We start from the raw sequence: 72,089 nt of genomic DNA, 5'->3' as shown, positions 1-72,089 counted from the left end.
GCGCGACGTCATCACAGAGCAGAATGCGCAATCTGCGCATGCCCGGGTGAAAGGCGCGTTCGAAAATACAGCCCTGAGCGGCAGTGAGCGCACTGGCCAATACAAACTAATAGGCGAGTGTGCTCCGGTGCGTAATTTCCAAACGCACCCATAGGCTTCCCCCTCCTCTGCGCGGTCATATTCCTCTAATGTTTACTAACAGGAAACCCGTCTATTAAGAAATGAAAGAAAACACGTAACAATCGATGTCCTCGAACACCATGGCTCAATCTCCTGATGCATGACCGTCTTGCCGAACATAAATATGCCATATTTGCACAAAGAACAATTACTATCCCATTTAGCCAGACATTTTAATCAAGTTCATGACAGCAATGACACTTTCCTGAAGTTTATAGGCATAGAACACATTGCCAGGTGGGGAAATTGAAGCAGAGGGAAACCTTCTGGATTCAGTCTCTTAATAGGCTGCCCTAGCGCGTCTGATATCTGGTCTAGATAACTTTTCTGCGAGATCCCATTGGTTCACCGATCTGTCCGTCAGCCCCCGCCCCGCCCCATGCCCCTCCTCCCCCAATGTGCAGCATTGAGAGCCCTGACGTCACAACATTTGGAGCGACGACCACTGCACTCTGGTTGGTTGGGGAAATGAAACACTTCCTATGCCAGGAACGTCAACAGGCTGGTCCAGGCTCTTATTTTTTAGCAAAACGCGAAGGAAAATAAAAGCCTGGAGATCGAGGCTACTCTCTTAATGCTCTCACCCTCCTGGTCTTCATGAGGACATTGATGTTTTCTTTAATTTCTTTATATTTGTGTTTGTTTTTCTTCTGTTATGATATGATATGCTATATTGTGATTGTCATGTATTCTAAATGATGTTAATTTACCTGGCAGTCATGCACTCGCGTGCAGACTCCTAGTTGTTGATTGATTGTTCATGTGTAATTACGCTCAATTAACTGCTATGCACCCAGGTGCATATCGTCGGTGTCCAGCCAGGACCAGATAACAACATTTTCAGTTTTTTTTTTTTTTTTCCATAAATCAAGGCTATTGAACACCCTTTAGGTCTGTGTAAAATATCAAAACATTTGAACCAATGAAAAGTATTAAAAAGCGCCTCTGACGAAAACGCCCAACTCCATTGGATCCTCAAACTGTCCGTCAAAAACAAACAACTCCCCCCTCTCCTCGACACCGCTGCTTTTCAACAGCATGAGTAGAGCGCGTTGCGCAGTGAACGAGGAGGAGGACAAGTGGTGTTAGTGTTCCGTGTAGAAATATTGTTAGTGGGAATGAAAACATAGTCGCACCATCCGGAAGTGATGTGCTGAAGGCAGACCAAAACCCCGGTTTCCTTGCGCACGGGTGTTACATTTTCTTCCGCCCAGAGCCAACTGAGATAGAACAAACAGCAGAGAATGTTTTTCATTTTCAGTTGGGTCTTGGTTCCCATATTGGCCCTATGCATACTTAGGCTATTTTAAAATAGCCGATCTACAAGCTCACAAGGCGTCGCGATGCGTTGTGAGCTTGTAGATCTGCAATTGTCTAAGCATTTTTATATGCTACTTTTATATGCTACTGCAAAAGTAGTACTTTTATTTTGAATACTTAAGTATATTTTAATGCAAATACTTTTGTTATTTTACTCAAGTACATTTTGAATAGCAAACTTTTATTTGTAACAGAGTGTTTCTACATTGTGGTATTGAAACTTTTTTCTTAAGTAAAAATGTGAGTATTTCTTCCATCACTGTACTGTATTGTCCATCTCTAACACCGTGAAACAGGTCTTTATGGTGGTGACAAAGTGAGAATCAGCCATGGTCAAACTATTCAAAGTTGTAGGCCTACTTATTTAAATTCACTAGAAGATGTTTTTGAAGTTGTGTGAGTTCATTCTTCCCCTTCTTGGGCTGGAGATGAATCCAGCTGCACTAAAAAGCCTTTCCTACAGGCATCAGAGGCGGGTAGGGCTGTTTTTAATCCGAGTGACAGGTTGACAGTTACTGTATGCATCCATCACCATTGATTGGCAGGCAATCTTTGCTTTTAATCCATTGTTGAGACCGGGTACTGTGATTGATTTCCTCTTGTGAGGAACAGCGTGTGGCCATTGCATTTTAGATAAGGGCTTTTAATACATATTACTGAGAGCATGAGGTACTGTACTGTGCTTGGTTTCCTGCTGTGAGGAATACAGTGTGCTATTCTAAAAAGCAACGACGAGTGACGGCAACGTTCATAGAAATGTAGTGGAGTCAAAAGTACAATATTGTAGCGACCACACAAGTGGCCCAGCCGTAGCTATTTTTCTTTATTTTCTGCACTGTAACTGTATCTGTATCTGTAAATGTCATTGTATAATTGTGTTCCCTTTCTTCAGATTCTCTGTGTAAAGCACATTGAATTGCCTTGTTGTTGAAATGTGCTATACAAATAAAACTATTGGCTTGCCTTGCCTATAGTGGGAGCTATAGCTCTCTTAGCGTTTCCTATTTCGTGCTGGACTGGTGAGTTGGTGACCCGGGTTTGATCCCAGCTCAGGACATTAATTGCGCTATTCGCTACATTGGTGTCTGAAGTCAATCAGTGAAACATGATGAGACTGACACACACAAGGCTAATAATCAGTGTATAGATGACAGCATGATGTCTTCTGTTCCCTCATTAAGAGAAAAACAGGGGGGCTGGGGAGTTATGGACATGCAACACAGCAGATCATGCTCCAGCCAGAATCAAGCAGGGGATGTTGTGATGTGGTTGACGTCAGTTAGCCTATTGATGCACTCTTTGTTCACTGTTGTTAAAGCGATGTCCCATCGATCTATACATAATGCAATTTCTTTTACATTTGACCTTTAATAAAGCCAATCCAAATATTGATTACTTCGGGATACTTTAGGACTCTTGCTGAGTGACATTTTCAATTGTCATATAGCCATTTAGCCACGGGCTTATTAGGTTTATGACGCTCATTAGCAACCTGCCAATGATGATATAATATATGTTGGTTTCACCACCATTAATTAGTCTTTACATCTGTCAGTGGGGTTCCATGATCCCTGGGAGGTTTTAATAGCATGACGCCTTTTGTTTTAATGGTGAATAGAAACTCTGACAAATTATCCAAAGACTGGGTGAAAATAGCCTGGGACCAGACGAATCTGCCAGTGCAAAAAAAAAATTGCCCTCTGCAATTTGGGTCTGGCACCGCTCCGTTGTGAATCCATTTCCTGCTCCCGAAGTCTGGGAATCGGGGCCCAGTATTCAAATATGGGAGACTGTAATTGGTAGTTGGTTGTAGGTCTAACCAATTGCGTCCAGAGCCATTGTTTTGATCCCGCCCCCTTGGAAAAAAACGTCCTCATAGAAGCACCAGACTTCATATCCACGCAGTGATATAGTCTGGCTACGCGAGGCTAGTGTGAAAATGCATACTAGTAGTTCACCCAAAAAATGACTTATTTTCAATCAGTTACACAAGCCATGAAGCTTTGAATCCATGGAGATTTTTTTGTTTTTGTCACATTCCTAAGCCAATATATCGATGACCGGGCTGCTCAGTACCGGAGACGCCGTCCGTCATCAAATTATTGGCTTAGGAATGCGACAAAAAAAAAGAACTCAAGGCTTCATGGTGTGTGTAATTCATTGAAAATAGGATTTGTTTGGGGTGAACTACTCCTTTAATTAGATGAAAGAGTTCAGCATATTGGGGCAGGGGTTCACGCACAGGTTATAGCCCGGGGCACAAGGCTCAAGGGGGCAAACACACAGGCAGCGCCATTCAACTGCACTCGTTATTTTCCTGGTCTTAACCCCGGGCACTGTAAAATCTTCATCCAGCCCTGAAAGACTTGAAAAGCTTTGTGGTGTGAAAGCACAAAGGCCAGTGGTGATCAAAAACCCAAGACTGGGTGTTTAAAGAAGAATTTCGCCCAAGGCGCTTTCTTACCGTTATTTGAGGTTTTTAAGTCTTCATAAGTGTGGTCCAGGACCGCCAGTTCATAACGAGTGATGTTCTGCATTTCGGGGACCCCCCCCCCCCCCCCCACAGCATCTCAGAACGGGAGTCTTTGGTGCCTGGGTAAATCCGCTTATTTCTGTCGCTCGAAAATACATTTTTTCTTGGATATATCTGTCGTGTATGGACCTTCTGATGTGCATGCAGTGTTATTGCTACTGGGCGCCGCCATTACTGTTTATAAATCTGCTTTACTGAAATCACGATTGAAATCTCATCTCACGATACTTCCGCCCGCCGGTCTCCAGACAGGCGGGCACCAAAGACTTAACTCCCGTTAACAACTTCAAATAACGGTAAGAAAACGCTTAGGGCGAAATTCTCCTTTAATGTAGCAGGTTCAAGGTTGTGCTTTATTGTTACATCTTGTGTACAGGTACAAAAACATATTTTTGATTGGCTTCCTTCAGACAATGCAGCAGCATGGGTAATAACAACAATAATAATAATAAAACCGTTTATATATTTTAGATAGAAAGAGAAAGAGAGTGCAAAAAAGATCAAAAAAGAGAGAGAACACCGGGGTATGTACACTGCATATAATCTTGGTATATCACACACCAACGGCATTTTTTCAGTAGCTGCCACCTTTCATGTAACTTCACAGTAACTTCACAGTATATTCTATCTATATCAACACATTCTCACAGGCAGCAGATATAGCAACAGTTCAAGCATATTAGAGTGCAAGAAAAGGTGTGAGGGATGGGGGGGTGTTAGCTTTTCTCTTTGTTCATTCAGGATCCAGGTCCCAGGATCAGCAAGCCCTGAGGAGGGCGGTGTGGTGGGCCCAGCACACCGCAACCCTACAGGTCGATGCATACCACATCAGATGCTTGAGCAGAGCAAAAATGATTATAGAACAAACACCACCCCAGTGAAGCGCTGTCATAATGATGCAGACTGGAAAGCCCCTGAGGCTGAGGGTTCTCAAAGCCCATAGCTCAAGGGTCAGGACGAGGTTTCTTTACTTTCCCTGAGGCTGTCAGAGCCCTGAAAAAGGATAAGCAAATACATTTTTGAAAATAGCCAATATACATCCACACGCTTGTAGATCGGCTATTTTAACAAATGTATTTCAAAATGTTTTTCAAAATAGTAAAAGAAAAAATGTTTAGACATAAGGGGTAAGGCGACGTGCAAGATACGGCCCCATTGGGCTCACCATTTAACAAGTCCAAGCATTCATCGTTAAATGAAACCATTAAATGGTTTAATTTGAGTTTAACTGAACTCAAATTTTGAGTTCAGTTTTTTCATTTCAAACTAGAAAAGTGTACAGGTTTCCGACAGGCCGGGTTGCCTACCCAGGGCCCGCAAACTTTGGAGGGCAGTCATCGCCACTTGAAATGGGATCTGAAAAATCTAACTTATGCATCCTGATCACATGACCCCAGAGACAATGTGAACCGGTTTGTGTGAGTTTTGGACAAAATCTGTAGTAGTCGAAAAATGATCTGGCACAATTCGTAAAAATATTTCAAGAACAGAACAACATACTAAAAGTCCTAAGAAATCCTAGTTGCGGAAATATGTTTAATTGGCATCAATCCAAAATGGTGAGATTTTAATTGACTTCCACATTAATTTTGAGGTGAGGAATTCATATAAAATATGTTTATTTGACATTGACTCACCATCATTTTAACCAATATAACAGAAGTACAGGATGTTATTACCACATTCTATCAGCATTTCACATCAAATGTAACATTTTTTTTTCACTATACATGTCCAGAACAACATACTTAAAGTCCTAAGAAATCCTAGTTGCGGAAATATGTTTAATTGGCATCAATTCAAGATGTCCACCAATTATTGCCAAAAGCCTTATAAAAGGATGGTGAGTCAATGTCCTCACCTCAAAATGTAATTGGAAGTCAATTGAAATCTCAGACGAATGGAAGCTGGACCATCATTTTATATGGCTTTGTGACAATAATTGGCAGCCATTTTGGATTGAGGCCAATTAAACATAATTCCGCAACTAGGATTTCTTAGGACTTTTAGTATGTTGTTCTGGTGACTTCATAGAAATGGCCTGGGAAGATAAAAAATATATTACCATCATTTCATATGGCTTTTTGACAATAATTGGCGGACATTTTGGATTGATGCCAATTAAACATATTTCCGCAACTAGGATTTCTTAGGACTTTTAGTATGTTGCTCTGGTGACTTCATAGAAATGGTCTGTGAAGAAAAGAATTCTGTTACAATTACTTTGGTTTTGAGGCCCAAAATTTGCTATTTTGCCTGGACTATAAGGGAAAACGTGTCACGCTTGCTGGAAACAGGTACCTCTGCCCTGAGTAGTAGTGCAGTTACAGGTGCATCTGTTGCTTCCAAAAGAGTTTTCCTCAGACGCAGGATGAAGCGGTTCCATGGCCATCGAAAGCCAGGATGACGAACCACCCTCCCAGCTCGATCCTCAGCCTGGGCAAAGCTAACCTGACACCGTCAAATGGAAGAAGCTTGCGACACACATTTGTTTCACAGCCTACTTCCATCTGAGACTCCGTAAGCAGAATCGATGACAGAGAGGTTTTTCTTTTTTTCAAGCTACTAGGCAGGTGATTGGATGATCCCGCCCCTAGCAGCCGCTGATTGGTTCGAATACGCAGCGTTGCGGGCAGCTTTACTCCCTGAGCGATCCCAGACCTCCTTCCTGAAATCAAATGCAAATGAGATTTCCGGAGGGAGGGGGGTTTACCAGGCTAGGGCACGGCACCTCCCCAGTACACAGCTGGGGAGGTCAAATCAAACACGTCAATCAAACACGGACCTGCTGCTCGAACCAGCCGACCATATATATGAGGTCATCGATGAGGAGAACTATGACGGCGACTCGGACTCCAGTCTAGCCGTCTCCGGAGAAGAAGAGGATGACCTCCTCTCCGGAGAAGAAGAGGATGACCTCCTCTCCTCCATGAGTCTTCATACCCTGCCAGCAACGCAGGCTGCGCCGAACGCAGCTAGCGCACCAGGGACAGATGGGACTGCTGCTGCTTGACACGGCGGATCTCCACGAGCTGTTGGTGGGCGGCACTGCGAGTCGAGGCCCCCCTGGGCTCAAGAGGAGGAGCAGGTACTGCCTGTAAGGCTCCTCGACGTCGCTTTTCAAGGCAGCAGGAGACACTCCATCGGCTGAGGCTCCTCTGCTAACCAAGGTGGCAAAGCAGGCTACGGGGCGCGCCATGGCACTGCAGGTAGTCTTGGAGAGAGCAAAGTGGTCACGCACGCATCTCCAAGCATGAGCGGCCTGACATCCTGGACCAAGCCATTTCCCCAGACAGACTGTTTGGTGGTGCTATGGCCGCGATGACAAGCCGCTGGGAGGAAAGGAAGAAGGAGGGTGAGGCGCTCAAAATGCACCGCAAGCCCCGCCACCTCCTCGCCGTCCCTACGCACAGGCGGCCGCGCCCCACGGGGTGTTCAGTGTTCCAACCAGCCACACAGGCTGGACCCCAGGTCGCCAGGCAGGCTTACCAGGGACCTGGGAGGAGGTTCCCGTCTGTTTAAAGTTTATTACCGGCCAGTAATAAACTTTTAACAATGTAATTGATCGTGTTCGACTTAAGAATTGGAATGACGGATAGATAAGATAGATTGATTGATTGATTGATAGTCCCATCTAATGCGGGGCAGTCAGTCACACATTGCCAACATCTGTTGAGTAGCTACAGCCCAGCCTTTTGTCGGGAAAGTGTCATCTTACAAGCTGACTTTAGCACAAAGACATATTACACTTTGTGTGGACTCACAATGTATGCACACACAGAATTCAAATATGAAAGAAATATGAGAGCCATAATGAATGAGGGAAACAGAAAGGAGAGACAGAGGGTTAATATTGAAGTCCAGCCATTCTGAAAGATTTCATGCATTAGCCTCGCAGCCATTTGTGAATACTTGTTGCAGCATGAAACGCACTCAGCTGCATTTTCTGTGATTATACAGTATTCATGAGTTGCCAACCCTCCTAGCCCTTTTTCCAAATCATTTTCATCTTTAAATGGCAAAAAAGCGAAGCGACCAAGGCACTCTTGTGGAACAATTTAAAAGCCTTTGATAGTATGGCTAATGCATAGCCATACGACTACCGCATACTATTAAAGGCTTTATGTTTTTTTCCACGAAAGTGCCTTGGTCTCTTCCATTTTTTGCGGTGCCAACCGCTCTACACTTGACTTTGTCCGTATGTCCGTCCGTCCGTCCGTCCGCCCGTCCGTCCGTCCATCCGTCCGGATGAGCACGGCAAAGAAGCAACACATACAAACACACGCACACACACACACACACACACACACACACGGACTTGGAGATTGCCTATGCCATCTCTCCTCTCATTGGCCACACGTGCCACTGGTTGTCCGTCCGTCCGTCCGTCCGTCCGGATGAGCACGGGATGAGCACGGCAAAGAAGCAACACATACAAACACACGCACACACACACACACACACACACACACACGGACTTGGAGATTGCCTATGCCATCTCTCCTCTCATTGGCCACACGTGCCACTGGTTATCAAAGAGCGGTCCAGGGACCCCCAGCGTATGAGCACGGGATGAGCACGGGATTTTAAACAGCTATAACTCCAGTTTCCAGCATGCCACCAAGTCCAAATTTGGTATGTGGACTTAGACCACCAATAGGGACGAGCATGAATTGCTGAAGCCCCGCCCCCTCTGTCTTCCCATTGGCTGGCCTTTAAACAGCCATAACTCAAGTTCGCAGCATGCTACGGAGTACAAATTTTGCACATGGACTAAAACCACCAATAGGGACAAACTGTAATTACTTAAGCCCCGCCCCCTCTGTCTTCCCATTGGCTGGCCTTTAAACAGCCATAACTCAAGTTCGCAGCATGCTGAGTTAAGCCCCGCCCCAAAGGCACCGCTTCCTTCACACAGGGTGTGATTTTTTGTATACATTTAATTTTGTCACCTTTTGTTCCAAAGAGCACCTTGTTGGGGATTTTCACTTTGCCAAAAAACAGATGTGCTCCTTTACTTTCTCTCTTTCTCCTACATTTTCATCTTTTCTGGAGTAAATTCAGTACATTCAGCCTTCCTTCCATTCACTCTGGCTTTATTCCTCCAAAAAGCACAATTTGGTAATTTGGCCTGGTCATCATCAATCATCAGCAAAACACAGCTGAGGCAAAAATCCCAGACCAAATCTTTGGGTTGATTATGAGCAGCTGGTCTTCACAGACAGAACGCAGGTTGTTATTATGATGACACCATTTGCAGCTTTCAATTCATTAACGTTCCTCAAAGGATCCTGCTGGGTCTGGCTGTTGAGATTGGTGCTGGTTTGAAAGGCAAATGGCTTGTGTGTCGCTCATAGAGGGACGACCATGGCCCTACTGTACATACTCTGAGAAGGTGACAAGGGACCCAGCAAAATGAATTACTATAGCATCAAAATCTGTTTAACCACTTTAACCCTAATTTGTGCTTCAGCTAATTGAAAATTTCCGAACTACAAGCTCACAATGCGCTGTGAGGCTTTTTTTTTTTTATATATACATTTGAAATGTTTCAACACCACATCCACAATTCTTCTATTATGGGGGTCCCTGGCCAAAAATCTTTTCAAATGGGGTTCCGCAGCTAAACACTGTATACCGTAATATCAATTTGGGGGTCCTTGACATGAAAATGTTTGAGAACCACTGTGATTTGTCCAATTTTAATACTTTTAACTGTAGATAGGTCTATAGAAATAATAAAGAAACAATCAAGTGTTGATTACATTCCTGTGAGTTATGTATAATATCTTTGAATTGGATTTAAAGTTCACCATGCATCCACTAATCCAATATCTTTAGAGAACTTTAAACTCTTTTTTAAATTAAAGTCTCCTTCAACACATTTACAGTATCCCTTTACTTTGTACTGTAACCAAATCAGTGATCAAAAACATACCTGCCATCTTTACAATGCATTCTCTATCTGAAATTAGATGTGGTTCCTTATCATAGTTATAACACCTTTTCTGTATGAGTGGTAAGTCGAATATAACACCTGGGTATTAAACCGTTAAGACCTGAGGCCCATTCTACAAATGTCTTCTAAACAGTTTTCTGAAAAACCCATCTTTCTATATCAGTGGTGCTCAAACCTTTTCATGTGTGAGATCCCCAAAATTATGTATTTGGCCACAGACCCCCTTCCAGGGACCCCCAGAAGCAAAGATTTGAGTTAAAAATGTTCATCTTAAAAATATAATTATAATATATATTCAAAAAATTGCTAAATAAATTCACGATTTTTCAAAAATAGCATCTTGTATATTTGCTATTTTTGAATAGCAGAATAGCAGATATATAGTCTAAAATAATGGTTAAGGTGGTTAAAATCTAAAATGACACAGATGCTTTCCCGGTCTTAAAGGCTTAAACTGTTTTGCTCATTTGTCATGTTCCATTATAGCCAAATGCGTTTCTTGCAAAAAAGACATTATCTCCTCCTTGATATTTCATTTGTGCAAGCACTTTAATTTGTCCCTCTTAATTGGCTTGACTTGGCATACTGCAGACAGTGAGTGCTTTCGGGCCACTCTGTGCAGACCAGAAGTGCTTCATGTCATGTTAAGATGAGCCGTAGCCTTGGTTATCTCGAGATACCCTGCTATCACACTGAAGTAGGGCTTTGGAAATGTACGCCTGCAGGGAATAAATGAACCACAACGAGAAGCCTGGCTGTGTCGGGGGAACACATCACTGGTTGACTGATGCACTGGTTGTTCCTGAAAGTAACCGGTGCCACTTTTAAGTTGAGCCAAGGTTTTCACATGATGTTGAATGAATGAATGAATGAATGAATATTCCGAACATTAAAAACAAAGCACAAAATAATACACAATAAAAAATGTATAATAATTCAGTAGTAATGAAGCATATGCTTATCTGGACCTATACCACGATTTTTACAGTTTCAAAATTAACTTAAATCAGGTCAAGATTCTATAAAAATAAAAAACTGAACAGTTCTGAACCATACTTTACCATATTCCCTTAACACCCACCTCTTCACTATATCTTACAATCATAATATTTTTAAGCTGTTTCTTAAACAGTGTAATAGTTTCTTTGATTTCATCATCCAAACCATTCCACAGAGTCACATGCTTTTCAAATTTGTATTCATTCAGCTTTCTCTAAATTGTGTTTCCCTCTTAACTTATACCCACCTTCTCTGTTAATAAATAACTTAAATAAATAAAGGAAGTAAATCATCTTTGCTTTGTACATTATTCACACATTTCCCTGCAGAGGTAATTTCTCCTGGAATCATGGTCAAACTTGTCCTCATGTGGCAGTGCAATCAGGGTCATAATTTGGTCATCATGGATCTGGCCAGACAAAAAAAGAAGTGAAAGTCAAAATTAGCTATGTTAGTTTGTGACACAAACAACAGTGTGTCTGCAGGATAGAAGCACAGAAGATGAGGCATGGGACTTGTGATTCATCATAGACTGTAAACTCTGCAGTCCTGAATGTTCCAACCTTAGTTTATTGTATTTGTTTGTATTTTGTAATTATTTTGGGATTCCACATGTCACCCGCTAGTAGCAACAGTAGTCTACATTGTAGAAACCATCTATAACTTCAAAGAATATTTCCCAGGGAGGTTATCCTTAATTTGTCTCTCAGTCCCCTGAGACCAGAGAATTTGGGGAGCTTTTGCTTGGAGTGTGCTAATTGTATCCTTGAGTATAGTTAGTTGTTCTGATGCTGTGGTCTTAAGCAGCCAGTATCACAGTGGTGGAGAGGTTTTAGCATGAGATTAGGGACTGAACAATGTGGTGGTAATTCAACTATTTTATTAGATTAGTAAGAACCTCAGTTTTATGGGGAGATGATATTATTATATTGAAACTGAAGGAAACATTTCTGACTGAATGAATGAGTATAATTAGTGTCTTTTGTGAGTTAAACATTTTTAAATAATCTAAATTAAAACTAGCTACAGACTCAAACGTTTCGAACGTGTTCGAGCGGACTTACTGAAAGATTCATGATGCACTTAAAATAATCTAAATTAAAACTAGTTACTGACTCAAACGTTTCTAACGTGTTCGAATCGACTTGATGAAAGATTCATAATGCACTAATTATGACCCAACTCACATAGCTCTGTATCTATATCGCAGAGGATTTCATATAGGCTAACCATATATGGCATGTGCTATTCCCTTTGAAATAAGACCTATTATTGTGCATTCTTCTGGGACTACTACTGACAGCAGCCTTAAAGTCATTGTTAAATAATGCATAGTCCATGTTCTCCATCTAGGACGGCATACGTTTGTATTTTACTGTATCAGCTACATATATGCGGTGACCAGTGATCTCTATCAACCCAAGTGTTGGGTAACCATGAATAGTGTGATTTGAATGAGGTGGAGAATGAAATCCATTTTGTTTTATTTTGTCCCTTGTATAATGACCTGAGTTATATACTGTTTAAAAAAATCCACACCCCTGATCTAAACCTGATAGATTATGAGAATGGTGCTTTAATTACAGGGACAGAGCTCTCAGCTCTGTACCTGTTTTATTATTGGCAGTATTCTGTCACTTCTTCTTCTTCTTCTTCTTCTTTTTTTTTTTTTTTTCTTATAATTTTTATCCCACGATTTTGTAACCCACATTTTTTCACCCAGCGCCAATTGCCTATGTAATCCTGGGCACTACCTACCCTCTGCCAGCCTAGGGAGAGCCCAAGCTGAAGCTCATGCCTCCTTCAATGCATGAGGAGCAAGCAGGCCGCTTCTTATCACCCGACAGGGGGGAGTTTCCCTGGTTACATAGCGCGTGGAAGGAACACGTTATTCCAACCCTTCTCCTCCATCAGGCGCCCCGGCTGACCAGGGGGAGGCAGTATAGTGACCAGGATTACTACATGTTTTTGTGAGGGTATTAACTACCCTAGGAGACACGGGGAGAACATGCAAACTCCACACAGAGTAGGCCCTTTCACCAACCCCACCTAGGGTATGGGCGCCGATGACGTGGAGGAGAGAACACGCCCCCAGCGCCCACAGCATCCCTGGCGGGAATCGAACCCAGGACCTTCTAGCTGTGAGGCGACAGCGCTACCGACTGCGCCACCGTGCCCCCTCTTCTTCTTCTTCTTCTTCTGCCACTTTTCACAGTTCTGGCTGAACCGTGCTGTCGCTTTTTACGAAACTCGGCCATATGGTAGATGGTCATGAAAAACGATCAAAAAATAATTCTCACAATCTTTCGTCCAAAGGTGGCGCTATAGCACTCAATTGAAAATGCCAACTTTGAACAGGTACAACTCATGCCCTGTTTGACCTACAGCCATGAAACTTGGATACACATATGCGTCTCCTCATGCTGAACAACTTTCACCCTCTGACTTTTGACCTCTGACCTTTAGATCTCCCACCATTTTGAATTATATGAAAAACAGTCATTGGCTCCTAACTTCTGCATTTTTTCACTTATGGAAATTCCACCGCCTAGAAGTTGTCGGCAGAGGTCCAAAGTTCAAGTGTTAAACGTTTCGTGCAGATTGCTCCAAAATCCTAGGATTCCATAGATTTTAACTATTGCAGTTTTATGAAAATTATTCATCTGCGCCTAAAACATACATGCAGACTCACATTTCTTTGAAACTTTGCAGAAATGTACAGGGTCATTCCAAATATCACTGAAACCAATCTTACTCCAATTGGCCAAAGGGGGGCGCTATAGCAATTTTTTGAAAATGCAGACTTTAAACAGGCATAAGTCATGCCTCGTTTGGCCGAAAGTCGTGAAACTTGCTTACACATGTGCCTTGACTCATGAGGAACACACGTATCGATTTGACCAGCTCCGCCCTTAGATTTTCCGCAATTTTGAGAAGTTTGAAAAATACTTGTTTTTGCCAGTTCTGGCTTAACCGTGCATACGCTTTTTACGAAACTCGGCCATATGGTAGATGCTCATGAAAAACTACCAAGAAATAATTCTCACACTCATTCGTCAAAGGGTGGCGCTATAGCACTCAATTGAAAGTGCCAACTTTGAACAGGTACAACTCATGCCCTGTTTGACCTACAACCATGAAACTTCGATACACACATGCGTCTCTCTCACTCTCTCTCTCTCTCTCTCTCTCTCTCTCCAGTTTCCATCTCTCTCTCCAGTATCCATGTCTCTCTCTCTCTCCAGTATCCATCTCTCTCTCTCTCTCTCTCTCTCTCTCTCTCTCTCTCTCTCTCTCTCTCTCATATGATGGCTGTGTTGTGTACTCAAATGGAGCCTCTCTCTCCCATGATGGCTGTGTTGTGTAGTCAAATGGAGCCACTAGTAAGCTGTCAAACACACAAACTAACACACAAACTCTCTCTCTCTCTCTCTAGTTTCCATGTCTGGCCCTGTATTATCGCTGCTTGCAGCTATAATTACGGGGCCAGGCTTCCAGCATGGACCCGTTTTGTTATTGGTATTATTCCGTTTCTTCTTCTTCTGCCACTTTTGGCAGTTCTGGCTGAACCGTGCATATGCTTTTTACGAAACTCGGCCATATGGTAGATGGTCATGAAAAACAATCAAGAAATACAGTAATTCTCACAATCTTTCGTCAAAAAGTGGCGCTATAGCACTCAATTGAAAAATGCCAACTTTGAACAGGTTCTGAAAATAGCCGATCTACAATCTCAAAACCTTTCAGATAGCAACGTGTTTCTGAGCTTGTAGATGGGCTGCTTTCACTGTTTTCGGTTGCGAGGAGACATACAATTTCTCTATTGGTAAATGGTTTGTGAACGAGTGATCTTAGTGTTGGCTTGGTTCATGACAGAAGGCAAGAGTTTATGATCTTCAACAGACAACATCAGCCTGGACAAAACTATAGCACTATAGGTAGTGTTGCAGCCTATTAGTCCGTAGGTTGAGAGTTCGATTCCTGTTAATGGCAATAGGTTGAGATGTCCAATCAATCCATTCTGTTTTCATCTCTCTCTCTCATCAATCTATTCCGTTTCCATGTCTCTCTTCAATCTATTCCGTTTCCATGGCGCTCTCTCTCTCTCTCTCTCTCTCTCTCTCTCTCTCTCTCTCTCTCTCATCAATCTATTCCGTTTCCATGTCTCTCTCTCTCTCACACACACACACACACACACACACACACACACACACACACACACACACACACACACACACACACACACACACACTACCACAACCAGTGAAATGTCATGTATAAATGTTCTGTGACGTTATCCTTGATTCCTCTCTCTCTCTCTCTCTCTCTCTCTCACTGCATGCTGGGAGGCGGGTGTGTGTGAGTGAGTGTGCGTGGGAGACGCGGTTTGAATGAGGCCTTTTGTTGGATTATTAACCCCTGTTTCTTCTCAAACTGTACTGTCCTGCACAATAAGGTAAGAAGAGTAAAGTTTTAAAAGCTGGCGACGGCGGAGATGCCCCCCCCCCCGATGCAGGGGGGGGAATGCCGTCCATGTCCATAAAACATGGGGCGAGAATAGCTACAGATGTCCGTTTTTCTGTTGAGGAAGTATTGTTGGCTGTGGGTGAACAAGTGGGACATGAAAGCATATCATATGGATCGCGCATGAATAAAGCTGTCGTTGTTTTTCTAAAAGAAGAACGGCTTGTCCACGCGCTAGTTGAAGCGGGGATAATGCTAGATGATAGCCTTGTTTGCGTGACTCCGTTGGCTGTACCGTCTACACGGGTTACAGTGTCAGGGGTCCCCCCTTTTATTCCAAATGAAGCACTGGAAAGTGAGTTGATGAGATTTGGAAAGTTTGCTACGAGCTTTAGGCACATTCGCCTCGGGTGCAGTGATCCTCGATTGCAACACGTTCAGTCTCTGCGGAGGCAGGCGCTTATGCTTTTGAATTGCCCAACGCAAACACTTGATGTGTCTTTTAAAGTGAAATATGAAAGTGGCTACTATACAGTGTATGCAAGCACTGGGAGCATGAAGTGTTTTGAGTGTGGCGATGTGGGCCACAAACGAGCGGGGTGTCCCCACAAAGACAGACCCGACGGCGGAGCTGCGGGAAGCGCTCCGCGCGCCCCGAGTGGCGATGCGGAACGCTCCGCCAGGGAGGGAGGCGAGGCCAGCGCACCGCGCACCGGGGGGGGTGGGGGGGGACCTGGGGATAACATGCCACGCTCCCCTGGGAGCATACTGAGATATGCGAGCGGTGCTTCGCGCACAGTAGAAGACACAATGCATGTTGAAAATGAGAATGTGCAAGAAAGTGTGTCAACTGTCCCTAATGTCTCTGACATGGGGGCGGGGGAGACACAAGCTGAGACTGAGCAGTCTGCAGATCATAATGTGGAGGCCAGTGGCTCAGGAACAAATGATGCACAGGAAGATGGTGAGGTGAGGACAGGGAATGAGAATGGGGAAAGAAGGGAGGGGGTGGAAACCACAAGCTCAGAAATGGCCAGTGGTAGGCACACAGAGGAGGGTGAGGATGGTGATGATGAGGAGGATGAGGAAGACGAGGAGGAGGAGGAAGAGATGCCAGAGGAGGAGGAGGAGAACAGTTCACAGTTATATGATTTTGTAAAGCAGAAAGATCCATCTTATTACTCAGTAAAGGAAATAAATCAGTTTTTGGATAGAACGTATGGGAAACATACGGTTGATGTGAGTGAGTATTTCCCGGACATTGAGAAGTTTGTTAGGTCTGTAGCGGCAGCAAGGCAGGAAGCTAGCTTGGACCAACTAAGCAAACAAAAAAGGTACAGGTTAAATAAAGTAATGACCAAAATAAGGAAGGAAAAAGCAAGGAAAGGAAAGGCTGCTCGTCATCTACGAAAATGAAAATAAAAACGGGTGAATCACAAAAGGGTGTCTCTTCTGGGTTTTCTGCCTGTACTGTTATTTCACTACTTTTTCTATTTATTATGGAAAGCCTGAAAATAGGTACATTAAACATAAATGGGGGCAGGGAAAGGAATAGGAGAGGATTAATAAATGAAATGAGTAATGTAAAGCATATAGATGTTTTCTTCTTGCAGGAGACACATAGTACTCATGAAAATGTGGTAGATTGGGGAATGAGTTGGGGAGGGCAGCATTTTCATAGCCATGGTACGAACGTCAGTGCAGGAGTAGCAATATTGGTCTCACCAAGAATAAACATGAACAGATATTCACTTCTCCCAGTTGGAGCAGGGAAGGGTCATTATACTTCAGGCCACAATTAGAAATTTGAAATTCACCTTTATAAATGTTTACGCACACAGCTCAGGTACAGAGCGTGTAAGGCTTTTTAATGTATTAAATAATATTATTGGACAGTACATAGGTAATTCTATGGTGGTGATTGGAGGAGATTGGAACTGTACATGTTTTTTTAAAGAGGACAGGATAGGTGAAGAGCCTCATCCCCGGTCAGCATCGTTTCTATCCAGTGCTGTCACACAACATGGACTGAGAGATGCATGGAGAGAACTGCATCCAGTCACAAGACAGTATACGTGGACTAGGATCTCAGAGGGAAGGATCAGTGCTGCCAGGCTTGATAGAATATATGTTAACATAAATTACATTAACAGGGTTAGGAAGGCGATTATAACCCCTGTGGGGTTTTCTGATCACCATTTGGTGATGATAGAAATAGCGCTGAATGTACCAAAAATATGCAGCCCATTCTGGCATTTTAACACAAGGTTAACACAAGACAAACAGTTCTGTGTATTTTTTTCTCGTTTTTGGAATGAATGGAGGGGGAGAAGAAATGATTTTGAAAATGTAGTAAAGAAGGGAGATCTTGGTCAGTTGAAAAATTGGAGGCCGGTCTCATTACTATGTACAGATTACAAAATATTGTCAAAATGTCTTTCTAATAGACTAAAAAAGCACATGGACACAGTTATACATGCAAATCAAACATACTGTGCCCGGTCGTACAATAATGGACAATTTGTTCTTAATCCGGGATGTGATTGATCTATCAACGACTCAAGACTTAGACCTGGGACTCCTTTCAATTGACCAAGAAAAAGCTTTCGACAGAGTACATCATGAGTATTTATTCAAAACCCTGGAAGCTTTTGGAATAGGCAGATCTTTTGTATCGTGGGTTAAACTTTTGTATTCAGGAGCGTCTGTTGTGTTAAAGGTGGGAGGTGGACTTAGTTGTCCAGTGAGAGCGTACAGGGGGATACGTGCAGGGTTGTCCGCTATCAGGCCAGCTCTACTCGTTAGCTATTGAACCATTTTTACACACACTTAGGAAAGGTTTGGGGGGGTTTATGTGTCAAGGTGTAAGGGAACAGAGGGCTGTAGTCCTATCTGCCTACGCAGATGACATAACAGTTTTTGTCCGAAGGCAGGAGGATGTTGAGTGTCTTAGCAGGAGCATGGCATTATATGAACAAGCATCATCAGCAAAGGTGAATTGGGGTAAATGTGAGGGCTATGCTATGGGCCAGTGGCAAGGCAACAGACTACCAATACTGCCGGCAGCTTTACAGTGGAGTACAGAGGGGATGAAATGTCTAGGAGTCTTTCTGGGAAATTCAAATTTTCAGCAGAAAAATTGGGAGGGGATGATAGAGAAGGTGAGTGCCCGATTGTCTCAATGGACGTGGGTCTTGCCACAGTTGTCCTACAGGGGAAGAGTGCTGGTTGCAAACAACCTGATCGCCTCAATGTTCTGGCACCGTTTCACTGTATTGGAGCCACCAGACACACTGTTGAAGGAGATTCAGAAGAGACTGGTGAACTTTTTCTGGGGGGGACAACACTGGATCAGAGCGTCTGTGTTGTTTCTACCGGTGGCCGAGGGAGGTCAGGGTCTAATTGACTTACGTAGCCGTGTTACAGCCTTCAGACTACAAACAGCACAGCGTCTCCTCTACAGGAAAGATGTAGTATGGACAGATACAGCATGCGTGCTTCTAAGGAAAATACAGGGTCTAGGCTATGATAGGCACCTGTTTATGTTGGAGTTGGACAAGATGGACTTAACAGGCACCACTGTGTTTTACCAAACAGTTCTGCGAGCATGGAACAAAGTTCTGAAAGCTCGGAGGGATGGAACACAGACTTATGATCAAGCTGGGCAGGAACCACTGTTTTACAACCCACTTATCCAGAGCAGGATGTTGAATTCTGCATCTGTGGAGAGAATGCTAACAAGAGCAGGAATTGTGAAGCTAACTGATCTGAGATCAGAAAGAGGTTGGAAAACAGCAGAAAACCTCAGTGAGCAGACTGGCTTGAAGTCTGTTCGGTTCCTGCAGCGTCTGTTGAGAGAGGTGGTATGTTCACTGCCTGGGGCAACCAGAGAGACTTTGGGAAGAGAGCCTGATGGCGAACAGGATGGAAGGGTCTTGGACTTCCCAGTTCTAGAGGTCTCTGCCGCAGTGGAGGAAGGGGAGGAAGAAGAGGGTCAAATCCTCTCCTTTAAAACGCCACAACTGGGAGACGTACGTGGACTGTCGAGTAAGACCTTATACGCAGTGAGTGTCAAGGTCATCAACAAAGACACACTGAGGGGAGTACAAGAGTCAAGGTGGTCGGGAGTACTTGCACCAGGCTCTTCTCCACGGGGCAGCTGGAGGTCCCTGTACAAAACTCCAGTGGAGAAACGCACTGCAGATCTCCAGTGGAGGATAGTGCATGGGGCCGTGGCTACAAACAGACATGTGGCTCACATCAACTCTGGGGCTAGTAAAAGTTGTCCTTTCTGCCAGGAGGAGGAGACACTTGAACATCTATGGTTAAGGTGCCCAAGGCTTGGTAGTCTGATTGCGCTGCTACAGGGATGGTTTAATAGGTTTAATGAAGAGCTAAGTGATGAAATGTTTATTTTTGGGCCACGGTACAAAGCGTCACAAAAGAGACGGTTGGGACTGCTTAATTTTCTGGCCGGGCAGGTAAAAATGAGTATCTGGCTTTCGAGAAGGAACAAGATCCAGGGAGCGGGTTCAGTTGAAGCTGAACCCATGGCAAAAGGACTGGTAGCAGCTCGTATCAGAATAGAGTTTGCCTATTATAAAATGATTTCTTGTCTGGAGGACTTTGTTGAGATGTGGGGGCAAGGGGACGTCTTGTGTAGCATTGAGCAGGAATCACTGGTTTTGTTTATTTAAGAGAAAAAAGAAAAAAAAAAGGAAAAAAAAGTAAATTACACAAATGTAATTTTTAAATGAAATGGAGGGTGTCAAAAGAACGTGTACTTTTTAGAGTGTCCTCTCTTGAAGGAGTAGGAATGTTCTGATGTATGTTTTTGAGTGTAAAAGAAGGTTAATAAAGGCTTGGTTAAAGGTCTCTCTCTCTCTCTCTCTCTCTCTCTCTCTCTCTCTCTCTCTCTCTCTCTCTCTCTCTCTCTCCAGTTTCCATCTCTCTCTCTCTCTCTCTCTCTCTCTCTCTCTCTCTCTCTCTCTCTCTCTCTCTCTCTCTCTCTCTCTCCAGTTTCCATCTCTCTCTCTCTCTCTCTCTCTCCAGTATCCATGTCTCTCTCTCTCTCTCCAGTATCCATGTCTCTCTCTCTCTCTCTCTCTCTCTCTCTCTCTCTCTCTCTCTCTCTCTCTCTCTCTCTCTCTCTCGTTTCCATGTCTGGCCCTGTATTATCGCTGCTTGCAGCTATATTTGAATTTTTTTTTCTTCATATTTTTAGCATTTTCAGAATATATTTATAAAGCGTGGGATAGAAGAGAAGGGTGACTTATAATGGATGAATTTCTTTATAAATGTGTATGTATTCTATGTTCAGGTATATATGAATGTATGTACTGTATGTGGCTTGTTTCAAATCAGGCTGTACTGCGAGTTGCTGGTTGGGTGTACACTGGAATGTTTGTAATTTTGTTTTTTTTGTAAAATTGATGTGTCTGATAATCCCATGTAGGATGGGTCAAGAAATTGTCCGTACACGGAAATAAAACATTCATTCATTCATTCATTGTACAGTATGACTCGTTTTAATTTGAATGATTCAAAATGGCAGTTTGCTGGCGGAGATTAAACCCGGCACTTCTGAGAGGGGTGGCAGGGTTTCCTGGTAGTCTACATTTGAAAGGTTACAGGTTTGATTCCAGCAACAACAGTGAATGTATTCATCAGTGTCATGTGTCCTGTTGAAGTGTCCTTGAGCAAGACACTGTGAATTGTTACTGCTCATATTGAAAGTTGCTTAGAAGAAAAGTGTCTAGTTAATACCTAGAAATGTTTCAAAGGGAGAAAACAGGGAAACAAACAGGAGAAGGGCGCACACCAGATATTGCTGAGGTGCTGCTGACCTTGGTGCAGAAGTCTAAAAGAAAAGGCTGCACACTCATAGCCATGATGCAGAATAATTGAATGATTACCAACGTTTCGACCTGAAAAGGTTTTCTTCAGGGAATAAAACAAAAATGCAGACATATCAGTTTCTGCAATACTGATACGTCTATACATTTTTGTTGCATTCATTAAATGCACATTTAGACATACTCATCTTACTTTATAAGAGCAGCTATGAAATAGCAGGATGTGGCAGGAAATGCCATGATAAAAAATCACAGCTGTTCAGTATAGTCCTCTATGTACAATACCAGAATACCTACGTACAATACCAGTGTTCTGATCTCAGAAGACAGAGATATGAGGCCAGCAAGGGACTTTTTGTGCCACTTGGCTCAGGCAAATGCCTGCGTCGTGACAGAGTCATATTGTTCAACCTGTCTTAACTGTAAATACTCACTCACATGGTTGTTTTATACTTATTTTAAATGTTTAGGTCATATCTCCAGCATATATTGTACTTATATGCTACATGTGTATATTCTGTATATCCTGGGCTGCTTATTTATTCTCCCATTATAGTCTGTATTTTTCCTCTGGCTGCTATATATATACATAGTTGTATACCATATCTGTCTGTACTCTGTATAGTATTGATACAATTGTTATGCACTTTCACACTACACACATTTTACTTGAATCATATGCGGTACCATGTTTATTATATCTTGTTTTGTTTATACTGTTTGCACAGTCTGCAGAGCATGTCACACTAACAAAAAGTAATTTAATAGATAATAATATTAAATTAAAACATTACAAACATTTCACTGCACATACCTGTACGAGTGAGTGACAAATATCTTGACTTATTTCCCTGCACAGTTTTTTAGCTTGATATTTTAGCTTGAATAAGAGCTGAGAGTGAACCACCACCACGTGGATCAGAGCCGGGGGCGGATAATATAATGTAGCGCAATAACATTAAATATCCATGATTTTTCCACAGTTAATTCTATTGTGTTTAATAATGTATTATTTCCTGTAGCTGGTACACGTGACTTACCTTTACGTCTGCTGTGTCACGGCCTGCTTCAATAAGATAGCATCTCATATAATCCTTTAACCTTAACTTCTTCACACTCCTCCTTCGCTTCGGATGTTCAAGCGGATTTTCCCGTTTTGTTTGGTGCTCAAGCCAGGGATCTAGCGGTTTACAAAAATCAGTATTGGGTCACAAATTGGTTTTCCTCATGACTGACCTGTGGGGAATAGTTCCAAAACTCAACGCAGGCATGGCCGACAGGACTGTATTTAAAGTGCACAGCGTGCAGGCCAGGTTTTACTGGGATCCAGCACAATCAAAACCCATCAAAAAACTTCTAGAAGGTTTTGATGGATTGTGTTGGATCCCAGCATGACACCCTCTGGAATCAACGTGCCACACTTGATTGCAGAAGGTGTGTGAACACCATTCCATTCCAACCATTCGCTGGAAAGTAAATCAGCACAAACAAAATTGTAGAACATATCTAAGGCTACCTGTTGTTGCTACCATGCAAAACACAATTCTGAATGTGGTCTCATTTGACCTTCTTAGTTATTGTACTGTACATTTCTAATGAACCTTCTTCGGCTGAGCTTTGGGAATCTTAAGCATGTTGGGTGGTGCAAGGCCAATATCACCAAATAACAGAAACATGCATAAACGTTGTTCTTGTTTATGCGCTGTACATCATTAAACAGTAGCCGGAGGCTGATTTTAATTGGAGTTAGAAAAGGAGTAGAGAGATATGCTTTTTAATCATTAAAATATGTGTTTTGCTGCTCTTACATTATGATCACACCAGGCCGTTACATAACATCATGTCAGTCAAAATGTATGACTGTGTAATGATGAGATTATTACTGTAGTGCAGTTGTACTGATTTTCCCCCACACATCAATATGTCATGTTATATGCCTTGTTACTTATCACTAAAGTAGTAGTAAAATTATCCTGACATAACTATTTCAATATACATACACCTTAGCGACCAATCCCCTGTAAGTTGAGCATGTTTCTTTATCAGTAAGCTTTCTCAAGGATCACTTTATGAGGGGAAAAGAGGACTTCAATGGATATCCTCCTGATTGCACATAACAGCATAGCTGTAGCGTAGCCTACTAAATGTATGTAAGTAAAACTACAACTGACTTAGAATATATCAAAAAGTATAAGTAACCTACTGTACATGACAAAAAGCTAATACATTACTTAACAATAGAACTGTACCCTGATTGTTAAGCTGCTATGCACATGGTGCTTATAGTGAGTGCTTTTGATCTTCTATTGCCTTGTGAGTCATTACGTTATACACAGGCAAACTTAACACTCAGCCTACGTAGTTAAAATGTTACTGAACTCTACGTTGATAGTGGAGTTGTCTACTGCTGTCATGTGTAAAATGGAACTCCTAATCGTGTTATTCAATCCATGCTGTGCGCTCTCCCTTCCACACCGTTCCTCACGATAAATCAATGACCCATATATTCTCACTCCATTCTACGCTGATGTTAATGCATGCATGCCTATGTACTTTAAGTCTAATGCTGGTCACCCAGAGGCAGCATCAAAATAGATGTGAAGAAAATTATTATTATTATTGTTATTATCATTATTTTATTGACCTTTGTTTGTTCAGGGAAGACCATTGAGAGCAAGCTCTCTTTTTCAAGGACGCCCTGAGTACAACATGATCACAGCATAATACAGAAAAGTAACATTTTAAATGTGTAAGTGCACTAAAGAAACATCATAATGCAGTCCTGGAGTTTGTTTCATTTGTCTGGGGCATTGAAGATGAAAGCAGTCTTTGCTTGTTCACTGTTCATTCATGGAGTGAGAAGTCTAATGTGTGCCTGTGAGCATGTTTGATATCAGGTAGTTTTTGCTTCTAAAAATGAAGATAAATACAATGGGGGCTTGCCACACAGGGCCTTATAAATATCATTTATATTCAGAATGCACTGGTATTATGTGGTTCCTTGTGGTCAGGTGTCCATTGACATAGACCATAAATTACAATGGACCAGCACAAGTTATGTTTTGTTGACTACATCTGTGTTGATATCTGTTGAACCACACCTTACAAATTAGTCTCTTTTAAAGACGCCCCCTCCCTCCCTTCCTTCAAAACCCCACTCAAAACTCATCTCTTAAGGATATAGCCTTTCGCAGCTGAGGCCGAGTTAAGATGTCCCCCCCAACCCATGCTTAGCCTTTTATAATTTTTAATCTAGCACTCTTTTTATTATTTTTTGTTTTTCTTACAATACAATTGGTTCCTTTTCTTTTATGTAAAGCGGCTTTGAGTACTTTGAAAAGCGCTATATAAATCTGAGCTATTATTATTATTATTAGTCTAATAATATATAATATAATTAATAATAAGAAGAAGGTATATTTGACCTACATGTGCATTTTCTGTTTCATGTGCATCATCTCCAATACCCTGAAATTTGCTGTTTTTTTCCACACTGTTGCAGCAGCCCTCCAGGCAGGTAATTAATTCACCCACATCAGCAGGACATTAAGTAATCAATATCGCTATTTCATGTGTTATTAATTAAGCCATTATACAAATGTGGTTATGAAATGGATTATGAACTGAACGATGGTCTTGGGATTGCACATAGATTCTGCTCTATTTCATCAACCTGATTAACCTCTTGAACTCCAGCATCCATCCATATTCGGGGGGGGGGGGGGGGGGTAGCAGATCTACAAGCTCCCAACGTGTCGCAGTACAAGTGAGCTTGTAGATCAGCTATTTTCTGGCGAAGAGATTTGCTGTATGGAAAAAAGCATTCCAAATGGTAAGCCGACTTTTGTACTCTAGATAGACTCCTCTAGACTTTTACTGAGTCTAGAGGATTTAAGTAAGTGATTAACTTTAGCTGCTTAAATTTATCAGTATAACACTGCTGCCTCGATGTGCAGCACTGGAATGATTTATTCCACATATTAACTCTTTTTGTGGGGTAATTCCTTATAACTCAACAGCGGACTGCTATTAAGAAACACACACACGCACGCACGCGCGCGCACACACACACACACACACACACACAATTTATTAATGTATTCATGTCCACATGAAGGAGAGCATACAAGGACACAAATATTAAAGGTACAGTTAAGGTTACATTCACAAAATCATGGCATATGTCTTCATGGTACAATAAGCATGTCACTCAGTACTCTATGGGTATAAGTAACAGCGTCTCCACCATATGTGGCGGCTGCCAATTATAGCAGAGACAGCATAATACTTTGCCTCCTTTTTGGGCATCCCAAGTTGTTGAAACCCTCTAACAAACAGTCTGTGGGTATGTCCTAGGCTGCTAAATATAAAAACAAATAGTCTAAATCTGCACCAGCTCTGAGATGGTAGAAGTGCTTGGCATTTACCTTGACCGTGGTCATGAAAGCTTCCTCTAGGCTAAGGTCAAAGGTGAAGGCTATCTCTAATACAGACACTTCTCCGGACTCTTCATCAGCCACAACAACATCTGGTGTATTAGCTGTCAAATATGTAAAGATGTCTGGATTATCACAGAGATGAAACGTGGATGGAATGACACAGGAATGTTTGTACATTCTCACTGAGGATGCATGGTATTTTAATATGTCCTTCGCTATGAGTTCCACTATTCTATCATAGCGTGCTATGTCCATCCCTTTGTATGCATAACAGCCATTCAATATGTGTGACAGTGTTTCAGTGATCTGGTCTGTTCTGTGGTGCAAGCGATGAGGGACCTGAGGGAACCAGATGGAAAGATTGACAGTCTGGGGACTTGCAGTCTGGCTTTTACAGTGAATGTGATGATGTCCTCATTGAGTTCTGTGTTCTTAAGGAATTCAATTCAATTCAATTCAATCTTTATTTCAGACTCATGGTCCATATCACAAACAGAATGACAAAAACACAATGATAAAAATAATTAAAAAACTAAAGAAAAACATAAAAACAGTCCAACTACAGCTGCTCACAGTCAGTAGAGACTATTGCGCCAATGTCTCAAAATCATGGAAGAGAACCTAGTAGAACTCTTCATAGGGTTAATTAAAATCTTAATAACATGATTGTCAGACTCGACATATGAATTTGCATATTCAATTTCTTAAAAGGGCTTGACAGGTAAATACCCCCAAGTTAACAAACAGCTGGCTGGCACTTTGCCATCTTAGTACCCTCACCAGCAACCGTAAAGCATCATTGTATGTGACTTTTAATTTTTGCATGCTGCTAGCCTTGTAGTTACTCCACAGGTGAGCCGTATATAACGGTGTACAGAAAGCTTTAAAAAGTGATACCTTGACATCTACAGAGCATTTGTGAAATTTCTGCATTAGTATGTTTGCCTGGGCATACAGTTTGCAGCGTTGTCTATGGATGTCTTTGTTATCTGTGGGATCATCAGAGATACAGTGACCAAGGTACTTAATCTCACTGCACACAAGAAGAATGTTGCTACTGAGAATAAAATGAGGGAATACTCTTCTTGGCGTTATACTTAATATTAAAATCAATGCCATACTGGGAACAAACCCTCAGAAGCTGTTGTAAGTCTGCACTGTACAGGGAAAAGATAATTAAATCATCCGCGTACATAAGGTGGTTGACAACAGAATCACTTATGACACAGACAGTTTTACACAGGTTCAGTTTTCTAGACAGATCATCCATGTACAAATTAAACAATAGAGGAGATAAAATCCCACCTTGCTTGACACCATTACCAACATAAAAATGTTCAGACACAATATTGCCCCACTTCACCTGCATAGTCTGATGTGCATACCAAAAGGCTAGGATCCTTATAATGTACTTGGGTACCCCTCTTTGGCACATTTTGTAAAATAATTTGAAATGATTCAATCTATCAAATGCTCTAGAAGAATCAATAAAACACAAACATGGTGGAATTTTGCTTCTATATTTTGCTATAATGTCCTTTAAAGCAAAAATACACATATCTGTGCCGTGTTTCCTTTTAAAACCAAACTGGTTGTCAGCTGTGGTAATATACCTATCCAGCCTGTCCAACAGAATTTTCTCCAGCACTTTGGAGAGAATGCTAGCTAAAGCAATAGGTTTGTAATTATCAATGCTATTTATCTTCCCAGTTTTGTCCTTGATAACTGGCACAAGTAGCACAGATAACATGGAGTCTGGTAAGACACCATGATTAAGGAATCCAGTAATACATAGAGCAAGAAGAGGAGCAAGCTTAAGACTGGCATATTTGAAGTGTTCAGCTGAGATGTGATCCGGGCCACAAGCTTTGTTATTTTCTAGCTTCATAAGTGTGAATGAGTGTGAGACAGGTGTGATCAGTAAAGGGAAGACATATTGCAGGTTTCCCCTGGAATTACCGTCCAGTCCAGCGTTGTTGTTGATGTTGGTGTAGATTAATGAGGGCTCGTCTGGCACCTGTAGCTGTTAGCAGGTGACTGTGACCAGCATAGGTGACTGTTGCCATGACCTGGATGAAGGGGTCAGTGAGACTGAGACTCTCACAGTCTCTGGACAGCACCCACTCCAGGGTCCAATTATTATGGGAAAATAGGAATAGTGTGACTGAGTTCTTGTTATCCTAGTCTAGTCTTATTTGTCTTGTCCTATGTTTTTCTCTTTTTGTCTCCGCCAGGCCGAAGGTGACTCTGTGAATCATTTCTGATTTTATTTAGCTGAGAAGCTTGTGAACATACAGTATGTGATTATTTTCACTGGTGCATTGTTTAAAGGGATTCTAGGCAACATTAAGCCTAAATTAAAAAATATATGTATATATATATATTTTGCATTTTTTGCCCTCTATCAGCCACTATATAATGATGCTGGGGTGTTGTCCTGCATTGAAACACAGTCCTCTTTCTGAAATCCGTATTTTCCCTACTATTTAATGTTTTGACATCCGGGTATCCGGGACGTAAATTAACGCACGCATGTGCGCGTCCGTGCACGTCCGTGTCCGCATGAACTTTTTACTTTCGGTTTTAAAACGCTCTCAAACTTCTTTTTTGAGGCACAGAATTTACTTTTAAGATAGCGTTTGGATAGAATTTAGTTGTTTAACTTCATATATGTGGTCAATTTATCATGAAAGAGCCTATTCAAAAATTAAAATTCAGAGAACCGGCAGGGGCGGGCAATGGCACGCATTGTATCCGAATAAAGCAACCTATTTTCGGCATGGCCCGTTCAGAAGTCCCCCCTGCGTCACCCCCTGGTGGTCGGGGAAACGAACTGCTGGAGGGGCGGTGTTTGACAAGTTTTTTTCTTTTTTTTTATCTCTGAACTTGCCTACAATCCCTTTAAGAGTGAGGTTATGATAACTTGCTTCTGAGCCATTTATGTTCTATTAAAATAAAAGATCATGTATGTAGTCTTTCTAACCGTTGTTGCCATTGTGGCAGTGGAGACTGGGACTAGGTGGCAAAGAGTGACTGTTCATTGTATGATTCATAATGTACCCACTATGATCTATCCACCAACCAGATCACCAGGTCCATCTGGACAATGACTCTATACAACCATCTGCAGATCAGGGAGAGTGCTGGGCTTGTGTGTGTGTGTGTGTGTGTGTGTGTGTGTGTGTGTGTGTGTGTGTGTGTGTGTGTGTGTGTGTGTGTGTGTGTGTGTGTGTGTGTGTGTGTGTGTGTGTGTGTGTGTGTGTGTGTGTGTGTGTGTGTAATCACATGTTCTGTCTCCAAGCAAAACGTGTCTCTTGTATTTCCAAAATCCTTACTTGGAAATGGAAAAAAAGAACCAGTGTTTCAATGGATCCCATGTACTTATTATTTTAGTCACAAACTTATGTTAATAGGCTACTTGGCATTGGTTAAATATTTATAAAACCCACAGACAGACTGACGGTAAGCACTTTCAACCTAGCGCCCCTATTTTGGGCATGTTATTCTATGAAAAAAGAATTATACGATAAAATAAAATAGACAATCTATAAGCTCAAATCATCTCACGTTGTTATGAAAAACAAACAACAAATATGAAATTTGGAAAGAAATAGCGACAAAGTGTAGCTTTGGATGAATATGCTTTTCTAGTTCAGAGAGGTTTTAGCGGTGCCAACCGCTCTACGTTTGACTCTGTCTGCGTGTCCGTTTGTCTGAGCACGGGATGTCCGTTTGTCTGAGCACGGGATGAGCACGGCAAAGAAGCAAACAGCTATAACTTCAGTTTGCAGCATGCCACCAAGTCCAAATTTGGTATGTGGACTTAGACCACCAATAGGGACGAGCATGAATTGATGACGTTATCAAAGAGGGGTCCAGGGACCCCCAGCGCCCGTATGAGCACGGGATGAGCACGGGATTTTAAACAGCTATAACTCCAGTTTGCAGCATGCCACCAAGTCCACATTTGGTATGTGGACTTAGACCACCAATAGGGACCAGCATGAATTGCTGAAGCCCCGCCCCCTCTGTCTTCCCATTGGCTGGCCTTCAAACAGCCATAACTCAAGTTCGCAGCATGCTATGGAGTACAAATTTTGTACATGGACTAAAGCCAGCAATAGGGACGAACTGTAATTACTTAAGCCCCGCCCCCTCTGTCTGCCCATTGGCTGGGCTTTAAACAGCCATCATTCCAGTTTGCAGCATGCTACCAAGTACAAATTTGGTAAGTGGACTCAGACCACCAATAGGGACGAACTGAAATGAGTTAAGGCCCGCCCCAAAGGCACCGCTTCCTTCACACAGGGTGTGATTTTTTTTTTAAGAACAAAAGGCAAGTAAAAATTCCTCTATGCATTTATTTTCATGACAAGGACATACGAATCTAGCAATATGTATCGTATATCATCCAAAAAAAAACGGAGAAAATAAAAGAATAGAAAAGAAAAAGGCAATATTTTCCAGTCTTGTTTCAGGGAAGCAGAAACACATTGATGATGACTGTTGTTTCCTTCATCCAAATGTACACTGTATGCCAGGGGTCTTCAACGTTTTTTCAGGCCGAGGACCCCTTAGCTGAGAGAGAGAGATGAAGCAGGGACCCCCCCACTACATATTGGATGCACGTTAAATGTGTGTTTTCTGACATTTAACAACTTAAACCCTCAATTGTAAACTTGACGTTTGGCTCGGTATACTTTGTCTGCTCTAGTTTCCCTCTACACCAAAGCTCTTCGCCGAAAATCGCCGATCTACACTCCTGGGAAGGGATGCTAGGGTTCATGTGGTTAATGTAAAAATAAAAATCCAAAGTTTCTATCACACAAAGATTTAGCGGCCCCCCTGCAGTATCTCTGAGGACCCCCTAGGGGTCCCGGAGCCCCTGTTGAAGACCCCTGCTGTTAGTAGGCTATGAACACACCTGATCCTCACTTTCTACCTCTCTGATATCGACCAATCACATAACTCCCAGGAGTTACCGTATGTCATATACTAGGGGATTAATAGCCTTACTTTAATCGTCAACTAGGGACTATTAATCTTATCTGTGTAAGTGACGGCTTGTGTGTGTGTGTGTGTGTGTGTGTGTGTGTGTGTGTGTGTGTGTGTGTGTGTGTGTGTGTGTGTGTGTGTGTGTGTGTGTGTGTGTGTGTGTGTCCGTGCGTGCGTGCGTGCGTGCGTGCGTGTGTGTGTGTGTGTGTGTGTGTGTGTGTGTGTGTGTGTGTGTGTGTGTGTGTCCGTGCGTGGGTGCGTTACAAAACACATGTCCATCCATCCATTCATCCATCCACTTTCAGGGCAATCTAGGTCAGAAATGACCACGTGTGTGTGTGTGTGTGTGTGTGTGTGTGTGTGTGTGTGTGTGTGTGTGTGTGTGTGTGTGTGTGTGTGTGTGTGTGTGTGTGTGTGTGTGTGTGTGTGTGTGTGCGTGCGCGCGCGCGCCTGTGTGCCTGTAACTTGTAACCACAAAATAGCTATTGATCACTTTTATTGACAGCTCTCACATCTCATTAAGTCACAGTCATCAATCAAATGACAGGTGTTCCTGGGGGATGATCTGTGGAAGGAAGTAGCAGCTACGGTGCACCATGACCTCTTGCACTGCATGCGGCACGTGGAATATGTAAGCATAAATAAGTGCATATACTGTATGGAGCATACAGCAGTGGTTCTCAAAGTGAGGTCCGGGGACCCCCAGGGGATCCCCAGCTGAATTTGTTAATACAGCATCACAATCATTTTAACCACTTCAAAAATAGCAGATCTACAAGCTCACAGAGTGTCACTTCACGCTGCGAGCTTGTACATTTGCTATTTTTGTATTTTCTTTTTAAATATATATATATATATATATATATTTACATAAATCTTCTCTTCTGGCGGTCCCTGGCACAAAACATTTTCAGTTCGGGGGTCCGTGGCCAAAAACATATCAATTTGGGGGTCCTTGACACAAAAACGTTTGAGAACCAGCTGGACCACTGGCCTGTAACAGCATGTGTGTGTGGGAGGGGCATGTGGGTATGACTGCATACATACGGTGTGTTTATCTGTGTGCATGCACAGTATTTGTGTGTGCATTTGTTGCACATGTGTGTGCAGTCCACATCTGTTGGCATTTGTGTGTCATTGTGAAACACGTGGTCATAAACATGTATTTTTCCAGAGTAAATAATCAGGCCGTGTCTGCAGGGATCCTCTCGCCAGTCAGCCGGTGAAAAGAGTACAACCTGAAGATGGGAGAGAGTCTCATTATACTCACAGCATCAAGCATCTCACAGCACAGGTGGTGTTTCTGTGGATTTCCCGGTGAGCACTGAATATATCTTGACTCTTGGGTGGAAAACTTCTATGTACAAAATGAATACTTTTCAGGAAATGGAAAAGAAGAACCTGTGTTCCAATGGGTCCAATGTAGTTATTATTTAGTCACAGACTTGTTAATACTTTTATTGGTTAAATATATATAAAAACCCACAGGCAGAGCACTTTCAAACTGGCGCCCCAAACATCTTATTATGGGCAAGAATAAAAAAAAAGAAGAAGCATATCTTAGCATTATGAAAGAATATAAAAAGATGAAATATTGGAGATGTAAGGTTTCTGCCCGACAGCGATGATATACTTCTGTATTTGATTTGCCAAATCTGTCTGACTTATGTTATGTGCTGTATAATAAATGTGTTTATGCCCTGAAAATATGTTTTAGATGCCTGCATAAGAGATAACTGACCTTCCTCCCTGCAGCATAAAAAGCCACCTGTAATACCCAGTCAGTCACCAGGCTGTAAACCAATTTGGGAAATGGGATAAGATGGAAATGAAAAGGATAATGTCCCATAGGGGAAACACATGATGCTGGTCTTATCGGGGAAGTGAAAGGAACACGCCACGCTCTGAAAATGGTTGATGACCCCCGCTTCCTTACTCTCTCTGCCTCTCCCTCTCCCTCTCTCTCTCTCTCTCTCTCTCTCTCTCTCTCTCTCTCTCTCTCTCTCTCTCTCTCTCTCTCTCTCTCTCTAGCTGGCAACAACCCCTGAATAGTGTGGCATCAACAAGTGAAACAATCTTGGTTTTATGCGTGTAGTCTATCAAAAGCCACAAATGGAAAAACCCTAATCTGGGTGGAAAAAAAGTGGCATGTTTCACTTATTTAGAACATTTGTTTTTGGTGTGTGTGATGCGGTTCATACTTGAAAAGATTGTTTTTAAATACCAATTATTATTTTTGTATTATTATTATTATTGATCAACGCAGAATATATAAAGAATAAAATGGATGGATGTAAATTAAAAGGATAATGTGCCATAGGGGAAACACATAATGTTGGTCTTTTCGGGAAGTGAGAGGAACACGCCACACTCGTGGTGTAATGTTATTACCTGGCTTTGAACAGATGTCATGTTATGGGAGGTCCGGGCTTTAGTGAGACCTATAAGGAGCGTGCCCGGGAACGGACCAGGAAGACTAGGCACGTGCACACATACTGTAGACATCAAAGGGGGCTTGAGCCCCTGCCCTTTTACCCGCATTTAAAAAGTGCCCTCTCCAGACCATGAATTCAGCATTTACTATGGTGAAATAATTGCAAATGCCCCATCTCCACAACCCATGCTCCACAACGCTACGTGTTGTGAGCTTGTAGATCGGTTATTTTTGGGTTAGAAATGTCTAAATTCCGGCCAAAAGTGCCCTTTTAGATTTTTTTGTCCCTGCCCCTCTGACATTCTCTGCACGTCCCTACCCCACACTCTGAAAATGGTTGATGACCGCTCCCTCAGTTCTCTCTCTCTCCCTGTCCCCCCTCTCTCTCTCTCTCTCTCTCTCTCTTTCTCTCTCTCTCTCTCTCTCTCTCTCTCTCTCTCTCTCTCTCTCTCTCTCTCTCTCTCTCTCTCGCCTACTTCACCGTTACAGGCCTCTTTGCGCATCTTCCATCACTCCCTCCCCACGGCTTATTTGTTTCAACCTCCCCTAAATTCTCCAACTTTTCCCCCTTCCTCTCATTCTTTGATGTATCGAGGCTGTGGTTTAAGCATATGGCTCGCTTCCCCAGGCCACTGATCATAAATGCCTAGGTGTCGCGTAGTGCAGCTAGGTCAGCGTTTCCACCTGTACTTCGGGGCCATGCATCAAACAGTGGACAGCAACCCTTGCCAGTCACACACTTGGCTGAACCTGGACCTGGCCTTGAGTCCAAGGTGGAGCCATGCACTGGATGTATATCAATGGAATGATCAGAATCAGAATCAACTTTATTGTCATATCACAGGTTTACGGGTGTAAAACAGTGGGTGAAATTCGTTTTTGTGCAAGCTCCATCGTATTGTTATTTCCACAACAAAGAAAGGGAAGAAGAAGAAGGGGGGCAAGGGAGAAGAGAGATCAATAAAAAAGAAACAAATTAAAAACAAAACAAACTAGAAAATGTGCTCCTCGGAGCACAAGTCTCCGCCAGCAGACTTGTGTTGGGAATGTTGGGAATGTTCTAATTCTTATGTTCTAATTCTTACAAAAAATAGAACATGTTACTGTGTCATAGTAACATGACACACTGTCTGTATAAGTGTCCTATCCGTCCTGTCTGTAAGTGTCCTATCCGTCCTGTCTGTATAAGTGTCCTATCCGTCCTGTCTGTGTAAGTGTCCTATCCGTCCTGTCTGTGTAAGTGTCCTATCCGTCCTGTCTGTGGAAGTGTCCTATCCGTCCTGTCTGTGTAAGTGTCCTATCCGTCTGTCGGAAAGGCGACATGTAACCACTAAATGTTAGCTTGGCTGATGGCACTGATGTCACTTCGGAACGCGCACCGCAGCGCTCCGAAGTGACACATCTATTTATAGGCCGCTATACGTCATGTGTCTCACTAGCCAATCAGAGCACACTCTTTCAACGTATTGTCACGTGTCACGTGAGGCTTGACCAATGTTAGCTTGGCCGAGGGGGGGGGGGGGGGGGGGGAGTGAAAACATAGTCTCCTGGCGGAGACAATGATTCTACATATTTATACACATAGTACCGGATATCAATCCGGTGCGGCAAGTAGCCTACCTGAGGTAAGACATAGGTGCGGTAAGTACTTGAGGTAAGACATAAAGGTGCCTGAGCATAGCAGCAGATATATACTGTACATGATATGCTATGGACGTTAGTTAAGGTGCGAGGAAAACAAAAGGGTAACTGACATATGTATTTTACCACCTGTTGTTTGTTGTTCCATGTTGTTTATTCCAATGCATCGGCATGCCCAACTCGTCAGGTGCCTTTGGATGCTCTTTCGTGTACAATGCTGACGACAAGGGAATAATCATATAACCAACTAATGCCCCCATCGGTATGCAACTCGAACAGCACTGCATCAGCAGAAGCGGGCTTCCCACCGCTGGGAGCGGGCACTCGTTATCGCTAAATCCTCAATCGGTTGGACGTCACGGGCCGGCGCTCAAGCACACTTCTCACGGCATAAGTGTATATTGACACCCTCATCTTGCATCTACACATGGCGCTAGAGGACATTGACTGCGTCAGAAAGGCATGAGTACGGATTAGCAGTTGGTCCAGTGGTGGTGCCGGGGCCCAGGGGCCCTTGACTTTCAGGGACCCTTGACTTTCAGGGGCCCTTGGGGGGAACTGGGCCGTGAGACCAACGTCAATTAAATAAAATGAAATGTAAATTATCAAATGTAGGTTAATCAAATATCAAATATGTGGGCCTCTCCTCTGTATTTACAGCAGTGTTTCTCAAACCCAGGGGCTCGATCGGCCCAGGGGCCCGCACGGGGGTTAATCCGTCCCTGCAGAAATGGAGCACTTGACAAAGCGAACACATTTGATGAGTTGGGATGAGAATGAGAATATGTTGTTATAGGCTAGTCACGTCTATGTATTTTTGAAAAAGTATATGTAAAGATATTAAACCCCCAGTGGTGCTGATTACTGGATCTTACACCTCTTGTTTCGGTCCTAAAAATAAGTTGAATCTTATCAATTTGTCTGTCCACTGAAGAATGCTGTACGTAGAACACATTTCCATTCTACCAATGATTTCAATGGTGGTGTTCATCTTCTTGGCCTTGTTGGAGACTCGAGGACAGTGAGTTTCCATATTTTTGCCAGATGGAAATAGATTAGGCCTACTGCCCACTCACACACTGTAGGCAGGAAGTAAACAAGAGGTCAACTCTAGTCATAAGCCCATAATCAATCATGGGAAAACTCCTGCTTGACATAGCTGGGGTATGTTTCTATCTTCTTTTCAGCCAATGCAAATCGCTGGCAACAACTCCTGATTAGCATGTGGCATCAACAGTTGAAAGAATCTTGGTTTTAACCTTGTATCAACAGCCACAAATGGAAAACCCCAATCTGGGTGGAAAAACGTTAGGCTCAATTGTTTTTAATCTATCTCATCCGCTAATAAAATAAATGATTTGGCACTGAAGCAACCCGCAGCTGGCACCCCAAAAGGAATGGTGTACGTTGTACTTCTTTGAACAAAAATATGAACAAACCATCACTTTTATGGTTTATGGGTGTGTGAACGCATTGAAAAGCAAGTGGAGATAGAGAAAAATAAATGTGTTTATATTTCCTGTTATAATCCAAAGGCATCAATGCAATAAACTTTTAAGGGAATAAACACACACACGCATACACACACACACACACACACACACTTAGTGGTCAAGTAGTTGACTTTCCACGCGGGTTCGAATCCCGGGCGTTATACACACGCACACACACAGAACTATGAAATGATTTGTTTCCTCAATGGGGTTGTCTTGTTGTCTGTTGGCTATATATTATAATATACGATATTTTCAAATGAAGCAAATCCAAGGAAAATACCTTGCCCTTCAGAATCTTAAACCGACATCCCACGACATCACTTGAATGGTTTCATGTATAAAACATGTACTGTACCTGAATGTGGATCCAAGAGTTCCCCTGTGACCCATCAACACCCTACACATACTGTACAAATGAAACACAAACCAGCAGCCATCTCTCTTTTCATGTTTCTGTTGACAGAGCTGTGGTGACACTCCCCCACACATTCTCAACACCAGTAAATGGCAAGCACACTCTGTCATCTTCAACCTTGCGTTTTTCAGGGAACGGCAAGTTACAGTAAATTGTGTGGTCCTCTCAGTGTTACTGACATGACGTAGATTCCTATCTCTTTTATTTCTTTCTTTTTACTGTATGTCTTCTGTATTTGACTGTGTTTGATGTTAGTCTGAGGAACCAGAAGAATGATACTCTCTACCCGTACACAAGAATGATGTAACAATGAAGAAACCCTGACCCTTGAACCTGTAGCTGACTAAGCTCCTGCATGTTATTTCTGTACTCTGCCTGGAAAGAAATAGAAGGAGATGTGTGTTGCATATCAAAAATACTGTACCGGTAGCCAATAGTTCACGTGTTGTGGTGTGATAAAAAAAACTATAGCCAAATCCACAAAAAGGAGCCAAATCCAAAGAAGTACCTTTTTTATTTTATTTTATTATTTATGTATTTATTTCACATTGACAAGCTCTACAACTGTAAATACAAACCGTTTCCCAGCAGGCATTTGATGGCTAAACACAGCTGAAGGTAATATCATTAATTGTGGGTTTGTTTCATTTAGACATTACTGTGCCAGCATGGACAGATCCTGTACAGTTAACGTCATGCTGGCAAGTAGAAACCTAAATGCACATTAGTAGTAGTAGTAGTAGTAGTAGTAGTAGTACATAATTCAGTTGTGGTTACGAATCAAAATGTCCGCTATGAAAAGGGGCAGAAGGTAAATCCATAAATATTTCATCAGGTCATTCACTGTTGATGCGTACATGTCATGTGTACAGTATGTCACGGCTATAGTTGATCCATTTAGAATCACTCTGCCATGGCTGTTTACGTATACAAAGACACATCTGTCTAATGGGGGACACATTCGTGGATAATTCCACTAATCCATACACTCTGACTTTGACCAAAACTTTCCTCATTTGACTATATTATTGTAGCTCTAAAATCAAATAATTGTGTTTGTGGTGTTGTTGTGGGGGGTAGGGGTCCTTGTTGTGTACTTGTACTATTGTGTACATGTACTGTGTATAAATTCACATGCATTCATGAATCATTCATACTATTTATCCTCAAGCTAAATCTCATGTGGTTATAAATATACTGTATATATATCAGTGTGCTGTAGTAGTAGGTACTGGCATTCCTGAGGAGCAGCATTGTCTGTTCTTTCTTTGTGACCTGGGAGTTGTGGAGGATGAGTTTCATTTTGTAAGAAATTCTTTATTTGAAAAAAGAATCCAGATTTGTTTTGGATGTCTGCTGTTCACTAAGGAAGTTTTTGTTTTAGGAAAATTCATAGAGAAGGCAGGGGAGTTGTGCTGGAGAACGATGTACCCGTAACTCACAGCCTGGACAATCAATATATTCTGTTTGTGGTGTATCTTGGTGTATGTTAATTTGTGAGTGTCTTGTAGTCTTTTAAGTCTGTGCGGGCTGGGCATCTTGTGGTGCAGGACACTATAATAAAACATTCTATCTATCTGGAAGAGTTTAAAGGTGGTGGATGACTTGGTGAGGGATGACTTTACATTAATTTGCTGTTGGTTCAGCAGAGCCCAAATGACCTGAGTCCATTTTCATCCTTCATTAAGAGTTGCAACTCTTGATGATGGTCCAATTCTGCAACAATGAGCTGTGACTTTTAATTTGCACTCTCTCCTCCGATTAGACGCAATTAAAGACGAGAGCATGGATCCAAATGAGAACTCTTTATGACCTCATTAGCTCCACCACATGTTGGTAGTTTTCTGTAAAGCAACATACAGTGTGAATGCCCCTACACCCATGCCTGATGTCAGCACAAATTAATATTGGAAGGCAACCGTTAAGGTCAATGCAAAACGCTGTTGTTAAGCAATGTTTACTGTTGTGTGTGACTTCGGCCCAGAGATAGATTGAGAGAGAATGAAAGAGAGAGAGAGGGCAGACAGACAGACAGACAGACAGACAGGGACAGTGCAGTTTTAGGCTATTAGGCTACAGTATTACCCACTAATTAACACACCTGACCTGCAGCACCTGATAATGTAAATCAGAGACTTAAGATGTTGCTTGCACCCATATAGATGATCTATCTATGTTAGATCATTCTTACAATTTCAGACAGAAGACGGTGATGATGAAGATGTTAACCTGCCATTCCAGAACACACACGCAGACAGACAGACAGACATACACGTTGTCTGTCGTCCATCCAGTGGTAGAAAAAAGTATTCAAAAATGTTACTTAGGTAAAAGTATCAATACTGCAATGTAGAAATACTCTGTTATAAGTAAAAGTCCAGAATTCAAAATTGACTTGAGTAAAAGTAGCTTACAAAGGTATTGGTAGCCTACTACTTAGTAGCCTACCAAAAGTAGAAAGTAGGCTACTCATTATGCAGAATGTATAGTCTGCACAGATTGTAGATCGGTTATTTTCAAATGGCCGAAATGTATATAGGGTTGAAGTGGTTAATGTATGTTTTGTAATAATAATTAAAATCTAAATAACTAGGCTAACTCAAGTTTTCAAATAATTGTAGTAGAGTAAAAGTACAATATTTGCCTCTGAGATGTAGTGGAGTAGAAGTTAAAGTAAAGTAAAAAAAAATACCTAAAAATTGTACTTAAGTAAATGTACTTAGTTACTTTACACCACTGCGTCCATCCATTCATTGAGGCTGAAGATCTCATGATCTGCAGGATGGAGAGGATTTCTTTCTTGTTCACTATCATAATCTTGACTGAATTTTCTAAAATGAGACAAATATGTTATAGGCTCAGTTCTGTTTTAATGAGGACTTAGTTACACAATAGCCTATGTAGGCTAGATTTGGACAAGCAGTCTTCGGTAAGACTTTTACCTTTGGTGATATCGGTAGAGGCTATATAATAATAATCAGATTAATTTCTCTGATGTCATGGGTTGCTGTCAGCGTTGCCATACTATGTGAGAGAAATAAGTAACCAGGTCCAGGAAAACAAGCCCAAAAGAAGGAACTATGGCCAGATGAGCACTTTAAACTTTAAAGTTTAAACTTGTGAATATTTGGTTATATATGTAAAATATGTTTTAAACATTCTAACAACACAAATGCTCGTGGCACAAAACATTTTCAGGATTTTTTTTGAGAACCACTGGTTTAAAAAATAATTACAAAAAGCAAGCCTACAAGTACATGTTGGAAACAAGCCTCACTAGTCACTACCAATATTTTAGCATACAAGAAACTTCACAGACAAATAGCCTACGCTCAAAGTCGCTTATAATAAGCGGACATGGCAACCCTGGTGTGTGTGTGTGTGTGTGTGTGTGTGTGTGTGTGTGTGTGTGTGTGTGTGTGTGTGTGTGTGCGTGTGTGCGTGTGCGTGTGCGTGTGTGTGTGTGTGTGTGTGTGTGCGCGCGCGCGCGCGTGTGTGCCTGCGTGCGTGCGTGTGTGTGCGCGCGCGCGCGAAGGGGGGGCGGGGGGCACACTGTATCCGCGAAGCCTCCGCTGTACTCTGTCAGATCATACCATCCATCCCCAAACTTGGATGCGTTCTGACCAACATCGTCAGATCGAGATAAAGAAATAATTCGCTACATTTGATTTGGTGGTAAAGTTGGTGAATCGCCTCACATCTGTTGCATTTTTCAGAGCTTATCCTTGCCCAGGTGAGTGTCCAAATATTGTACGATCTTGACATTGTTACGAAGTGAGAATGTGTTATTATGTGCGTTGCTGTATATTAGTCCTCAAAGGCTACTTTTTTCAGATCGAGATTTATATGCTAATTTGCTGTCATGCGAACTGTAATATGCATTAGTCTGATTTTTTCTTTTTATTTATTTATTAATCTAATAATGTTTTTGTTCTAGCCAATCATTAGATAGTCCTATTATTTATTTATTTTATTTGTATATACTTTATTGCAGGTTCGTACAATACATGTGATCCATTTCCTCTATAAAATTACGTTTTCTTCACTTGTTTAATTCATTCTGCATCATTTTTATATATGTTTTAATAGATAGTCCTATATTGTATGTGTTTTTTTACTTCTTGTATCCCTCTTCCACAGATCTTCCCTTTCAAAAGCGTACATATAATATGTTTAAATACATTTTAACCATTTGATATAGGTGTCAAAATGGAAAGCACATCATCATCATCGGTTGAAATGCTCAAAGAAGACTTGTGCCTCTCATCAACGCCTGCAGCGTCAGAAGATTGTCTGGTAATGAATTCTACTCTGCTGCCTGGTGGTCCTGGATACTCAGAGAACCACAGTTTGACGCATGATGATGAGAGCTGGGACCCGGAGCCCATGTCTCCCATCAGCATCCCCATCATCATCACCGCTGTCTACTCTGTGGTGTTTGTTGTGGGCTTGCTGGGAAACTGCCTCGTGATGTATGTTATCATCAGGTAAGGTTCTCTCAGTGGTGGGGAAAAAAACTCCCATTTTGTGCTTAAGTACAAAGTATCAATACTGCAAATGTAGAAATACTCTGTTACGAGTGGGTAAAAGTCCGGAATTCAAAATGTAATGTACTTAGTAAAAGTAAAAGTACATTAGTATTGGTATCAAAATGTACTTAAAGTACCAAAAGTAGAAAGTACTCGTTATGCAGAATGCCCCGTTTCACAAGTTTTCAAACGTATAAAATGTGTAAAAAATCTTTTGAAAATAGCAGATCTACAAGTTCACAATGCGATGCATTGTGAGCTTGTAGATCTGCTATCTTCAAATGGCCGAATATAGGGCTGAGGGTTAATGTAAAAGTACTGAAAATTGGAAATACCCCAGTAAAGTATAAATACCTCAAAATTGTACTTGTGTACAGTACTTGATTAAATGTACTTAGTTACTTTACACCACTGCATATTGTAATATTGCAGTAGGCATTGAGTTATATAGAGTTGTTGTCTTAACCACTTGATTGAATGACTGATTGATTGAATACTTTATTAACAGTTTGCAAATAGTGGGCCTACAGAGGTAGGATTTTATAATAACGCTAAATGGACAACACAAAAAAGTGTTTCCATTGTGGTCCTGTGTATTCAATCCATCGAGACATTTAAAGACATGCAATAATATACAATCATTTACAAGACATCATCAACACTATAGTAGCAATAAACGTATTACATGTACAGTAAACAGTTGGGGGGGGGGGGGGGGGGGGGGCATTTCTCTTAAACCCTGTATGGTTGAGCGGAGTCACTCAGGGCTCTGTAGTGTCTTTTCTGTTTTCTGCTATTGTGGGGAAGGCTTTCAGTGAAAATAGCCGCGATCGGCACTGAGGTGGTGCAGTGGTAAAGTCCCTGCCCACCACCACGGAGGTTGTGGGTTCGAATCCACCGTGGTGCATCCGGCTTTGTTGGGCGTCTATACGAACACAATTGACCAGGGAGGGAAGCCGGGCGGGCCGGGTGATATCGGTCATTGCACGTAATCCTACGGGCTGGGGGGGCGGCACCTGTCAGCGGGGAGTGTTGGGCGGGAGGAGTAGGACGAAGGCTCTACGTCCTCCCGGTGAGGGCTCCTCACTGGTGAGTCAGTAGGATACGACAGCAGTGACACAGAAATGTGTGTGGGGAGGAATCAATTGGCATAGCGACTAAATTGGGTAGAAAAAGGGGGTAAAAAATAATTGGCTACTCTAAATGTTTGTAAAAAAAATAAAATAATAATAATAAAAAATAAATGAATAAATACATTTTTAAAAAATAGTCGCTATTTTCAGTAAAAGCTTTCCCCAGAATATGGATGCTGGGGTTTAAGTGGTTAAAAGGATAGACTTATAGACAAGGTAGTCTACAGTATATCTCCCAAATGTTTTGAACCACACAACAATGGTGAGTGGGGGCAGTATCTGTTGCACTATAACAGTATAGCCTAATCCTGTTGTGGGTTGTGAGATGAACAAGCTCCAACAGAAGGTGTTTCTTTCAAGCCAGTATAGCTTGTAAAATAGGCACTGGTGGAGTTGAGACTCAGAGAAAAAGGGGCATGCTACTCACTACTAATGAGTCATTAGTAAGGTTGACGTAAACTAATCTAGTTATGATGTAGATTAGAATGTGCTTGAATCCAGGATGGATTCCCATTGGGTAGGATGCATGGTAACAGGAAGAGTGGGCACCCCGATGTACAATTGGCTCCCACTCTTCCTTAGTGCCCACTCTTCTTGTATCCGGATGCATAGTCTATGTGGATGAATACTGTACCAAAATATTATGGGACAACTTCTGTCGCAGTGACTCCATAATGTTTTGTCATATCAAATAAGTCATACTTTAGCACCTTCCAAATTATATGACCATTGTTGGGGTAATGTAAGGCATTCTTGGCATAGAAAATAATATTGTAGCATAAACATTACTTTTAATTGCAAGTAAAATGTAGTTGATTTTTAAAGTGATGTCCCGCACATTGAATATGACAATGTCCAACAACAAACTAACACCCTCTGAACTAAGATTAAAACCATTTAAAATCAGCAGTGCTTCATCATGCTAATGACTTGGCTTGCATTTCATTCGATATTATTTATGACCTGCACGAGCAACAAATCTCCCATGATGTCTTGTGAAATGACAATTACCTCAAATCAAATTGATTGCATAATCCTGTCAGCACAGGCCAATTTCCTCACCTAACATTAATTCCATACCACAGGCAGTACATTTTACTGTTCAGTGGCACAGTACTACAACTCAAACATATCACCGCTATATATTCTACAAATACGTTGCAGTGGTTTGGGATTTGACATGCTGGAAGAGGCTGGATGTTGGCTGAAAATAAATGGATGATTCTGAATAGCTAATAATTTAGGGGATGTGATTGTTATGTAGATGTAGTACCACATTTACAGTCAAAGAGATGCTAAATAGGCACATCCACATGCTTAATGGATCCAAAAGCAAGGGCAATTGGCATAGAAGTCTACCTATTTTGTTCAAATAGCAATTACTCATTTCATATTATCTAACTATGGTGAGTGACTTATTTTCGCAGAGGTTCAAGGATTTGCTCATAAATTACATTAGATGAAAGTTTAGAAAATATTGTTCAGCCATGCAATATTGTCTCTATGCTTATGCTTTTTTTTTCGCCACAGTGATATTGCCTTTGTCACCTCGTCTGAGGAAAGGAATTTACATTAATCTTTTACTTACAGTAACCACATGTAGATTGCCTATTTTCATCATTGAGATTTTGTGTAGAGGGAAAAAAGGAGGGGGCCCGAGTACAGATACCTGGGTGACCCTGGTCTGTAAAATATTTAGGGGTGGTTAAGTTATACATTCATATTATAGCCATATGAAACAGTTGTCAGCACTAGATATTGCTCAGCATATAACAGCATGTTCCCAGAACTCAGACAAATAAGGTAAACTGAAGTGAGTTGAACTGAACTGGAATTATTATCCATTTTTATTTTCAGAATGATGAAAGTGAGTGATGAAATAGCCAGCACACAGTAAATGTCCTTTTCACATTACCCCTCCACGGACAGAACAACGGATGCGTTTCAACCAAACAGGTTGTCTGAAAATGAGCCATGTTCTAATTAATGAGCCATGTTCTAATTAATCTTCATAACCCCACTGCGTAAACTGCATGATATTTTAATGACTTTGATGAGGTTTATTTGAGGTTTGAGGTTTAATTATCCAATTAAAATCAAGTAGTTGTGGAAATATTTGAGGTGTTTACTGGTCACAGCAAATTGCTTGTCATGTTTCTGCCTTTTATTCTCATTTATGCGACATTGTATTTTCCGCATTGTTATTGGCCGTGACCTACTTTAACAGGTACACAAAGATGAAGACAGCCACCAACATTTACATATTCAACCTAGCTCTCGCCGATGCCCTTGTCACCACAACAATGCCTTTCCAGAGCACTGACTACCTGTTGAACACGTGGCCCTTTGGCGAGGTGGTGTGCAAAGTGTTCATCTCCATAGACTACTACAACATGTTCACCAGCATCTTCACTCTGACCATGATGAGTGTGGACCGCTACGTGGCCGTGTGCCATCCAGTGAAAGCCCTGGACTTTCGCACCCCGATGAAAGCCAAGATGATCAATGTGTGCATCTGGATTCTGTCCTCGGCTGCAGGGATACCAGCTCTTATCCTGGGCGGTACCCAGACCAACAATGGTGAGAGAAAGACCTTCTACCTTGACCCTCTTCCGGAACAGATTTCTCCCTAGCCTGATTTGTACTTTAGTTGCGCACTGGTGTTGTATGGTGAGCTTGTAGATCAGCTATAAATTCAGGCATCAGGAATGCAGACAAAAATGAGAGGGCACAGATCATGCTGAGCCATACATTTATTTAAAGTTTTGTGTCAGTGAGAGCTCCATCTCTCGAAAAAATCTTTTTTCATTCATATTTTCATGAATGGAAATGTATTCTATCTGTTCCCTGACCCTAGCTAGCGGTATTGAGGTGTCCATTATGTTTTGTCCCTGAATACAGATGATGCTGTGAAAAGCAGTGTCAAGAGCAAGATGTTCCATTCAGAGAGTACATTAGCTGTTCTGTTCCCCACAGTGACAGCCGACAAATGGGCAGTTGGAGTGTTGTTTAGCTGATGATGAAGTAGTTCTGTGCTAAAGTGTGGGTGTATCCCCCCCCGCCCCCCCTTCTCTCCTTCCTGTCCATCCGTCCACCCCCTGCCCCCCCTGTAGGCACGACGGAGTGTGCCTTGCAGTTCCCGGAGCCATACGTCTACTGGGACACGCTAATGAAGGTCTGCGTGTTTGTTTTCGCCTTCGTGGTGCCAGTGCTGATTATCACCGTGTGCTACACCCTGATGGTCCTGAGGCTGAAGAGCGTGCGAATGCTGTCCGGCTCGAGGGAGAAGGACCGCAACCTGCGTCGAATCACTCGGCTGGTGTCGGTGGTGGTGGCCGTGTTCGTGGTGTGCTGGACGCCCATTCACATCTTCATCCTGGTCAAAGCCCTCGTGGCGGTGCCCGAGACCATAGGCGTCATGGCGGTGTACTTCTTCTGCGTGGCCCTGGGCTACACAAACAGCAGCCTCAATCCCGTCCTCTATGCCTACTTGGATGAGAACTTCAAGCGCTGTTTCAAAGACTTCTGCCTCCCTGCAAAGTTAAAGGGAGGCAGCAGCAGGGGTTCAGGGAACAACAAGACTCGCAGCATGGTCAGGGAGGCCCCCGTTCCTCTGGAGAATCCAGATAGGACTAGCAAGCCTGCATGACTAACAATGGAGCTCTCCTCAATTTCCCACATTGGAAAGGAAGATTCAAATGACCTGGGCTTAACCCAAGTCACATCAGCAATGTAGACTCAACAGTGTTATGTTATTTTGACTCTATAGTTACAATTTGGTGAGGGAAGTTAAATCAGTTTCGAGGACAGGACAACTTGGCCTCATATTTATGTGAATATTACATACTGTAAGTAAGTCCAAGTTTCCTTTCTCGATTACAATCAGTTTCAGTTGTTAACTAATTCTTAACTCAATTGTGTGGGATGACCACAACAGAATAACCAATAACCAAATAATGCATTTTTCACAGACAAACCTATAACTCAATGCTGTGCATTACCAAATACATAAATCACATACACGTTGCAGTGAAATATGAATTCACAAATTGGTGCAACCGAACTGGAGTCATACCCAATGTCTAATGAAATCATAGAGACACGGGGATGAATTCATTGCCACCCTTTAATTGATTAATTGTAATTTGCCATTTCATGGCATAGAATAGATTAAAGAGGATGTTTGATTTTAGGACAGGTCAAATCCAGCAATGTGGGAGCAAATTCTGCTGTTTCAAGACTGCTAAATTGGAAAGCAATTGGCATTTGAGAGGAAGTGTGATATCATTTTGAGAAGTTTCTGAAGAAGAATTCGTTTTTTAGCACTTACTGTATATACTGTACTTACTAAAACATTTAAAATAAATTATGTTGATTATAAATATAGACAATTAAGGTGTATAGCACAAAATAGCATTACATCATAGGTTGTCAAATTAAAATGTTAACATTCTCAGGGATATATTTGCTCATTTACACTTCAATGTGAAATCTAGTGAGACATTAATGAAGCTTGTTGGTTGTCTCCACCAGGCCGAAACGCATGGCCGAGACTATGTTTTGCACCCCGTCCGTCCGTCCGTCCGTCCGTCCGTCTGTCCGTCTCCGTGTGTGTGTGGTTCTGTCTGTGGACAGTTAATCTCCGGCACCGTTGGCTTGATCACAGCGAAACTGTGCACACACACTCCCTGGATGCCAGAGCAGAACCTCTGCCCCAAAATCATAGCGCCACCAGGAGGCCGACTTATGTAAAAAAAAAAAGGGATATTACTCCGTCAGATTGTATCCAAATTTCACGCAAATCGGCTCACATGATCTCTATAGTCATGTGATCAAGACAGATCTGTTTAATTTTTCATATTCCATCCTGATTGGCTAAGATTGACATCTAAAGTTTGCAGTTTTGAACGAAATACTGCAAATCACGAAAGCAGTGTCCGATTGCGGTGAAACTTTGCACACACATTCGCACTACGTTGAGGAACAAATGCCACCCTTTTAACATTGGCCAGTTATAGCGCCACCAGCAGGCCAATTTTTGCAATCAAACGTTTTGCTATTACACAAATCGGTACACATGATCTCTATTAGTCATATCATCAAGACGGACCTGTCCGATTTTTTTTATATTTCATCCTGATTGGCTAAGATTGACATCTACTACCTGGCCTGGCGGAGACCTGTGCTCCGAGGAGCACATTTTTCTAGTTTGTATTGGTATTAGCATGTGCCTTCCTCCTCTTTTTTTCTTTCATTACCTTCCTTTTTTGTTTCAATAGTGCCTTTGATAGTCCAGGATGCCATATAGAACTGCCCGGCAGCAACGAAATACAGCTGATATAGGTGTGTATATAATTTACAGTGCTGTTTCCATTGCCCTGTCTTGACACCCTCTGAATCACAAGCCTGCAAGACATCTGCAGCGTGACATGGTGTCAGCAGCATGGCTGTTGTTTTGAGCCGCATGTTGAGAGCTGCTTTTATGTGCTTGAGAGAAGACTGCAGAAATCCACGTGTTTATATGGATGAGGCAGGTCAAAGTGGAAATCCTGGACTTGAATGTTTATTCTGAATTTGACAGAGGGCTTCTCTATCAACTCTGACTCTGGAGTTGTGTCCAGCGGGATGAGTTGTTAGTTTTGTTTATAGTATTATGTAAATCAATCGTGTGAGCCGTTTGGATGTGGCCTTGATACACATATTGTATAATTGAAGCATTCACTTTAATGTAGTAGCCTACATAGATAGTAAATCAATGCAGTCTATGAAATTGGATAGCTCTTTTACGAATGTGTGCATGTGCTTGAATATACAGTATTCTGAAAACTATTATACAGTATCATTGATATACTATACAAACCAACACACACACACACACACACGCACACGCGCGCGCGCACACACACACACACACACACACACACACACACACACACACACACACACACACACACACAGTGCTTGTATGCCATTTTGTGTACAGCTATCAAGCAAGCCTATATTTATCTTTGATAAATATATGTAATGTTGTCAGTGCTTGATGTCTGTGCTGTATTGAATGTATTGTACAGCATACTGACTCTGTATTACTGTGTGTACATATGACCAGCCGTCATGGGTGTCGTGTGTAATAAATATATTACTTTGGAATCTCATTAGTAGTACTTTTTTTTTAAGTAATAGTAATTAAGCAATGTAATGCACTTCATACATTTATATGTATACACGTATGCCTATCGTGTTCTACATTTTCATGTCAGCTTGATTATAGTAAAACAATGGTTTGGGCCAGGGTGAACCTTTCATTTCGTAGGACACAAGCAAATAAACATGAATTAAAATGATTTAACTTAATGTTTAAAGGTGTTGGTCTTCTCTGACAGCTGGGGATGGAAATTCTGCTCTCAGAGCATGGACAGTGACATTATTCAGAGGAACTTTGCTATGAGCGTGTCCTTATTAGTTCATGTCTGTGCTTGCCGTTTTATAACCCTGTTATTTTTCCACATTCGTTTTTCCTGCAAAATGACAGCCAGGTCAATAGATAACAGACATACCTAATATGTCCGGTGGTTGATAATAAAGTACGGTAATGAAATTCATACAGGCTCTCTTCTCTTGTACTTAAAATGTCTTCTTTATGTCTGTTCAATCTGCAGTATAGACAGCTATATTTGGAGCCGCTGTGTCTTCAAATGGAACTCTACAAGTGAGCAGAATAGCAAGGAATGTAGTCATCCTATGTTTGTTTTGCCCCATAAACTCTGTATATTTCATTTGAAGTCAACACCATGTCACAGTGGCTGACTCAGAATGCAAGTCCATATAGAAGCAGTGGCGGAAAGAAACTAAGTAAATTTACTCAAGTACGAGGGATTTTTACTTTACTAGAGTACTTCCCATTTTCAATAATTGTACTTTTACGCCACAATACATCTCAAAGGCAAATATTGTACGTTTACTCCACTATAATTATTTGAAAACTTTAGTTACTATTTACTTTGTAGATTTTGATTATTATTACAAAACCATTTCAGACCTACAGTATATTTATACTTTGGCCATTTGAAGCTCAGCTTGTAGAGCTTCAAAGGGATTTGTATACATTTTATACATTTGAAAACTTGTGAAATGGGACATTCTGCCTAATGAGTACTATTACTTTTGGTACTTTAAGTATATTTTGATGCCAATACTTTTGCACTTTTACTCAAGTACATTTTGAATACCGAACTTGTACTTAAACAGACTATTTCTACAATAGGGTATTGATACTTTTACTTAAGTAAAGCATGTGAGTACTTCTTCCATCGCTGTAGAAGAGCCTTTTGCACTTTCAGGATATTGCAGAAAGACGGTGTGTCAGGGGAGCCCTCCAGAGGAAATGAAAAGGTACTGGAGTCCGGAAGATTGTTCTGTATGGGGGAAAGCATATAGCTCAATGGGGGAAGCCCATAGACATGTTTGGGGGGGAGGACACAAGCTGTTAGGGTGGCATCTTGACATAATTTCCCTAGAATGGAAAGTAGATTGCAAATGGTGTGGAACTGTCCCATCCCGATTTCCGGGGGATGCATGATGATACTGTCTTCTTCCAACTAGAACAGGGGTCTTCTTTCAGATCAAGGACCCCAATTTAGCTGAGAGAGACACAGCCATGTGCTGCATTGCTCATTGCACGTGATACCACCAGGGTTGCATTGCTCATGGGACGGCCTAACAGCCCTGGGTAGTGTATATCTGTCTCTGTCTGTCATTTAGTGCAGGGGTCTTCAACAGGGGGTCCGGGACCCCTAGGGGGTCCTCAGAGTTACTACAGGGGGTCCGCCAAATCTTTGTGTGATATGATTTTTTTTTTTTTTTTTACATTAACCACTTGAACCCTAGCATTCCTTTTCTGAGGAGAACTTAGCAGATCAAAAATAGCAGATCTACAAGCTCACAACGCCTCGCGCTGCGAGGCGTTGTGAGCTTGTAGATCTGCTATTTTTGGCAAAGAGTTTTATAGGTGTAGAGGGAAAAAAAGAGCAGCAAAAGTTGATCTGAAACACAATTTTATACGATATAGAGGGGGTCCCCGCTTCATCGCTCTCTCAGCTAGGGGGTCCTTGGCCTGAAAACGTTGAAGACCCCTGATTTAGTGTCTCCATGAATGAGTATGTGAGGACCCCAATTAAAACAAGCCAGTGGCTTTTTGGGGCCTTTTAATCCTATTTAGTTGACCTTGTATTTTGTATTATTATATTTTTTATGCAAACTTCTAAATAAAGTATTCAATCAATCAATCAATCAAAAAAAAGTGGGTAGGCAACCTGGTCTGGCGGAGATCTGCAATCAGAGAAGCGCACTTTTGCCCATGCTTTTGCCACTGTGAGGATACCACTCCGGTAGATGGCGCTAATGCAATGATTATGGATGCCAACCGCCATAAAAGTCCAAAAGAACAAGTGGAGGCGCAGAGTGTCATGTGACTGCCGCGATGACGTCAGTCCAAAGTTACTCTTCCGGGTGTGTTATTCTAGGTGGTTTCACTTGACACAGAGCTAAGTAGCTACATTATTCGTTTTTTTCCATAATTAAACAACTTTCTTAAAGAAATGAACCGTATCTTTGGTCGAGGGAAACCTAAGGGTCCACCGCCCAACCTCACTGACTGCATAGGAAGTGTAAGTGATTCTTCTTTTTATCCACATGAAGAAAGTAAACAAAGAGCTCTTTCTGGTCATTGTTTGTGGGTCGACGCTAGAGAGAGAGCTAGCTGACACGACAAGACGCACAAACCAGACTGATAACGTTTAATGTAATGTTTTAATTGATATGTCATGGTCAGATCAGGTTGCTATACTATTAGCTATGTTATTAGGCCAGTTAGAATGCAAAAGGACGACGTTATAGATACTCTTTCTCCTATCCCTGAAACATGACTGTCAAGCGTCATGTGAACCATGGCTACTCTTTCTCCCTGAAGTCTTGTTTAGTTACGTAATTGGCGTTATTAAGTGAACAAGAGATGACTGTGTGTCAAATATGAAATGTGTTTAAGTCACTTTGCCTGCCCAGGCCAGGGCATGATTCAGCAGCATTAAGTCGTTTTTGGCAAACAGTGTTAAAAACTCCAACACAGCTCAGCCTCTGACAGTATGATGCGTCTTGTATCCATGCAGTCCATGTTCTCGTAATAACCAGTTTGACAGGTTTGAAGGGAGTAACTACAGTAGCTTGAACCTTGACAAAAAAAATATCAGCACATTTTTCATGGCCGTGATGACTCCTCCCTGGTGGTTTAGTGATTTGTTGCTCACATTTTTCTATATGGTATTTTTTATTGTATTTTTTACTGACCGAACTGTAAGAGGCGTAGGATTATTTATTATCAAACAGCAGCTGTGTGCCTTCACTACTAAAATGACTGGAAACTCAAACCACCAACTGCAGTAATACCTGGCTCTTAGACAGAAGAGGACACGTGTTCAAAAAATAAAAAACACTTACAAGATTGTTCAAAAATAGCAGATGTACAAGCTTGCAGGCTTGTAGATCTGCTATTTTTGAGAACCACTGTTCTCTAAACCACTTCTAAATCCTCAGAGTTTAATGAAAAACATATGTTGCTATTACAGTATATATCAAAAATCTAAAATCTTTCCCGGTTTTTAATGGGTTAAATGGATTGGTGGGGAGGACCTTTTATTTTCCGCCCACCCATCACTTTTAACCAACCAAAAATGTAAATCCTGCTGCGGCGCCACTACTGTTATAAACACATTGTTTAGTAATTTTGGGGCACATAATGTCAATGCCTCATTTATATAACAAAGACATAATATATATCTTATTCTGTTTCAAGGTGGACTCTCGAGCGGAGTCCATTGACAAGAAGATTGCCAGACTAGATGCTGAACTGGTGAAGTATAAGGATCAGATGAAGAAGATGAGAGATGGACCTTCAAAGGTGAGTTCCATTATTGTGACATATAGTTTTGCATTAAGAACATTAGTTACACAACACCAGTGGTGGAAAGTAACTAAGTACATTTACTCAAGTGCTGTACTTAAGTAAAATGTTGAGGTATTTTTGCATTTTACAATGTACTACTTCTACTCCACTGCAAGTAACTAGTTATTTTGTAGATTTTGATTATTATTTCAAAACGCATATTAACCACTTCAGTCCTATACTGTATATATATTCCGGCTATTTGAAAATAGCCAATCTACAAGCTCACAATGTGTCGCGATGCGACGCATTGTGAGCTTGTAGATCTGCTATTTTCAAAAGACCTTTATACATTTTGAAAACTTGAAATGGGTCATTTCTGCATAATGAGTACGCATACTTTGGTATTTTAAGTATATTTTGATGCCAATACTTTTGTACTTTGATTCATCATCATGATTTGTGTGCATGGGGATCTCATCTTAAACAAGCTTAGTGCTTAATGAGTCTCCCAGTTTAGTAGACCTTGTATTGTGAATTTGTACTTCCATGTACTGATGTTCTCATGTCTTACTAAATAAAGTACATCAATCAATCAATCAAAGTACATTTTGAATACAGGACGTTTACTTGTAACAGAGTAAATCTACATAGCTGATACTTTTACTTAAGTAAAACATGTGAGTACTTCTTCCATCACTGGAAATGTGGTGCTGTGTATTCAATCCGTTTTTGTTTTCTATTAGAACATGGTCAAGCAGAAGGCTATGCGAGTTCTGAAGCAGAAGAGAGCGTAAGTAGAGGTGTACCGATACCATTTTTTCCTTTCTGATACCTACAACTTGTGTATCGCTCGATACCAGCATTTTAGTCAATGTCGTCAGCTTTTCCGATATTTGTATCGGTATTGGAACAACTCTAAATGTAAGTTGTTTTAAACTTGGTACAGAACGGCAGAAGTCATCAGGCTGCCATTTGACATACAGTGAATGTTAATAGTAAACTATACATTAACCCTCTAAGCAGGGAATGCTATTCCCTCTAAATCCTAAACTGTTATTTTTTAAGTATATGAGCCATAACCACTTAAGCCTTGCATACTTAGACAAATAGTGGAAATAGCCGATCTACAACCTCACAAGGTTTCACCACCACATGTTGTGAGCGTGTAGATTTGTTATTTTTTATATTTTGTGGGGAAATTGTAAACTTTAGGAATCAAATTGAAACATTTGAAAAATGTGCCCAAAATGGAGACACCAGGGTTAATGTTAATGATTAAGAATAAACTTCACTGTACTCGTCTCCCCCCCCCCCAGGTATGAGGGCCAGAGAGATAACCTCATGCAGCAGTCCTTTAACATGGAACAACAAAACTACACTATCCAGACTCTCAAAGACACTAAAACCACAGTAAGGGACATGATGTGACATTCTGCAACTACAGTATGAATACTTTGTCTGGGACGCTAGCAAAACGTTTTGCTTCTTAAGTTAAGTGTGCTTTTCTTTTAGGTTGACGCCATGAAGATTGGTGCCAAAGAAATGAAGAAAGCCTACAAGAACGTGAAGATTGACCAGATCGAGGTATTATTCTACTTAACGATATTATTCTACTAGGGGTGGCCATAGTTGAATGGGTAGAGAGTGCCCCTGAGCAAGACACGTAACCCTTAAGTGCTCCCTGGGCGCTGTATTAACCCTTTAAGACCTGAGGCGATTCTTAAAAAAAAATCTAAATCATAACATTTTTTGGAAAAAAATAAAAAATGTTTTCAAAAATAGCAGATCTACAAGCTCATAGCGCGGCACCGCCGCGCTATGAGCTTGTATATCTGCTATTTTTGAATAGCCAAAGACATCTAAAGTGACACAGAAGCGTTCAACAAACATTCACACTCCAAACCTTCAAAACAAGATGCAGCCTCAACTATTTCCAGTTTATTTTCTTAACAATTCCGAAAATTGAAATGGCCACATTTCAATGTCCACTGCCAGTGACCTTCTCACAAGACAAACGGATCCCCTGAAATAAACATGGTATGAAAGTGTTGCTTTTTTGTTTGAATATTCAGGATCTTCAGGACCAGCTGGAGGACATGATGGAAGATGCAAACGAGGTGCAGGAGGCGATGAGCAGAAGCTACGGCACGCCTGAGATCGATGAAGATGACCTGGAAGCGGGTCAGTGTAAAACAGTTTTCAAAGCTTTTCATGTCAGTAATCCTTGCTGAGCGTAAGTATGGGGGGCGAGCACGTGCGCATGATTTATTTTTACCGACATCAGCTGAAGTCCTTGTCATGTCTGTCTATCAGTCCCTCCTGGTACACACAACACCACTGACCACTTTCTTTTGACGCCGAAACGCTATTAATTAAAATGTACCAGAAGGTTTGTGTTTTGAACTGGCAGTCTTGACTGAGGGGGCGAGATGCTCCAGTTCACCCCCCCCCCCCCCTTAATTTAATCTCCACTTCTAACCATTTTTGAACCCCACAGGCAAGTTCAGAAATCACGTTTGATATATATTAACGTACAGTGGCTGTCCTGGATCAAAACTTGAAACTCTCATGCTTATGTTAACTACAAACCTTATTTCAGAATAAATCAAATCCCTATGTAAGATATTTGGTGAGGGAGAACTCACTTCTGGATTTTAGAACTACAATCTGTACCAGTATAATCACTGCAGTGTGCAATAAACACGATCCAGTGCTCCATTCCTCATGATTTCCAGTTGGAATGAAAATTATACAATTAGCTGAAGGGCAAGGGTAATGCCATTCCCATTTTTTATATCTTCTAATGTTTCCAGCATATTCAAACACATTGTCTCTATAAGGGCAGGAAGATAACTTAAATCCGCCATTGATTAGAATATATACACATATTTTAAAATGTGTAACTTACACGTATGATTTGTTTGTTTATTGCACTGAAAATGGATAGTTTCAGAACTCAGTAGATGTTTGCTTGTGTCCACAGAGCTTGACGCCTTGGGAGATGAACTGCTGCTGGATGAGGACAGCTCCTACCTGGATGAGGCCTCTTCAGCTCCCTCCATTCCAGAGGGCCTGCCCAGTGACAAGACCACCAACAGGGTACGACTAACTTTAGTTTTGCCAGACAAATTGGCCACAAGACCATATTAGTCTAACCTGGATAGCACACGTCAGAGTAACGCTTTTGTTTTCATCACATATTTTTCGGGCCCCTTTACGGTCCGATTCCTTAATGGGTGCTTTTAACGATCGCTATAGGTGGTTCCAAATGGACCCTTACAGGTCTGTAACTCTGAGTGTTCAAATGGAACCAAATGGATCCTTACAGGTCCGTTTGGTTCCATTTGTACAGTCTCAGAGTAATGGTGGTCCTTGAAATTTGAATAGTTTGAGAACCACCGGTAGCGGTATTGTAATTGTATAGCAGACTTGAAGTCCTCCACATACCGTACCAGCTCTGACAGTGTGATAAAACTAGTTCCAGAATCGGTTCCAAATGTGATGGAACCGATTCCGGTCACTCAAAGTTGGGTCTGGATCCCAACCCTACTGCAGTGACCTATTCCCCCTGAGTCAATTAAATGTATGATCTTAGCTTATAGCTCGACTTTACACAGTTCTCATTCTGAACATTGGTTTGGAATAATTGTGTGTTTCAGGATGGCGTTCTGGTGGATGAATTCGGCCTGCCACAGATTCCTGCAACCTAAAACTTACAGCAAGTGGCAACGCTGATGTTTTACTGCAACCTAAGAGTTACAGCCAGTGGTTACACACTGCTGTTTTATATGTATCATAAGCTTTTTTTGTATTTATGCAACGGACACTCCCCAGCCACCGGCTTCGAATGCTATCAATGCATTGAATGGGAGATTATCACGTTTTATCAGAGCATTGAATGGGCGAAGTAGGCGAGCTACCGTCTACCCCGCGATTTGTCAGACCATTCATTGGGCGTAATCAGGAGCTACTGACCTACCGACGGAGGCGGAGCAGTCCCCACAACAATATTTACGATTCTGTCCATATCGGTACATAACTCGAACGGCGCTGAGTAGGCACAGGCGAGGGTCGCACCGCTCCGGACGGCAACTCAGTCGCCTTAGCTCCTTCGGTGGCCCGTCGCGGGGCTCCACCTCGCCTGAGACTGCGCGCCTCCGTCATGGTCCGAAACCGAAACAACCAAAACCAAAACCGAAACTAAAGTATTTAAGTCATCTCCGTCGGTAGGTCAGTAGCTCCTGATTACGCCCACTGAATGGTCTGATAAATCGCGGGGTAGACGGTAGGTCGCCTACTTCGCCCATTCAATGGTCTGATAGAACGTGATAATCTCCCATTCTATGCATTGATAGCATCCGAATCAGGTGCCCCAGCGTCAGATGGTGACAGCATTGAAATGTTCAAAGCAGCTTCAGGTTAGTTAATGGTAAAGCATGGCATGGATCACACTCCATAGTATATATAATGGTTAAGGATAGTCTTTTCTATGAATAAATGCCTTTCCTCTCTTGAGGTGATTCTTGGAATTTGGAGTGACTAACGACTTTCTACTGCAGCATGGTGTTCCCAGCACAATAAATTATATTTTCTGAAGATGAACCTTATCAAGTCATGAAATGTATATAAAATCATTTATTACACAGTACTGTGTACAAGTGTGTAATCAAACTATCACAATCCTTAGATAATGATAATTAGCCAAAATAATAAATACTGCATAGATTATAAAGTACAGGTTTGCAAAAGAAAGATACAGAAATAACAGCTGCATAATTTTTGTTATGCACGTTGTCACCAGCTCAGCCTGTAACTACGTTGTCACCAGCTCAGCCTGTAACTGTGTGGAAAGATCTTTTTATGCAGATATTCTACGATGTCCGTCTTGCTTTGTAGTTTCTCAAATTCAAAGAAAGGTATCTAAAAGAAAAAGGAATCAATCATTTTAATGTCAGTCAGGAATGTATGCTGCCAGCCATAACACTAAATATACAAAACAGTTATTATAGTCAGACACCTAAGAGCAAAATGGATAGTAAGGTATATAAGACTTTTATAACACCACATTTTTTCCCCCTGATCAGCTATTGTGCATATATCACAATAGCTTGTCAGGAAAAAAGTGTCCAATATGATAAACAAGGGTTAAGTATGCTTTTGTGTGTGCAAACAACCCAGCTCTTGTGCTGGATAATCGACAATATTGTCAAGTATGGGAGGGGTGAGCAGATTTTAAAGTGCAACTTAAACAATTTTTGAGCTGGTAGACGTGTAGGGGCCACTAATGCCAGGAATTTATTCTGGTCCCACTCTCGAGTGCTCACGCCTCTGGTGGAGTAATAAGTGCATTCATTTAAGGGCTCCCAGGTGAGCTATTAACTAGACACTCCATTTTTAAACGGTCATTCTCAGCAGCAGAGGCTCTGAATCATAAGAAAATAGCTGACGTTTCAAACAGGTAAACAGAGGCAGGTCTGTTTTGCCTAGACTCTACACTGAATTATTCCAACACACTTTGCTTTGGTCCATCTCCATTTGTCATGTAACTGGAGGGGTCTGGGTCCATTTAAAGTGATGAAGGTGCTTCAACAAATGTGAGCAGCTCAGTGAGGGGAGCCTGAAATTTTAGTAATTTAGAGTCAGGCTTGATTTTGATGATATGTTTTGGGGAACACGTGACAAATGTGTGCATATTGGTCATTAGCATTGATGAAACCATACAGCACATTATCTTTTAGGCCTTGTGAATATCACAATGTAGCTTAAAACTGTTAGCTATGTATAACACAAATGCAGTGAAAGGGACTCTGGAGCCTCTCACCTGAACAACTTCATATCCCAGAAGTCTTAGATGTCGTTGCTTGATGGCCTCTTTTCCCAGCAGCTTCCTTGAGTTGGTAGTGAACCTCCTTTGTCCATCAATGCAAAGTGCTATCCTGCAATGATTAACCAAATGATTAAACCATAGATATATAAACACAGATACCTCATTGGCTGCTGCTGTTCATTGGAGCGATGCGTCATCGCAGCCGCCATATTTTGAGTGGAAGCCGTGCCTCCTAGGAGAGGTTTAGGCATAGTTGTAGTGGAGTTAAATGTTAAGGTTTAGACGCAATCAAGGTGAAACACCAAAGAAAGAGGGAGTCCCCGTGCCTCCTACTGCATGTACTGTATGCCCTGTGTATGTCTATGGACGTAGGAGGTCTCTATTAAAATCATAACTCGCAGAATTCTCAACCATTTTCACACAGTTTGGTTTGTTATAAATCTCAGACTAGGGATGGGACGATATGAAAATGTCAGGTCACGATTAAGTGGCCAAAATAATTGTGATTAAAGATATTAATCACGATAATCAAAAGTATGCTTAAAACTCTTAAAATGGCACTTTAGTTTAACAACTTGCACCCCAGCATTCTTATCCTGGGGTAACATTAGGCAAAAATAGCATATCTACAAGCGTGCAACACAAGATTTTCAATAAAGATATCTTAAGACCATCAGTGCTACATTGTGACGCCTGTGTGGGTAGTTTTTTACAAGTCTATTAGTTTTTTTCTTTTATTGCTGCATTTCAAGGCTGTAAAACTGCACTCAAATTGATTCTCCAATTCTAAATAAGCGACTTTGTATTGATGTTCACTTGACAGCACAAAAAGAATCATCCCAACTAATTTCACAGCTGTATATTAAAATAACCCTGTCAAGTAACAATGATTCACACCTCTTGTAGACCTCTTCACTATAACTGGCGGGCTGGACAAATCCTTCTTCATCAAGCTTTATTTCCACATCTGAAACAAACAAAACAAAAAAAGAATAGTTAGGCCAAAGTCACAAAAAGGGGAAGTTACATTTAAGTAAGTTTAACCACTTTTTTAATGACTAAATATAACATTTTAAGCATTGCGCAGGTTCAAATCCAGGGTAAAAGAGGAAAGTTACATAGTACTTGGGTTTTCTTTTTCCTCCTTTTTTTTATCTTCACCTATAAAGACATGCCTAAAATCAGGACACCATGGTTAAAGTGCTTAAATTGATTATTTCGTTCGTTACCTATTGTGTAGCAGTATGGAGTGAGAACTTTAGATGCGAAGTATGACCGGGCCCCCAGCAGGTGCACCAGTCCATTTTTCACACGGTGGTACAAATGTACGTCCACTGGAGTCTCCAGCGAGCGCCCGAGCAGGAGAAAAGACTTGACCCGGTACTTAGGAAGGAGTCTAGGACCCTGTAAGGAATTGGATGTCACAAGAGTACATCTGTGTCATTTTTCACTACTGACCATCTCAGATTTCACAAAATAATAAAATTTGTATTTCATAACATTACAAATCTCTTTTTCCCCACAGTACAATGAAATATGTAATGCTGGAGAATAACTTAAAGATGTGATATAATTTGTAATGTATTAATTTCTTGTGGTATTACATCATAGAAGGGACACTCCAGTTTCACAGTCATGTAGAGTTGAGTCAGCTGAGCCAGGTTGATGCGGTCAATTCCTGTACCCTGTTCTAGAACCAAAAGACAGAAAGAGAAACATTTCAGACTTTGGTTTTGTTATTCAACTTCATCAGAATCAACTTTATCGTCACATCACAGATTTACAGGTGTAAAATAGTGGGTGAATTTTGTTTTTGTGCAAGCGCCATCATTTTTGTTATTTCCATAAAAAGAGAAAGGGAAGAAGAAGAGGGGTGGGGCAGGGGGAGAGTTCATATTCACGATGTAGGTGAATTGTGCAAACAGAACGGAGTCAACCATAACGTTTAAAATGGTTGGTGTTGGTGTTTAGGCATTACAAGTCTAGGTATGATTAGGTCATTGTAAGGATCTGGGTGGGGCTGTTAGCAAATGAGATTGCATGACCTCAAACTCCCGAATTCTGAGCTTGTAAAAATCGGGTACCAATTCAGGAGCCAATCAGGCATTTGTTAACCCATTAAAACAGAAAGCATCTGTGTCGACTCATTTTAGATTTTAGTGTTGGCTATAAAAAATAAAAATAAAAAGCTCAAACTTGTACATATCTGCTATTTTTGAAAAATCTTCAAAGTGTGCGAACTAATGATTTGTAGAATTTGTAGTATCGGCCTCAGGTCTTACTATTGACAAGCTTTACCTTGCAGCTGTTGAAGGAAGTAACCACTGAAAACCTTGGAAACAAAATTGACTGGGAATCGCTCCACCAAGATGCAGGAGTGGAGCAGATTGAGCAGCGTCCGGGGCTGGAAGTGAGAGAAGCGTGTGTGCAGATTGGCCTCGACCTTCCCGAACACCTGGCCAGCGTTGGGGGGCAGGTAGCCCAGCTTCCCAAACGGTATGATCTGCCTGGCCAGCTGGCTGGTGGTGTAGTCGTCCGCTCGATACACAAAGCTCTCGGCCACGGCGTCGAACACGGGCACAGACAGGATGTTCTTCTGTCCAAAGTATTGCATCACCTTGGTGACAGTCTCGGCGTGAGAAGTGAATGCCATCTTGGGTACGTGCCTCTCCATAGCTGCTACGAAGTAAGAATCACTATGACCAAAGTGCATCAGCGCCCCGAGCACTACCGTCAGCTCCTCGTCACTGAAGTGGGGCACGTGTCTTACGGCCTGCTTGCACAGATTAATCACCAAGGGCATAGCCTGAGTCTGGTCCAAGACCACCAGAGCGTCGAGCAGCCCGCTAACAGCAGCAGGGTCCATACTGGAGGTGACCAACAGAGCGTGCGCGTTCATGGCATTGAGAAGGTTCTGATAGTGTCCACATTCACCCAACCCGCCCTGCAGCAATCTGTAGACTGCGACGAGGTCGGCCAGGCTCCACTCTGCAGGCTTCCGTTTCTGTACCTGCTCCATCACCTGCACCAGCATCCCACAGCCAGGGCCCTCCAGAGCCAGCATAGCCTGCCCCAAAGTGCATAGCTGCCCCACACTCATCTGCCCCTTGTCCAGTCTTTCCTGGCTCTCGGACACCAGCCGCACCATCAGGGTGCTCCAGGGATCCAGGTAGAGACGTGTGCACGCCAACAGGGCCGACACCAGCCCTTCGTCCGTCAGACGCCCAGAGTCCTGCTCCAGCTGGAAGCACAGGGTCCTGATGGTGTCGTGCTCCAGCACCGTGGGGTTCTTCAGTGAACTGCTAGCCTGCTCCAGGTCAGCCACACGATGCAGCGCCGCCGCTCCCATGGTATCAGACAGGATCTCCACCGTGCGCATCAGCCTGAGAACCTGTCGGGAAGAAGAGCAGTTACCCAGTCGTTCCCGAAACGCCAGCTCTTCTGTGTCCGTCGGCCGATGGAGCAGGGTCAAACGGAACCGAAGTGCAGGATCCCGGTGGAGTCCGACAGAACCGGGGGTGAGGAAGGATGGTTCCCTAACGATGGTGGACAGTCCCATAATCCCACAGTTAGGCTGGAGCTTGAGGCAGCCATGTCTCTGGATAGTCCAAAGGCACTTCTGTTCAACACTTCTTCTGGCACTCCGGTGTCCTGAATTGCACCTCAGTCCAAAGGCAAGATAAACATGAGCAGCACCAGCCTGCCCGAGCAGCTGGAGTCTCTGGGATAACTTTAAAGCCATGGCTCGGGTCCAGAACTCGGCATACCCACCAGCAGACCTACGTATAAAACAAAAACAATGTAATACACAAAATAATTTAGACGGTTTGCAAATAACTTCCCAAAGCATTTCTTTCAATCCTCAAATACTAAATATGAAGTGTGTAGTAGGAGACAGATACATGTCAGATACATGTCCCTACTCGAGTAGACTCTTGCACTTTATTAGCCATGGTTCACATGACGCTCGTCTGTCACAAGCGTCATGGCGCTACTTGCTCCTGGTTTTTGAAGATTTTACATTTACAACCAGTACATCTACATAAACGTTCAGATTTCAAATGTAAAGTGCTTACTCAAAAGCCACGGATCTAACAAGTTAAAGCGCCCGGGTCTAAGTACCCGTATCTTCCGTATTGTTCAATGAAAAGCATTTTAATCCAGTCGGCGGCCATTTTATTTTTTATTTTTTATTTTGTATAATGTATCAGAGTGCAATACACCTCCCAACCAATAGGGGCGCATACTTGAAAGCATATGGAGAAATTTCGGAGAAAATGGCCACCGATTGGATAAAAAGGCTTTTTATTGAACACTACGGAAGATTCGGGTACTTAGACCCAGGCGCTTTAACTTGTAACATCCGTGGCCGTGGGGTAAGCACTTTATATTTGAAATCTGAACATTTATGCAGATGTACTGGTTGTAAATGTAAATCTTTCAAAAAACAGGAACAAGTAGCGCAATGACTGTCAGTTATGTTTCAGGGCTAGCACCTTAAGTAACTGAACTGACAGACCACCCTTTCAGGGTGTTGCCAACCAACACTCTTGTCTTTTAGTTAAAGGACGACTTCACCACTTTCCAACATACCTTCATATAATAGGTCCTCACTAATGCTCATGATAAAATGATACAATTTTTTTCTACTTGGTCTGTGTCTCATAGGAGGGCTGTGGACAGTCCAGAAAACTTCTTTTCAAAAAGATTTTAAAAAAAAATATTCAGATTTTTATTAAGGTGAGAACAATGGGATCTATTATTGCATTGCAACTTTCCAGGAATACAAAGCCTGCAGTTTCTATTAGCTTGGAGACCCCATCGATGATGTCACTGGTAGACGGGTTTCTGAACTGTTTCCAGCCCTCCTCTGAGACACAGACTGATTAGAAAAAAATTGTACCATTTTATCATGAGCATTAGTGAGGACCTATTATATGAAGATATGTTGAAAAGTGGTGAAGTCGTCCTTTAAGTATACTACACCACATGTAGCACATTGTAATAAGTAGAACACTGAAACGATTTTGTAACTCATACAGCTTTATCTTTTTGCCCTTGCCTAAAACGTAGAACAGTTGGCTCTCTAGCTAGCAAACAAGTCAGTGCTGCTAGTTCCACTAAAACAAGCTGCCTTTTGATTGATCACAAAACGTTACAAAGACAAGACTACGGAACTGTCTGCTTAAATGGATATAAATTAACAACATACATACCCGGTCTTCTGTAGGATTGACGGTCACAGCGCCGCTCATGACAGAGATGCCACCATCTTTGATTACAAAACCAACGTGGTTCCATAACGTAATGTGGAATAATGACCTACGATTGGTTGATGTGATGCCAGGCTGCGCCAATAGCAGAGCCGCGAACAGGAAAGGCGTTATCCTTGACTAACCTCGCTCTCTGATCCTCGACCGCTAGATGGCGACATCTCTCATGTAAAGGCACCTTTAATAATTCCCTGCTTATATTATACAGTCAACTGCATTTGTCAACCTCAGTGTTGTAATCTTCATCAGTTGTTACTTTCCCTCCAAAATCCAGTTTAAATAGCATAAATCATTATAGGAAACTTTAATGGTTCCATATTTGTATTGTGATCATAAACTCAGGATTCCTGCACATTTTCCATTTTTAAATTCCCTACTTTTCCAGACTTTCAGAATTTACAGAATTCTTAATCGATTTGTTGCACCATATTTGACATCTGAGTACAACTAGAAAATAGAACTAAAGTCCACTGACTTTGCTTCATTGGCTGTTTATAAAACATAACTTGTAGTTGTTGTCAGCACTGTTTACCAAAAATAAGTCAACTAAACTGAAACAGTCCTACCTATACTCATTATTTCCCCTTAATAGATAGATAAAATAATATTATTGTTCTCCCTATTAATGTAATCAATTTTATAAATAAGAACGGAAAATGGGCCAATAAATATATGTTTGCACCGTCTGTGCAGCCTCATTTATTCACTATGTCCATGGACATGACGATGAGTGCAGCCATTAAATTATGGGTTCTTTCTGATAACTTCATCACTGCATAAATGTTTAGACAAACTTGTCACAATTACATAGTTATTTGTGATTTGCTATATATGCAATTCAGAGATATTGCCACATTTTCTTTCAAATCATTTGGTGATAGATGTGTGTATTTGGTCAAGTTAGTCCAGACTATTGACATATGTCAATAGTATTATTTTTCTATTCTCTTTTTAGCGGCGCTAGCCGCTCTATACCTTTAGGTATAGAGCGGATATTAGCCCTCTATGCCTGGCTTTTGCGTCAACGTTCTGATTGGTCAGGTGCGCCAACGTTCTGATTGGTCAGGTGCGTCAACGTTCTGATTGGTCAGGTGCGTCAACGTTCTGATTGGTCAGGTGCGCCAAAGTTGTGATTGGTCACTATTCATGACATCACTATGATGTCATGAATATAGAATTCGATGTCTATATAAACGATGACAATGACTTCATCTTATTATTCATTTGGCTAAAGTCTCCGTCTAGGTAAGTTATTTAAAGTTAATATGACGAATAGAAAGAGAAAGATACAAGAACAGATGAAGGGTGAATGTATAGAAAGTCTGAGTTCGGGACCCAGTCATCCGTTATGACAGAATGGTTTGATAGAGACGATCGAGAATCCAAGAGTCCGTTAAGGTTCTGATTGGTCAGGCCCGTCAAGGTTCTGATTGGTCAGGCCCGTCAAGGTTCTGATTGGTCAGGCCCGTCAAGGTTGTGATTTGTCAGGCAAGGGGACTATTCATGACATCACTATGATGTCAAGGTTTATTTTTTATTTCCTCATGTTTTTTTTTGTATATATTTTTATTTGGCTAAAGTCTCCTTCTAGGTAAGTTATTTAAAGTTAGATCCTCAATTTAACTTTATCTGTCGTCGACGCTCTGATTGGTCAGACCCGTCAACAAAGTGATTGGTCAAGCTTCACATGACACATGGCTATAAACACATTATAAACACATATCGATGACATAATGTATTCAAAGGCGCCGCTACCTTCACACAGGGTGTGATTTTTTATTTCCATACTTGTGTTGAAACCTTGTAGTCTACAGTGTAGACTGTAAAAGAAAATAGATCGAGATCTGTTGACAGTCAGCTAGTCATCCGCATCAATACTCAAAATTATGTGACGTCATCCTATAAATACCATTCCCAACTGTTGATATTATATTGGTGTTCATACATTCATTCATAAGATTGTAGATACATTCATATATTCACTCTTGAAAACTGTAGCCTACATATACATGTACAATATATGCATTGTTGGTAGACTACACACTGTTGTGTTGCTGATAGTATGTTTAATTTACCAACAGTATGTAGTCGACCAACAATGCATACAGTATATTGATACTGTACACTCGACACATTGCAGCCAATATGTCCCCCCGGAATCAAGAAATGTGTATAATCTTATCTTTCTAGGACTAGGTGATACAATTTTAATGTTTCCCATATGCAACTGAACTTTGACAGAAAAAAAGTACCTAATTCAAATAGTCTTTACTTTGAGCTTGTAGTACTGTACATTTATTTACCTAGTACTGTACATTTACCAAGATCCAATTTAATGTGTAAGGTTTGTCAGTAATCCCTTTGGACAATTTACCCATTCACATCTATCTTTTCTCCCTAGACAAATGACGTGGCTGTTGCTCACTTTGTTCAAGTCAGGGCATGCAGAGTATAATGGGCAATGGAGGAGAAGGAATTTGCAAAGACATGACTATTATGACCAGAGGGGATAAAGATACCATCAGCTTTTTCAGCTTCATAAAACCAAATGACAGGATGATGTAATCATTTCAATGGTCATTTATGCAGGACAGAGAAGATTTGCAAAGTACAACTTTATTATAGGGCTTTATTTTTTCAAAAAGTTTATATTATAAAATGTAAAAACTCAGCTAAACCAGATCATTTGAATAGCAAAAATGCTTTTATCTCTCAGAGTTGTGCCTCCAGTGTTTACATCTTTGCATGACAAAACAGTAGACTGATAAGCAAACTAACAACCCTTAGAAATGTCTCCATTACAGATGTGCAAACCAGGCAATGCTGGAATTTCACTACAGATATGGTTCATAATAGTTACTGGATTTGGCTGGTTTAATAATTGGGTTTATATACGAGTTGAGAAATGCAGCAAAAATGATCTGGGTGAAGGGTAGGGTAGAAAGGGTGGAAACTACTATGTCTGGTATGGCTTTTTTAATCGTCCTTGTCCTTGGCACCGTGCTTTAGGATGCGTGTGAACTCCACATAGTTGAAGTTGGCCTTCTTGTCGATGGGAGCCTCCCTGAACAGCTCGTCCACGTCTTCATCTGTAAACCGGTCGCCCATTGTTGTGAGCAGCTCCCTGAGGTAATCCTCCTGGATGGCACCTGAGGCAGAAGACGGACCAAAATAAGATAAGGATTTCAAGAATGCACTAGTTTAGAGCTCTGTTTCCTAAACACAATAAGTAGAATTATGTTTAGCTATTATCATATCATTCTAAACCTATGTTCTTGCTGTTCTACAGCCAACCACTTGTAGAAATTACATGTCTGAGACCATTAGGGTTTTATGGAAGATGCTTCTGAACATGCAGTCTATTGCTAGATTGACCACTCCAAATACTCTGTAATCTTAAAATAACGAATAACCGAAAATAGCCTATATGCAAGCTCACAACGTCGCGCTGCGACACGTTGTGAGCTTGTAGAACGGCTATTTTTGGTATGCGACATGATTCCATAGAAGACTTCTATGACATCCAAATGACTGAAATCAGTGATGGCGACTGAGTACTTTAATCCATGCAGTATCCACAAGACCAGTAGGATGATTGCAAGAAAAATAATAATACAGCCAGTCCATTAACACCCATTCCCTGTGAAACAGGTTTGTGTAAAAGCTAAATATTTGCCTTGTAGGTCTCATGACTAACAGCTGTTCCCTACCCTAATCTTTAAAATAAATTACTGCAAAAGGTCATGTTACATATTGTGATGGAAGTCCAAGTGAACATACAAATGTACTACACCTATACTAGAATTCATATTGATCAACCTTTGCAGGTAGACGTAATGGTATGACTATGGAAAAAGACGTACCTGTTCCCTCTTCATCGAAGCAAGCAAATGCATTTCTAATCACATCCTCGGGGTCTGTGCCATTGAGTTTCTCTCCAAACATGGTGAGGAACATGGTAAAGTTGATGGGCCCGGGAGCTTCGGTCATCATGGCCTCCAGGTAATCATCAGTTGGATTTTTCCCTGAGAAAAATAAGGACAGTGTTAGCACTGCAAAGCATTACAATCCTTGAGGAAAGTCTGATTACACAGAAAGGTGATTTATTACATAAATAACAATGATAACAGAAAATAGCAAACATGCTTATAGCAATAGCCAACTAGGAGCCAAGGAGGATTTGTTCTGAACCAAACAAGGATACGGGTTTTGTTAAGGATCCGATGTTAACAAAACTCGTTTATAGCAATAGATCCTCCAAGTGTTACACCACCAAAATAAAACTGGAGACAAGTAACCACTTAGGCCCTATTTTACATGTAATTTTCACCTAATTACATTAGGTAGGCCAAAATAGGAACACCATTAAGAAAACATGCCCAAAAGAAAACGCATTAAGCAGGAACCCAATTAAAGTTAATCTTCATAAGATGAAAAAGACACCAATGCTGAAAACCAGTCATTTTGATAAGATCAAATAATCAAACAAAACAAAAAGAGCCAATTAATCTCTGATGGTCTCAGAGACGTCGTGTGTATAAGCTAGGGATGGCCGATTAGGAATTTTTAACCTACATGAGCAAGCTTAAGGCAATTGGTTCTAAAATAGCCGTTGCCCATTGCCCAGCCCCAATACAAGCTCCCACTCACCCAGTGAGGCAAGCATGTCGTGAAGGTCCTCTTTGTCAACAAAGCCGTCCCGGTTCTGGTCAATCATGTTGAAGGCCTCCTTGAACTCCTGGATCTGAGACTGGTCAAACATGGCGAAGACATTGGAGGTGGCGCGCTGAGGGCGCTTCTTGGTGGTCTTTCCCTTCGCCCTTTTGCTAGACATGTTGATGTTTTTTGTACCTGTATGAGTAAATAACACATGAACAAATCAACATGGTGCATCCGGCTTTGTCGAGTGTCTACACACAAACACAATTGACCCGTGGTTCTGGGGAGGGAAGCCAGGAGGGGAGGGTGATTATTTTCACTGCATGTATTCCTACGGGCTGGGCGCGGCACCGGTCAGCGGGAAGTGTTGGGCAGGAGGAGTAGGACAAAGGCTCTACATCCTCCCAGGCCAGTCAGTAGTAGTGGTGGGAAAAAAGGTTAATTTCAGTGAACAAACGATTTCGTTCACGTTCACGGCAATGATTTGTTCAAATGATTCGTTCACGTTCTCGTTCAGTAGCGCTATTTTCTAGTGTTAAAGTAAAAGTACAAAAGTATTGGCATCAAAATATACACTTAAAGTACCAAAAGTAAAAGTACTAACATATTTGAAAATAGCCGATCTACAAGCTCACAACGCGTTGCGATGCGACGCGTTGTGAGCTTGTAGATCTGCTATTTTCAAATAGCCTAGGTATAAAATGGGGCTAAAGTGCTTAATGTATGTTTTATAATGTTTGTAAGACACCATCGCGGGAGCGTTCTTTTTTTTACGTTGTGCGTGAACGTAACAGTTTCAGAAAGTGAACAAGCTTGTTCACTTTCATGGCAAATGAACTAGTTCTTTTGAACTAATCGATCATGAACGACACATCACTAGTCAGTAGGATACAACAGCAGTGACAACACAGAAATGTGTGTGGGGAGGAATCAATTGGCATAACGAAAAAAAAGGCTCAGAATGCAAAGACAAAATTCATTTTCTGCAATAACGGACTACAGCTTTTAGAGTGTCCCTTGCAAAACTACCAATGGGTAGAATTTTGAGGTAACGTTTGTCCTGTGCATGTAGATTTGGTAGATCTGGAACAGTAATCCATGTAATATTAGTTCAGGCACAGTCCGTTTTATAATAATGTCTTAAACTGCCTTCTCTAACCAACCACTGATGGCTGTCCAGTGTCCACCACTTACATGTCATAATAATATTGCTGTCTTGAGTCTTATGCAGTTTTATATTGCATTTTCTTTGAGGTGCTGTAATATTGTTTAGTTTTTATCGTGCTATTTTGTACCCCATTTAAAATGTATTATCCTGTTATTCTATATAAAGTGAAGTCTTAAAGAGAAGTCTGCATAAGATAAGACCATTAGAGTGTGGATGTCCTAAGTCATGATGACATCATGTTATTTAGTAGATAACATCGTCCTTAGCCATGATGAAGAGGCTCTCATCCTCCCCCACTCAGGCCTGACCTAATAAAGTCATCAATACGACACAAGAATCTGAAGAGACAGAGTTAACGAGGACATAAGTCAACATAGAGTAATGCATCCAGCCAAAATAAGGTTTGGTCAGTCATGCACATGTCTGTGGTTAAGGCGGGGGAGTCTAATAACTGTGAGGCTGCGATTCCCTTGTGTGGTGTCCTTCATTCACGGTGCTATAAATGGAAGTGTACAAGCTCTGTCTAGTTGGGTCGATTCACTCTGAAGGAGAATTACTGATGTGAGGACAAATGCCCTTATCAGGCGACTAGGTCTGGTACCTATCCTCGTTTCCTTCCCTACCTGACAGCAGAGGCTGGCTGGCTCAGTGCTGTAGAACAGTGGTTCAGGCTGCGACCCCCGAAAATAATCATATTTGAACTGGGGACCCCCCACCCTGATAGCCACTTGGACTTGTAGGAGTTGAGGCATTACAATTTGTCTGACTCGGTTCCACAGATAAATAGTGAAAATAGCCCATCAACAAGCTCACAACGCCTCGCAACTATTTTCACAATGTTTTCCTCTTTCTTATATTATTTGACAATTTGACCTATGTTTGACCATTTTTTATAGTATAGTTTGTTGATTCCTTCTGATGCAGTAACTGACTTTTAATTTTCGTTGAGGTATTAAAAAAGGTCTTAAAAGTCCTTAAATTGTCACTTCACTGTCATCTGAGGACCCCCTCCCCACCCCCACCCCCAAAAAAGAAAATCATGTGGGGAACCCCCGGGGGTCCCCACCCACAGGTTGAGAACCACTGCTGTAGTAGAGCGATGGTCTACTCCTAAATCGAGTTAACAAGCGCGAACAGAACAGATGTGTCTCTTCACCATTTGGTAAAAACACACACACACACACACACACACACACACACACACACACACACACACACACAAACAATAGAACTTTATGCTCAGTCTAAGACTTTCTCACAGAACCCGTTTTGCAAACAAGGAGTACAGTAAAGTTACAGACTTATGTATCGCTCAAACCAAAGCACCAGTTCTCATGATGGAAGGGAATAATATTCTAAAGAAAACGGAAAGTTATGATCAAAAGTAAAACGGCGTTTTAAAAAGGAAATATCAGTAAGAAATTCAGATCCAGGCACAAAGAGGTCAGGATAGGTTTGATAAGTTAAAAAAAAAAAGCCTTTAAATCAAATGCTGGGTGATGGAGGCCTGGTTTAGACTGCGTAGATCAGTTAGCCAGTAACTAATAATATTAATATAGATCCAATTTAGTCAACCTCAAGTCAAGATGAGTCTGTCAAACTCGCCTTTACTCAGTTACACACGAAGAATTCATATTTATAAAATGGCCGACAAGAACTAAAAATAGTATTAGTACGAGAGGTTTAGCCAAAATCTCTCATTAGCTGGCTGGCTGGCTAACCGTTAGCAGTGATAAACGCGTTTAAACATTCCAACGTAGTGTCTTACACTTTAACATTATTTAGGGAATCCCAACACATGCGTGTTCGAGTGACTTTAACACACAAGACAATACAACTATGGAAACACAAGATAGTATATAGTAATATAAAACGATGGTCTTCTTACCTGACAAGACGAATAAAAAACAGACAGACAGCTGTTGTACCCTGATGCTACTGTTCTTCAACCACTCCCTGACTTCCTGGTTATACCCAGCGTTGCCAGACATTGCGAGAGAAATAAGCAACTAGGTCTATGAAAACAAGCCTATGTGTGAATGCATTTGATATTTGAAAATAGCAGATATACAAGCTCACGACTCGTCGCACCAAGAGTGAAACATTTTGAATATCTATACAGAAATATGGTATGGGGCGCGTCCCCCAAGATTTCAAACTAGCGAGAGCCGAGAGTAACCCCTCTGTACAAAAAAAAGGAAGCAAATTAGACCCCGGCAACTACAGCGCTATTTCTATTCTTAGTTCTATCTCGAAGGTTATGGAAAATGATCTTGCTGAAAAAAAAACTAATGTACGAATTCCAATCTGTCTTCAGAACATCCCATTCCACTGACACATGCCTACTCTATTTGAAAGACCACATCAAACCACATCATGAGGTGGAAGCGGGCAAATACTGCGGCATGGTCATGCTAGACCTCCAAAAGGCATTTGACATGGCATTGAGAACAGGTGGTGGAGGTGGGGTAATGTCTGCATTCCGACATCTCACTACTCCGACTAGTGGCTTCCACGTGCGGTTAGGGTTAGGGTTAGGGTTAGGTATAGGGTTAGTTAACGTCGGAAAGGCGACATGTCGGAAAGGCGACATGTAACCCCAGGTGAAGCTGTGAAAGGCCTACTAGGGCCTTTACGGTTCCTAATATATGTAAACGACACAACATCAGCTTTTGACTACAAATTCTTCTTGTTCGCGGATGACTCGGCTCTCCTGGTCTCGGACCAGGAAAATTGCTGGTCGAAAAAACCCTTAGCTATGAACTCTGTAAAATATGCACCTAGCTCGCTGATAACAAACTATCATTACACCTTGGTAAAACTGAATCCA

The 72,089-nt window shown here is 41.7% G+C and overlaps 4 protein-coding genes across 4 annotated transcripts; 2 read left to right on the top strand and 2 right to left on the bottom strand.

Moving 5' to 3' along the window:
* Positions 1–41,089: 41,089 nt before the first annotated feature.
* LOC311039107 (kappa-type opioid receptor-like) lies at positions 41,090–46,041 on the top strand (the record flags this gene model as incomplete). The annotated part of the gene is made up of 3 exons (XM_084048748.1): positions 41,090–41,217; positions 44,620–44,972; positions 45,506–46,041. The coding sequence occupies exons 1-3, from the start codon at positions 41,117–41,119 to the stop codon at positions 46,039–46,041; spliced, it is 990 nt and encodes a 329-aa protein (XP_083904874.1). The 5' UTR covers positions 41,090–41,116.
* Positions 46,042–50,876: 4,835 nt separating this feature from the next.
* Positions 50,877–56,934, top strand: chmp5b (charged multivesicular body protein 5b). Its single transcript, XM_084048362.1, has 8 exons — positions 50,877–51,058; positions 52,240–52,344; positions 53,076–53,122; positions 53,649–53,742; positions 53,845–53,916; positions 54,405–54,513; positions 55,316–55,431; positions 55,992–56,934. The coding sequence occupies exons 1-8, from the start codon at positions 50,990–50,992 to the stop codon at positions 56,040–56,042; spliced, it is 663 nt and encodes a 220-aa protein (XP_083904488.1). The 5' UTR covers positions 50,877–50,989; the 3' UTR covers positions 56,043–56,934.
* A 17-nt stretch (positions 56,935–56,951) lies between these two features.
* Positions 56,952–63,427, bottom strand: fastkd3 (FAST kinase domains 3). Its single transcript, XM_084048361.1, has 7 exons — positions 63,376–63,427; positions 60,458–61,938; positions 59,764–59,849; positions 59,389–59,563; positions 59,057–59,126; positions 58,154–58,268; positions 56,952–57,252 (listed from the first exon to the last, which is right to left on the bottom strand). Exons 2-7 carry the CDS (start codon positions 61,899–61,901, stop codon positions 57,154–57,156), a joined length of 1,989 nt encoding a protein of 662 aa, XP_083904487.1. The 5' UTR covers positions 61,902–61,938; positions 63,376–63,427; the 3' UTR covers positions 56,952–57,153.
* Positions 63,428–66,044: 2,617 nt separating this feature from the next.
* Positions 66,045–71,237, bottom strand: LOC311038963 (myosin regulatory light polypeptide 9). The gene is made up of 4 exons (XM_084048594.1): positions 71,148–71,237; positions 68,083–68,283; positions 67,296–67,457; positions 66,045–66,581 (listed from the first exon to the last, which is right to left on the bottom strand). Exons 2-4 carry the CDS (start codon positions 68,264–68,266, stop codon positions 66,409–66,411), a joined length of 519 nt encoding a protein of 172 aa, XP_083904720.1. The 5' UTR covers positions 68,267–68,283; positions 71,148–71,237; the 3' UTR covers positions 66,045–66,408.
* Positions 71,238–72,089: the final 852 nt, after the last annotated feature.

The sequence above is a fragment of the Gymnoscopelus microlampas genome (assembly GCF_963454915.1).
Source record: "Gymnoscopelus microlampas genome assembly, chromosome: 22".
Lineage (NCBI taxonomy): Eukaryota > Metazoa > Chordata > Actinopteri > Myctophiformes > Myctophidae > Gymnoscopelus > Gymnoscopelus microlampas.
This window is presented reverse-complemented; position numbering and strand designations above follow the sequence as displayed.

Coding starts and splice junctions, on each gene's coding strand:
- fastkd3 (XM_084048361.1), bottom strand. CDS start 61,901: ATGGCTTTAAAGTTATCCCAGAGACTCCAGCTGCTCGGGCAGGCTGGT. Junction 59,127..59,388: donor TCCATACTGCTACACAATAG/GTAACGAACGAA, acceptor TGTTTGTTTCAG/ATGTGGAAATAAAGCTTGAT. Junction 58,269..59,056: donor AGTGAAGAGGTCTACAAGAG/GTGTGAATCATT, acceptor TAATCATTGCAG/GATAGCACTTTGCATTGATG.
- chmp5b (XM_084048362.1), top strand. CDS start 50,990: ATGAACCGTATCTTTGGTCGAGGGAAACCTAAGGGTCCACCGCCCAAC. Junction 51,059..52,239: donor TCACTGACTGCATAGGAAGT/GTAAGTGATTCT, acceptor TTCTGTTTCAAG/GTGGACTCTCGAGCGGAGTC. Junction 52,345..53,075: donor TGAGAGATGGACCTTCAAAG/GTGAGTTCCATT, acceptor GTTTTCTATTAG/AACATGGTCAAGCAGAAGGC.
- LOC311038963 (XM_084048594.1), bottom strand. CDS start 68,266: ATGTCTAGCAAAAGGGCGAAGGGAAAGACCACCAAGAAGCGCCCTCAG. Junction 67,458..68,082: donor CGACATGCTTGCCTCACTGG/GTGAGTGGGAGC, acceptor TATTTTTCTCAG/GGAAAAATCCAACTGATGAT. Junction 66,582..67,295: donor CTTCGATGAAGAGGGAACAG/GTACGTCTTTTT, acceptor CTTCTGCCTCAG/GTGCCATCCAGGAGGATTAC.